This window comes from Mustelus asterias, chromosome 3, assembly GCF_964213995.1.
Source record: "Mustelus asterias chromosome 3, sMusAst1.hap1.1, whole genome shotgun sequence".
NCBI lineage: Eukaryota > Metazoa > Chordata > Chondrichthyes > Carcharhiniformes > Triakidae > Mustelus > Mustelus asterias.
In genome coordinates, this window is record NC_135803.1 from 14,677,071 (window position 1) to 14,738,018 (window position 60,948).

Sequence of the window (60,948 nt, forward strand, 5' to 3'; positions counted from 1 at the left end):
GGGGTGCGGAAAACAATTCTGAGGTTTGCTGATGACATCAAAGTGTGGGCATGTGAGTTAGTGTTTCGGATGAAATGAACAGACTCTGGACTGATCTCGATACACTGGGGAGATGATCTGTGTAAAAAATGTCCTTCACTGTGATGCTGGAAATCTTTCTTCACACCAAGAACGGTGGTCAACGTGTAGAACAGCCTTCCAGTCGATTGATACCCTGGAATTTTTAGAGAAACCACAAGATGCTAAAGTGAGCAAGTTCTAGAATCTTCTTCAATTGCATAGTAGCATAGCATTTGCAACACATGGCCAATCTGCCCAATAAGTCAATGTCTATGTTCCAATCCCATTAAAGTTTTAAAATTTATTTATTAGTGTCATACGTAGGCTTACATTAGCACCGCAATGAAGTTACTGTGTAAATCCCCTAGTTACCACACCCCGGCGCCTGTTCGGGTATACTGAGGGAGAATTTAGCATGGCCAATGCACCTAACCAGCAAGTCTTTTGGACTGTGGGAGGAAACTGGAGCACCTGAAGGAAACCCACACAGACATGGGGAGAGCGTGCAGACTCTGCACAGACAGTGACCCAAATCGGGAATTGAACTTGGATCCCTGGTGCTGTGGGGCAGCAGTGCTAACCACTGTGCCACTTTAGTGCCCATTAACATATCTTTCTATTCCAATCTCCCTCATGTGCATATCTAACTCCTCGTTAAACTCTCCATGCTTTTCACTAAGATAAAAGCAAAATACTGCGGATGCTGGAATCTGAAACAAAAACAGAAAATGCTGGAAGATCTTAGCAGGTCTGACAGCATCTGTGAAGAGAGAATAGAGCCAACATTTCGAGTCTGGATGACCCTAGCCTCCACACCTTTGGACTGTGGAAGGAAACCGGAGCACCCGGAGGAAACCCACGCAGACACGGGGAGAATGTGCAGACTTCACACGGTCAACCAAGGCCGGAATTGAACTGGGATCCCTGGAGAAATGTGGAGGGTGGCCACTGAGCAGAGTCACAGGAGTCTGTTGATGAAATTTTAACAAAATAACCAACATTTTTCAGCAAAGGATTAACTATACGACACTACACCTTTACACCAACGATCCCTTTATAGACCAATACAGATTTGTAAGGGTAACATGAGTTACAGATCAAGATGATGCCGGAACGTGACAACTTCTTGCAAACTGTGCCCAGCGTACCATCTAATTCTATCTTTTACTCTTGTTCTATGCTTCTAAAACTCTATTTTAACTCTTAGAAACTCTCGAACAATGGACTATTCACTACATTCTGCACTCTCTCCTTTCTTTCTCTATGTACGGTATGTTTTGTCTATAGAGCGCGCAAGAAACAATACTTTTCGCTGTATACTAATACATGTGATAATAATAAATAAAATTTTTAAAAAGTCTATCTTATACTGTAATGCTCACAGTTAGAACAGTCCATATAAACCAATAGGTGACCCTGTGGTTGGACACACAACACTCTGAAACCAAGTGGCAGATGCCGTCCAAGGCAGCGTCGATAGATCAACTTCCCCCAGAGGCTCGTCACAAAGTGAGCCAACTCGTCTCCCAGAAACATTGGCCCTGATTTTACCAGCGTGCCCACCCAAGACTCGATCTTACGAGCCTCGGGCGGGCATGCCGGTAAAATTCTGGCCACTGTCTTTCACACAAGGGTTTCAAATCTCCACGCTCGAAGAACTCACCTTCAATTGCCTCCCAAACTACACTCCCTCTTGAACATCTTCAACAAGCGTCCACTTCCAAGGATGCAGCCTCTCCTTCTGATGTTCCTCTCCTCTGGACTGCCACATGCATTCAAGTTTAGCCTTTCACACACACTCTCAGCCGTGCCAACAGAATCCATCGTTTCACATGCCCACGGGAAGGAGTCACCAATCTCCGGCATCTCCTCTGATTGTCTGGCTTCTTGCAAGCCTACTTTGCCTTGATTCTGTCCCCCTCAGCCTTCCCTCTTTAATTTGGAGCCTTTTCCTCAGCTCCTTAATTTAACTTCACCGAATCGAACCCCTTGTTTTGATTCCTGTTCTTGTTCCTTAACTTTAGTTACTTCCTCAACCTTTCTTTCTTGTCCCATTCCCTGGTTTCTGGAATCTTTTGGGAAATCTTTCTGCAATTCCCTCTCCTGCCCAGCTCCTCCTGGCACCTGCTTTCAAGTTTCCCCCTGTATTTGTGGGCCTCCTGTTGCTAGGCAACAGTCGTTTTTTATACACGTGTTTTTTCTAACTTCCCTAACCCACTGGCACTTTGATAACACAGCCCCCCATTTCAAAGGGCATAAAACCTCAGTAAAATTTAGGTATACAAACAATCCCCCCCACGCCCCCCCCCCCCCGCCCCCCAAAACTTGCAGGCAACCTTTCAAAGTGAACCCAAACCTCAGTTCCCGGAGGTTTTACACAACTACAGAAATATAAATGGAACTTAAACTTACAGCTAAACTTAAAGCTATAGCTTATTCCTAATAGCCACAATTTACAAATACGTCTTACTTAAATCTATCAGTATTTCATAGAATCATAGAATCCTACAGTGTAGAAGGAGGCCATTCGACCCATCGAGTCTGACCACAATCCCACCCATGCCCTGTCCCCATAACCCCATGCATTTACCCTAGCTAGTCCCCCTGACACTAAGGGGCAATTTAGCATGGCCAATCCACCTAACCACATATCCTTGAACTGTGGGAGGAAACCGGAGCACCCGGAGGAAACCCATGCAGACACGGACACAGACAGTGACCCAAGCCGGGAATCGAACCTGGTTCCCTGGCGCTGTGAGGCAGCTGTGCTAACCACTGGGCCGCCATGCCGCCCGTAACACAATCATTTAAATCATACACGGCAGTGCTCAGAAGTGATTTACTTCTTCACGACAGGCTGAGTGTGTGGGCGTATGTGGGCAGATGCAGTATGACGTGGATAAATGTGAGATTATCCACTTCGGTAGCAAAAATAGGAAGGCAGATTATTATTTGTGTGGGTGTAAATTGAGAGAGGTATATACTCAGTGACACTTTGTGCATCAGTTACTGAAAGTAAGCGTGCAGGTACAGCAGGCAGTAAAGAAGGCAAATGGTCTGTTGGCCTTCATAGCGAGGGGATTTGTGTATAGGAATAGGAATGTTTTACTGCAATTGTATTGGGCATTGGTGAGGCCACACCTGGAGTATTGTGTGCAGTTTTGGTGTCCTTATCTGAGGAGGGATGTCCTCGTTATAGAGTTTAGCGAAGGTTTACCAGGCTGATTCCTGGGGTTGCAGGTCTGACATATGAGGAGAGATTAAGTTGGTTAGGATTATATTCACTGGAGTTTAGAAGATTGAGAGAGGATCTCATAGAAATTTATAAAATTCTAACAGGGTTAGACAGGGTAGATTCGGAAAGAATTTTCCCAATGGTGGGGAAGTCCAGGGCCATAGCATGAGGATAAGGGGTAAACCTTTTAGGACTGAGGTGAGGAGAAATTTCTTCGCCCAGAGAGTGGTGAATCTACCACAGAAAGTAGTTGAGGCCAAAACATTGTCTGATTTCAGGAAGAAATTAGATATAACTCCTGGGGCTAAAGCGATCAAGGGATATGGAGGGAAAGGGGGGCCAGGATGTTGGATTTGATGATCAGCCATGCTCAAAATGAATGGCGGAACAGGTGCGAAGGGCCGAATGGCCTCCTCCTGCTTCTAATTTCTATGTTTCTATGTGTGGTAATTTGCCAATAGGTTCGGAAAACTAGGTGTTAAGGTTTTGCAGATGGGAAAGACAGCTTGTGTTTACGCAAGTCAACAAGTCAACACCAGCTAGTCATTAAATTAATCACAGACTTTTCCTTGTGGAAGATTTTAATTGTTTTGTGGGGCTGTATGCACGCTCCAGATGTTGGGTAGTTTCATAATGACTTGACGTACTGCGAGTTGTTGAGGCAACACTAATTGAGAAAGTATCACCTGTCTTGGAATAATCATTTTCCCAAACTATCAAGTCGACTAATCGTAAATAATGCTTGCATGGTACGTTGTCACATTAGAACCTCACAAAGGGTTGCTGCGATGCAGATGAGCATAGCAACTAATTCTTAAGCAGCAGTGTCTAACAAACAGGAATGAGCAGCTAATCCATTTTGTTAATGGTATTTGTCGACTGAGGAAAGTTGCTTAAGATAAAGCAGCATGCTTCTTTGAATAATATCGGGGGAGCTTTAATATCCACATTAATGTCAACATCTCTGGAAAAGACAGAGCTCTTAAAATATTGTAGGGTTTCCATAGCAGGGAGAAATTGGGGGCCATTCTCCCAGCCCACTGCATTGCTCTGCAACGCAGCAGGCCAGGAGACTCAAGCGGAGGCCGTTTCGCAGGCTCCCCGCTGGGTGCCACGGCCTCCGTTAGTCTCCGGCAGCCGGACAAGGGCGGCAGCTCCTCTGTCCCACTGCCCGTGACCGTGGCCACGATGACTGAGGAGGGCCCAGCCATGTCGCCAGGAGCACCCTCCCAGGCAGAGCCTACTCAGGCCCTCGGTGGTCAGAGGAGGACCACCAACGTTAGCAGGGCCAACAGGACAGCGGGGTCAGTAATCTGCCTCCAATACTGCTGCCAGTGAGTGAACAAAGAACAATACAGCACAGGAACAGGCCCTTCGGCCCTCCAAGCCCGCGTCGCTCCCTGGTCCAAACTAGACCATTCTTTTGTATCCCTCCATTCCCACTCCGTTCATATGGCTATCTAGATAAGTCTTAAACGTTCCCAGTGTGTCCGCCTCCACCACCTTGCCTGGCAGCGCATTCCAGGCCCCCACCACCCTCTGTGTAAAATATGTCCTTCTGATATCTGTGTGGGATGGGATGGGATGTGGTGGTGGTGGGGGGTGGGCGGTGGGGGGAGGGGGGGTGGGGGTCGGTGTGGAAGAGGGTGATGTTGCACCAAGATGTAGCACTCGCAAGCGTAAGTTTAAGGCACCGTGAACACAGGTTGGGTTTTTAACAGTGATGTTTGTTCATTTAATCAAAATAACGTTTTGTTTCTGTGTAACTGCCAACTAATTTACGTTCTGCTCCTTGTTTGCAAGTCTGCTCAGGATATAAATAAGTATTGTGTGCAATGAAGGTGGCACAGTGGTTAGCGCTGCTGCCTCAAAGCACCAGGGACCCGGCTTCAATTCTGTCCTGGGTCACTGTCTGTGTGGAATTTGCATGTTCTCCCTGGGTCTGCATGGGTTTCCTCCGGGTGCTCCGGTTTCCTCCCACACTCCAAAGATGTGCGGGTTAGGTGGATTGGCCATGCTAAATTGCCCCTTGGTGTCAGAGTAAGTATGTGGGGTTACGGGAATAGGGCCTGTGTGGGATTGTTGAAGGTGCAGACTCGATGGGCCGAATGGACTCCTTCTGCACTGTCGGGATTCTATGATTCTATGCACTAGGGGGACACAGATTAAGAATAAGAGATCTCCCTTATAAGACGGGGATATGGAGAAATCTTTTATCTCAGAGGTTGGTTAGTTCTTCCTCAGAGAGCAGTCGAATTTATTTGAGGCAGAGTTAGACTGATTTTTGACAGACAAAGGAGTCTGGGGGAAGGGGTGGGGCAGACAGAAAAGTAGAGTTGACATCTCTGGCCTTTGTTTAAAAAGGGCTCCAGGGAAAAGCCTGGAAAATACAGGCCGGTGAGCCTAATGTCTGTGGTGGGTAAGTTAGAACATAGAACATAGAACATCACAGCGCAATACAGGCCCTTTGGCCCTCGATGTTGCGCCAACCTGTGAAACCAATCTAAAGCCCATCTAACCTACACTATTCCAATATCATCCATATGTTCATCCAATGACCATTTAAATGCCCTTAATGTTGGCGAGTCCACTACTGTTGCAGGCAGGGCATTCTACGCCCTTACTACTCTCTGAGTAAAGAACCTACCTCTGACATCTGTCCTATATCTCTCACCCCTCAATTTAAAGCTATGTCCCCTCGTGCTAGCCATCACCATCCGAGGAAAAAGGCTCTCACTGTCCACCCTATCTAATCCTCTGATCATCTTGTATGCCTCTATTAAGTCACTCTTAACCTTCTTTTCTCTAACGAAAACAGCCTCATGTCCCTCAGCCTTTCTTCATAAGACCTTCCCACCATACCAGGCAACATCCTGGTAAATCTCCTCTGCACCCTTTCCAATGCTTCCACATCCTTCCTATAATGCGGCGACCAGAACTGTACGCAATACTCCAAGTGTGGCCGTACCAGAGTTTTGTACAGCTGCAACATGATCTCATGGCTCCGAAACTCAATCCCTCTACCAATAAAAGCTAACACACCGTACGCCTTCTTAACAACCCTATCAACCTGGGTGCCAACTTTCAGGGATCTATGCACATAGACACTGAGATCTCTCTGCTCATCCACACTACCAAGTATCTTACCATTAGCCCAGTACTCTGTATTCCTGTTACTCCTTCCAAAGTGAATCACCTCACACTTCTCCACATTAAACTCCATTTGCCACCTCTCAGCCCAGCTCTGCAGCTTATCTATGTCCCTCTGTAACCTGCAACATCCTTCCACACTGTCCACAACTCCACCGACTTTAGTGTCATCCGCAAATTTACTAACCCATCCTTCTACGCCCTCATCCAGGTCATTTATAAAAATGACAAACAGCAGTGGCCCCAAAACAGATCCTTGCGGTACACCACTAGTAACTGAACTCCAGGATGAACATTTCCCATCAACCACCACCCTCTGTCTTCTTACAGCTAGCCAATTCCTGATCCAAACCGCTAAATCACTCTCAATCCCATGCCTCCGTATTTTCTGCAATAGCTTACCGTGGGGAACCTTATCAAACGCTTTACTGAAATCCATACACCACATCAACTGCTTTACCCTCATCCACCTCTTTGGTCACCTTCTCAAATAACTCAATAAGGTTTGTGAGGCATTACCTACCCTTCACAAAAGGAAGGTATTCTGAGAGACAGGATCTACAGGCATTTAGAGAGGCAAGGACAGATTAGGAACAGTCAGCATGGCTTTGTGAGTGGAAAATCATGTCTCACAAATCTGATTGAGTTTTTTGAAGGGGTAACCAAGAAGGTAGATGAGGGCAGTGCAATTGATGTTGTCTACATGGACTTTAGCAAGGCCTTTGACAAGGTACTGCATGGTATGTTGTTGCATAAAGTTAAATCTCATGGGATCCAAGGTGAGGTAGCCAATTGGATGCCAAATTGGCTTGATGACAGAAGACAGAGGGTGATTGTAGAGGGTTGTTTTTCAAACTGGAGGCCTGTGACCAGCGGTGTGCCTCAAGGATCACTGCTGGGTCCACCGTTATTTGTCATTTATATTAAATTATTTGGATGAGAATTTAGGAGGCATGGTTCGTAAGTTTGCAGATGACATCAAGATTAGTGGCATAGTGGAAAGTGAAGAAGATTATCTAGGATTGCAACGGGATCATGATCAATTGGGCCAGTGGGCTGATGACTGGCAGATGGAGTTTAATTTAGATAAATATGAGGTGATGCATTTTGGTAGATCGAACCAGGGCAGGACTTACTCAGTTAATGGTAGGGCGTTGGGGAGAGTTATAGAACAGCAAGATCTAGGGGTACAGGTTCATAGCTCCTTGAAAGTGGAGTCACAGGTGGACAGAATGATGAAGAAGGCATTCGGCATGCTTGGTTTCATTGGTCAGAACATTGAATACAGGAGTTGGGACATCTTGTTGAAGTTGTACAAGACATTGGTAAGGCCACACTTGGAATACTCTGTACAATTCTGGTCACCCTATTGTAGAAAGAATATTATTAAACTAGAAAGACTGCAGAAAATATTTACTAGGATGCTACCAGGACTTGATGATTTGAGTTATAAGGAGAGGCTGAATAGACTAGGACTTTTCATCCTGGAGCGGAGGAGGCTTAGAGGTAATCTTATAGAGGTCTATAAAATAATGCAGGGCACAGATCAGCTAGATAGTCAACATCTTTTCCCAAAGGTAAGGGAGTCTAAAACTAGAGGGCATAGGTTTAAAGTGAGGGGGGAGAGGTACAAAAGTGTCTAGAGGGGCAATTTTTTCACTCAGAGGGTGGCGAGTGTCTGGAATGAGCTGCCAGAGGTAATAGTAGAGGCGGGTACAATTTTGTCTTTTAAAAAACATTTAGACAGTTACATGGGTAAGATGGGTATAGAGGGATATGGGCCAAACATGGGTAATTGGGGCTAGCTTCATGATTTTAAAAAAAGGCGGATAGACAAGCTGGGCCGAAGGGCCTGTTTCCATGCTGTGAACCTCTCTGACTCTATGATACCACAACCAGGTCAGCCAGGACTTCTGTGAATGACAGAATAAGCTCGAAGGGCTGAATGGCCTACTCTGGCTCTGACATTCCTGTAAATAAATACGTTTTTAATTTTGCCTTGGAGAACAGTGTTCTCCTTATTTATTGTTTTATCTTACACGTTATTTTCAATATAATTGCTTCTTGCAAGCAATGTTCTGTTTGCGTTCCATTCCGCTGACCTTCTTTGTATCCAACCCAAATACTCTTGTGTTCTTCAATCCTGATAGCAAAGGCTGAATGGCTGCAAGATCTTCAATCAGATGTATTACCATGGGAACACAATGAGCATGTAACTGTAACATTCTTTTACAAGACTCAATTCTCAAACATAATCAATTATTCATCCACCCGAGGCCAGATACATCTTTGTGAATGAAAAATCTCTGGCTTTCTCTTCACCGTTCTTTTAGTGATGGAAGGGGATAGGAGCGATGTTCTGACACGTGGTGAATTATTCAGAGTAATTTGAGAGCGGGACTGGGATCCGAGGGTTATCTCGATGTCAGTCTCAGGTATGTGGTTCAGCTGATCGATGGCTGTGTCACTGTGTTAAATAAGCGGTCAGGCTGAACTGGCATCAGGATAAGTCCTGGGAGCTGGAAGAACGGGGATCTTTCTTACTGAGAGCAGTGCTGACTTGCTATGTGCAATTCACAGATGGACAAGGAACTGGGCAGTCATGACCATCACTTCAGCGAGCAGGATTTAGATGCAATCACCAGCAAGATCAGTGACTTAGGCAAATGGAGAGACATCTTCAGCCAACAAGGGTAAAGCAAACCTTTTATTTTCTCTTTCACACTGATTTCCTCCAGTTTGTAAAAAATACCTTTCTCTCCGAAGTTCAATTCTGGTCGCCGCACTACCAGAAGGATGTGGAAGCTTTGGAGAGGGCACAGAAAAGATTTACCAGGATGTTGCCTGGTATGGAGGGCATTAGCTATGAGGAGAGGTTGGAGAAACTTGGTTTGTTCTCACTGGAACAACAGAGGTCGAGGGGCGACCTGATAGAAGTCTACAAGATTATGAGGGGTATGGACAGAGTGGATAGTCAGAAGCTTTTGCCCAGGCTGGAAGAGTCAATTACTAGGGGGCACAGGTTTAAGGTGCGAAGGGCAAGGTTTAAAGGAGATGGACGAGGCAAGTGTTTTTTCCAGAGGGTGGTGGGTGCCTGGGACTCGTTGCCGGGGGAGGTAGTGGAAGCAGATACGATAGTGACTTATAAGAGGCGGCTTGACAAATATATGAATAGGATGGGAATAGAGGGATATGGTCCCCGGAAAGGTAGGGGGTTTTAGTTCACACGGGCAGCATGGTCGGTGCAGGCTTGGAAAGCCGAAGGGCCTGCTCCTTTTTCTTTGTTCTATCACTCACAGATTGACAGGGGGAACGGGGGGGGGAGGGGTGGGGGCAACTTCCATAGTTAAAAGATCAACACTCTCCCAATTTCTCTCCCAATTTCTCAAGCCTCCTCAGGATTTGTCTCTACATCACCTTTCTGGTCGCCTCCCCTCATCATTCCACAGCTGCAGGACGTTCATTTGCCCCTGTGAATTGTTTTCCGATGTTTACTGTGTTAAAAGAATCCGTAGGAATGCTGAATGCGGATGATCGTGTTTATCTGAGTTAACTGAATACATGCCACCAGCAATCGTGGCATATGACAAAATCCCTCATTTAATAAACCTTCATATTTTGTAAAGTCTGTCTGCAAATAGTTTGAATATTGTTCCAATATCTGGGCGATATCCAGCACTGTTCTTTAACTACTGCTCAGGGGACAAGGAAAGATTTCATCATCAGGTAAATGATCTTTCTCCCAACTCTTGCCTCAATGGAAACCATTTTAATCCTTGTCACCATAACAACTTTCCCCTTGTGTTCTTCAGTGATATTTAATATAGTACCTCTAAACCCTCCCTCTCTAAACCCCCCCTCTCTAAACCCCCTCTCACTGAACTCCCCCTCTCTAAACCCCCCTCTCTAAAGCCCCCTCTCTAAAGCCCCCCTCTCTAAACCCCCCTCTCTAAACTCCCCCTCTCTAAACCCCCCTCTCTAAACCCCCCTCTCTAAAGCCCCCCTCTCTAAACCCCCTCTCTAAACCCCCTCTCACTGAACTCCCCCTCTCTAAACCCCCCCTCTCTAAACCCCTCCTCTCTAAACCCCCCCTCTCTAAACCCCCTCTCACTGAACTCCCCCTCTCTAAACCCCCCCTCTCTAAAGCCCCCTCTCTAAAGCCCCCCTCTCTAAACCCCCCTCTCTAAACTCCCCCTCTCTAAACCACCCCTCTCTAAACTCCCCCTCTCTAAACTCCCCCTCTCTAAACCCCCCCTCTCTAAACCCCCATCTCTAAACCCCCCTCTCTAAACCCCTCCTCTCTAAACCCCCTCTCACTGAACTCCCCCTCTCTAAACCCCCCCTCTCTAAACCCCTCCTCTCTAAACCCCCCCTCTCTAACCCCCTCTCACTGAACTCCCCTCTCTAAACCCCCCCTCTCTAAAGCCCCCTCTCTAAAGCCCCCCTCTCTAAACCCCCCTCTCTAAACTCCCCCTCTCTAAACCACCCCTCTCTAAACTCCCCCTCTCTAAACTCCCCCTCTCTAAACCCCCCCTCTCTAAAGCCCCCCTCTCTAAACCCCCCCTCTCTAAACCCCCCTCTCTAAACTCCCCCTCTCTACACCCCCCCTCTCTAAACTCCCCCTCTCTAAACCCCCCCTCTCTAAACCCCCCTCTCTAAACCCCCCCTCTCTAAACCCCTCCTCTCTAAAACCCCCCACTCTAAACTCCCCCTCACTGAGGGCAGTTGAGAGTCAACCACATTGCTGTGGCTCTGGAGTCACATGTAGGCCAGACCAGGTAAGGACGGCAGATTTCCTTCCCCAAAGGACATTAGTGAACCAGATGGGTTTTTCCGACAATCGACAATGGTTTCATGATCATCAGTAGATTCTTAATTCCAGATATTTATAATTGAATTCAAACTCCACCATCTGCCGTGGCGGGATTTGATCCCGGTTCCCAAAACATTAGCTGAGTTTCTGGATTAATAGTCTAGCGATGATACCACTAGGCCATTGTCTCCCCTACCTCCTACACCTGCCCTATCCCCCTACCCCCATACATTTCCCATGGCTAATCCCCCTAACATACACATCTTGGGACACAAAGGGGCTAATTTAACATGGCCAATCTGCCTCAGCTGCACATCTTTGAAGGATATTTAGTTTAAAAATTGGCAAGTCATGCTGCAGCTTTATAGAGCCTTAGCAAAGAACAAAGAACAAGGAACAAAGAAATTTACAGCACAGGAACAGGCCCTTCGACCCTCCAAGCCTGCACTGATCATGCTGCCTTAGCTAAAACCCCTATCCTTCCGGGGACCATATCCCTCTATTCCCATCCTATTCATGTATTTGTCAAGACGCCCCTTAAAAGTCACTGTCGTATCTGCTTCCACTACCTCCCCCGGCAATGAGTTCCAGGCAACCACCACCCTCTGTGTAAAAAATCTGCCTTGTACATCTCCTTTAAACCTTGCCCCTCGCACCTTAAACCTGTGCCCCCTCTTCCACCCTGGGAAAAACCTTCTGACTATCCATTCTGTCCATGCCTCTCATAATTTTGTAGACTTCTATCAACATCCATCGTTCCAGTGAGAACAAACCATGTTTCTCCATCCTCTCCTCATAGCTAATGCGCTCCATACCAGGCAACATCCTGGTAAATCTTTTCTGTACCCTCTCCAAAAGCCTCCGCGTCCTTCTGGTAGTGTGGCGACCAGAATTGAACACTATATTCCAAGTGCGGCCTAACTAAGGTTCTATAAAGCTGCAACATGACTTGCCAATTTTTAAACTCAATGCCCCGGCTGATGAAGGCAAGCATGCCGTATGCCTTCTTGACTTCCTTCTCCACCTGCATTGCCACTTTCAGTGATCTGTGTACCTGTACACCCAGATCCCTTTGCCTATCAATACTCTTAAGAGTTCTGCCATTTATTGTATATTTCCTATCTGCATTAGATCTTCCAAAATGCATTACCTCACATTTGTCCAGATTAAACTCCATCTGCCATCTCTCTGCCCAAGTCTCCAACTGATCTATATCCTGCTGTATCCTCTGATGGTCCTCATCGCTATCCGCAAATCCACCAACCTTTGTGTCGTCTGCAAACTTACTAATCAAACCAGTTACGTTTTCCTCCAAATCATTTATATACATTACAAACAGGAAAGGTCCCAGCACTGATCCCTGAGGAACGCCACTTGTCACAGCCCTCCATTCAGAAATGCACCCTTCCACTGCTGCCCTCTGTCTTTTTTGACAGAGCCAGTTTTGTATCCACCTTTGTATCCATCAGCTCACCTCTGATCCCATGCGACTTCACCTTCTGCACTTGGAATATTGTGTCCAATTTTGGTCGCCACACTACCAGAAGGATGTGGCGGCTTTGGAGAACGTGCAGAAAAGATTTACCAAGATGGTGCCTGATATGGAGGGCATTAGCCATGAGGAGAGGTTGGAGAAACATGGTTTGTTCTCACTGGAACGATGGAGGTTGCGGGGACGTCCTGATAGAAGTCTACAAGATTATGAGGGGCATGGGCAGAGTGGATAGTCAGAATCTTTTTCCCAGGGTGGAAGAATCAATTACGAGGGGACATTGGTTTCAGGTGCGCGGGGCAGGGTTTAAAGGAGATGTACGAGGCAAGTTTTTAAATGGAGAGTGGTGGGAGCCTGGAACTCACTGCTGGAGGAGGTAGTGGAAGCAGATATGATAGTGACTTTTAAGGGACGTCTGGACAAATACGTGAATAGGATTGGAATAGAGGGATATGGTCCCCAGAAAAGTAGGGGGTTATAGTTCAGTCGGGCAGCATGGTCGGTGCAGGCTTGGAGGGCCGAAGGGCCTGTTCCTGTGCTTTAATTTTCTTTGTTCTTTGTTCTTTGATATACTTGTTTTATAGGGAGTGCAACAAAGATTGATTAGACTGATTCCTGGGATGGGAGGATGTTCTATTGAGTAGGAGGGTTTATTGGGCCTATCTTTTGCCATTAGTTTACAAAGCAAAGCTAGCTGAGCTCAGGTAAGAGGGAAGATTAGTATCTGCAGGGATGTAACAGTAAGCCTCAAGGTTCAATTTACTTCTATTTTCCACCTATCTGGGGTGGTACAGAGTGAGAAAATTCCTGCCGTGATGTTTTAAAATTCCTTGTCCTCATGCCAACATCTACTTAAATATTCCGGCAACAATAACTTTAACTGTCACATTACAACAATCACCCTGGCTGTGTCCGCGAGTGAGTGCATTAATACAATGGAGTCCCTTTGCTGATAACTTACATACTTCTGAGTACAGTAGCGGAGTGATTATATTACTGGACTAGTAACCCAGTGACCTGAAGCTGTGGTAGCTGAAGAATTAAAATCCAGCAAATTAAATAAATCTGAAACGTGAAGCTATTTTTGTGACCATGCAGCTTCCTGGGTTGAGATAGAAACCCACCTGGGAATTTGCCATCCTTGCCCCATCTGATTTGACCCACTGCAGTGTGGTTCACTCCTAACCACCTTCTGAACCGGCCCAGCCACTATTCAAGAAGACGGTTCACCACCACCTTCTCACCACCACCACAGTGCCAGTGACCCAGGTTCAATTCCGGCTTCGGTCACTGTCTGTGTGGAGTTTGCACGTTCTCCCCGTGACCGTGTGGGTTTCCTCTGGGTGCTCCGGTTTCCTCCCACAGTCCAAATATGTGCGGGTCAGGTTGATTGGCCATGATAAAGTAACCCTAGTGTCAGGGGGATTAGCAGGGTAAATGATGGGACTTGATGGTTTGAGTTATAAGGAGAGGCTGGATAGACTGGGTCTTTTTTCTCTGGAGCGTAGAAGGCTGAGAGGTAATCTTAGAGAGGTCTATAAAATAATGAGGGGCATAGATCAGCTAGATAATCAGTATCTTTTCCCAAAGGTAGGGGAGTCTAAAACTAGAGGGCATAGGTTTAAGGTGAGAGGGGAGAGATACAGAAGTGTCCAGAGGGGCATTTTTTTCACGCAGAGGGTGGTGAGTGTCTGGAACAAGCTGCCAGAGGCAGTAGTAGAGGCGGGTACAATTTTGTCTTTTAAAAAGCATTTAGACAGTTACAATGGATAAGATGGGTATAGAGGGAAATGGACCAAATGCGTGCAATTGGGACTAGCTTAGGAGTTTTAAAAAAAGGACGGCATGGACAAGTTGGGCCAAAAGGCCTGTTTCCATGCTGTAAACCTCTATGACTCTATATGAGGAGTTGTGGAAATAGGGCCTGGGTGGGACTGTGGTCGGTGCAGACGCGATGGGCCGAATGGCCTCCTTCTGTACTGTAGGGATTCTATGATTCTAAATATTGTAGTTTCATGATGTTAAATTGTAATACTTGTTTTCATGTTGATTTACAGGTTACAGTTCAAGGACACTGTGGTGAAGGTAAGCGATTGGAGTGATCTGAATTGAAGCACTGAAGGAGGCCATTTGGTCCATTAAGTCCATTCCCTTTTGGTGAATAAAAAACCTAGCCTGCCTAATCCCATTTTTTAGCTCATTGTACACAGCTCTGAGATTAGGACATCTCAACAACATGTCCATTATTTTTTAAATGTGGTGAGGGATTCTGTTTCTACCACTTTCAGGGCCTGAGTTCCAGATCCCAACCATGCTCTGGTGACAAATGTCTTCTCGACATACCTCTAATCCTTCCGTCAATTACCAGAAGGATGTGGAAGCTTTGGAGAGAGTGCAAAGAAGGTTCACCAGGATGTTGCCTGGTCTCGAGGGTGTTGACTATGAGGAGAGGTTGAATAAACTAGGATGTTTTCACTGGAAAAACGGAGGCTGAGGGGGGATCTGATAGAGGTCTACAAAATTATGAGACGCATAGACAGGGTGGATAGTCAGAGGCTTTTTCCAAGGGTGGAAGTGTCAATTACAAGGGGGCACAGGTTCAAGGTGAGAGGGGGAATGTTTAAGGGAGATGTGCGGGGGAAGTTTTTCACACAGAGAGTGGTGGGTGCCTGGAACGCGCTGCCAGAGGAGGTGGTGGAAGCAGGCACATTAGCAACATTTAACAGGCATCTGGATGGCTACATGAATAGGGAGGGAATAGAGACATGCGGTCTGGGTAAGGGAAGAAGGTTTCTTTTAGTTTAGCCCAGTCCAACCCAACCCAGCCCAACGCATTCTCACCCCACCCCAACCTGTTCCTCTTATTATGGGGGTAGGTAAATTGCCCACTTGGCTGCCAACCTTAGGCCTGTTTAGGCTCAGAACTGCCTGATTAACCAACCTAATCAAAACCCTACTCTGAACCCCCAGGAGAAAACCCAAATACACAAAATGCATTAACGTAGAATAAAACAAACACATCCCGAGCAAAAATCAATCATTAACCTGCATTCTCATTGTGTGAGCTGCCTGGTTTGCAGACAAATTGGCACCATGTAAAACAGAGCTGAATTTTAAACATACCCCTCAAAAGAAACATGATATAAATATATTTCTTAAAGGCACAGTATCATCACACCACCTTGCCTTTATATTCAATTCCCCTTGCAATTAATGATAACATTCTATTAACTTTCCTAGATACTTGCTATACCTGCATACCAACCTTGTGTGATTAATGCATTGGACACCCACATCCCTCTGCATCCCAGAGTTCTGTAAGCTCTCACCATTTAGATAAAGGGCTTCTTCTTTATTCTTCCTGCCAAAATGGATCATTTTACGTTTTCCACATTATAGTCAATTTGCCAGGTCTTTTCCCACTCACTTAGTCTATATATATCCATTCTTGGCCACCTTACGTACACTTCACAATGTACTTTCCTACCAATCTTTGTGTTATCAGCAAATTTAGCAACCATACTTCAGTCACTTCATCCAAATCAATTATACAAATTATAAAAGGTTGAGGTTTCAGCGCTGATCCCTGTGGCAGACCACTTGTTACATCTTGCCAACCAGAAAATGACCTATTTATGCCTACTCTCTGTTTCCTGTTAGCTCGGCAATCTTCTATCTATGCTAATATCTTACCAACTACACTATGAGCTTTTAGTTTCTGCAATAAACTTTGATGTGGTACCTTATTAAATACTTTCTGGAAATCTGAGTACAATACACCCACAAATTCCCCTTTATCAAGAGCATATGTAACTCATTCAAAGAACTCCAATGAATTGGTTAAACATGATTTGCATTTCACCAAACCATGTTGACTCTGCCTGATCACCTTGAATCTGCTGTAACATAACATTCTTAATAATAGCTACTAACATTTTCCCCATGACAGATGTTAAGCTAACTGGCCTGTAGTTTCCTGCTCCCTGTCTCACTCCCTTTTTGAACATCGGAGTTACATTTGCTATTTTCCAATCAAATGAAACCTTATCTGAACCTAGGGAGTTTTAGAAAATTAAAAGCAACACCTCAACTATCTCCCTCGCCACATCTTTTGCAACCCTAGGAGGAAGCCAATTAGGATCCAGGAATTTGTCAACCCGGAGCTCCAACAATTTGCTCAGTACCATTTCCCTGGTGATAGTAATTTTCCTGAGTTCCTCCTTCCCTTCCATTTCCTGATTTACAGAAAGTTCTGGGATGGCACTTGGATTCTCTTCCAAATTGAACCATAGAATCCCTACAAGGCAGAAGGAGGCCATTCGGCCCATCGAGTCTGCACCGGCTCACCGAAAGAGTATCTTATCCACACCCAAACCCCATTTTATCCCCATAACCCCACACATTTACCATGGTTAATCCACCTAACCTGCACATCCTTGGACTGTGGGAGGAAGCCAGAGCACCCGGAGGAAACCCAAGCAGACACGGGAAGAACGTGCAGACTCCACACAGACAGACACCCAAGGCCGGAACTGAACCTGGGTTCCTGGTGTTGTGCTAACCACTATGCCACCATGCCGCCTGTCCACTGTGCCACCATGCCGCCCTGTAGAGAAGACTGATGTAAAATACCTGTTCAATTAATTTGCCATCTCCTTATTCTCCTTTGTTAATTCCCCAGACTCAGTTTCTATAGGACCAATGCTTGCTTTGTTAACTCTTTCCATTTTAAAGTATCTATACAAGAAACTCTTACTGGCTATTTTTTACATTTTTAGCTAGTTTTCTCTGATTTTTCCCTCCTTATCAATCTTCCGGTGAGGGTGTGGGTGTGGTTGAGATTGTCATCGAAACGTAAAGGAGAACACGCCCCGGTCTACATCGATGGGGATGAAGTAGAAATGGTCAAGAGCTTCATGTTTTTAGGAGTCCAGATCACCAACAACCTGTCCTGGTCCCCCCATGTCGACACTATAGTTAAGAAAGCCCACCAATGCCCCTACTTTCTCAGAAGACTAAGGAAATTTGGCATGTCAGCTACAACTCTCCCCAACTTTTACAGATGCACCATAGAAAGCATTCTTTCTGGTTGTATCACAGCTTGGTATGGCTCCTGCTCTGCCCAAGACTGCAAGAAAGTTCAAAAGGTCATGAATGTAGCCCAATCCATCATGCGAACCAGCCTCCCATCATTTGACTCTGTCTGCACATCTCACTGTCTCAGCAAAGCAGCCAGCATAATTAAAGACCCCTCTTAATTAAGAACATACTCTCTTCCACCTCCTTCTGTCGGGATAAAGATACTAAAGTCTGAGGCCACGTACCAACCGACTCAGATTCTTTCCTGCTGCTGTCATCAGACTTTTGAATGGACCTACCTCGCATTAAGTTGATCTTTCTCTACACCCTAGCTATGACTGTAACACTACATTCTGCATTCTCTCGTTTCCTTCTCTATGAACGGTATGCTTTGCCTGTATAGAGCTCTAGAAACAATACTTTTCACTGTATGTTAATACATGTGACAATAATAAATCAAATCAAATCAAATCAGAGTGATGGGGGTGTTGGGTGTATCAGTATTCAAACTTTGACATTCCAGCCATCATTGAGGTGGAACCCAAACCCAAAACCCCTGAGTCAGAGTCAAAACCACAATCACAGAGCCATTGGCCCATTGGCGGATGTCCACGCTGTATATGGCTCAGTGGCACAGTGCTTAGTACTGCTGCTTCACAGCGCCAGGGACTAGGGTTCGATTCCTGACTTAGGTCATTGTCTGTGCAGAGTTTGCACGTTCTCCCTGTGTCTGCGTGGGTTTCCTCCCACAGTCCAAAAGACGCGCTGGTTAGGTGCATTGGCTGTGCTAAATTCCCCCTCAGTGTACCCGAACAGGCGCTGGAGTGTGGCGACTAGGGAAATTTCACAGTAACTTCATTGCAGTGTTAATGTAAGCCTTACTTGTGACTGATAAATAAACTTTAACTTTATAAAGACAACAATCTAATCTCCACGAGAAAAACAGAAAATGCTGGAAAAACTCAACAGGTCTGGCAGCATCTGTGTGGAGAGAAACAGAGCTGACGTTTTGAGTCCGTATGACTCTTCTTCAGAGCTAAAGAGAAGGAGAAATGTGATGGGTGTTATACTGTTTGAGAGTGGGCGGAGACAAGTAGAAGGTCTGGGATAGGTGTTAACAGGAAAGATTGATAAATTATCTTTACTCTCCACAGACGCTGCCACACCTGCTGAGTTTTCCCAGCATTTTCTGTTTCTATTTCAGGTTTCCAGCATCCCCAGGATTTTGCTTTTCTTCTAGGTTTCAGTTGCTGGCTCTGTACAGCGCTCCCCTCAAACCCATCAGCTTCTGTCTCAGAACCTGGAAGGCTGCCTCATAGACAAAGTATCACCCCTTAGGAAGTGTAGCCCTCGATAATAATTTAGTAAGCAACTGGCCGAGAGGCTTTTCACCCTGAATTGAGAGTTAATGAGCATGTGCTGACAGTGTCGAATTATAGAATCCCTACAGTGCAGAAGGAGGCCATTCGGCCCATTGAGTCTGCACCGTCTCATTGACAGAGCATCTTTTTTACCCAGGCCCTATCCCCGTAATCCCACACATTTAGCCCACTAATCCCCCTAACCTACACATTTTGGGACACTAAGGGGCTATTTAGCATGGCTACTTCACCTAACCTGTACATCTTTAGACTGTGGGAGGAAACCGGAGCACCCGAAGGAAGCCCACTCAGACACGGGGAGAACATACAAATTCCACACAGACAGCCAAGGCCAGAATTGAACCTGGGTCTCTGGCACTGTGAAGCAGCAATGCTAATCACTGTGCCACCGTGTCGTCCGAGATGAGGCTCCTTTTGAGGATGGAAAGTTTGGGCCAAATGGCTTGTGTCTGTGCTGTAAATTCTGCATCATTCTACGGTCTGGGGTAATAGAAATGGAAACTGGCCCTATTGGTTTGTCGGCAGGCTACGTTATTACCAATAACTCTGACCCTGGTGAATTGCTTGTACAATTGTTTACTGCCCACTTGTTAAGCTGCCATTCTGGATCTGTCTCCAAGCAAAATGATAAATAAATGCAAGACAACAGTGTCTAATGTCTTTAGTCCCATCGCAAGGTTCAAGACCCTGGGGGTAATTTGGGTGACAAATGATTTACTTCAATGGAAATTAAAATGGGGAGATCTGTAAAACAGGCTGCTAATATTCTACCTTTTTTCACACTGTTGCCTAATGTCAAAGATATTTGCTGCAAAACACACCAACAGGAAATCCACATTGGTAGAGAATTTTGTATGCTTAATAAAGATGTCCAAAAGTTGCCCAAAGATGTGCGGGTTAGGTGGATTGGCCATGCTAAATTGCCCCTTAGTGTCAGGGAGATTAGCAGGGTAAATACGTGGGGTTACGGGGATAGGGCCTGGGTGGGATTGTGGTCGGTGCAGACTCGATGGGCCAAATGGCCTCTTCCTGCACTGTAGGGATTCTATGATTCTATATGTAGTGCACACTCAGAGTCTCAGAATCTCAGAACCTCTACAGTGCAGAAGGAGGCCATGCTTAAAAACACATCCCACTTACTTAACTCAAAGAGAAAACAAGAGAGGTGTGCATTATATCGCACCTTTGACAACCTCATGGCTTCACAGCTTTCGAAGTGTAGTCACTGTTGTATCAAGCGCAACAACTAATTTGTGCACAGCAAGCTCCCACAAAGTGCTGCAATGCAAACTAAATAATCTGCTATAGTGATGCTAATTAAGAGAGAGATATTGACCAACACACACCAGGAAAACTCCCTTCTCTTCTTGGGGAAATGGGATCTTCTGTTTTCACCTGAGTGGGCAGAAGAAGATGGCACCTCTGAAAGCGCAGCACTCCCCCTGTACTGCGCTCGGAGTATCGGCAAAGATTGTGCACTCAGACCTTTATCTGGAGTGAGGTCTTTGGAGTCAGGTACAGAAATATGGATGGAGGGGTGGGTGGGGGGGACAAAAATAAATAATTGTAACATTTAGTTTTGAATTAAAGATGACAAGACGGTCTGTTTAAAGAACACAAACAAAGCTCAAGTCATTTGCACAACATTCCTGGCGCTGTGAGGCAACAGTATCGGAGATAAAGTAGAGTCATAGAACCCCTCTGTGCAGAAGGAGGCCATTTGGCCCATCGAGTCTGCACCCACTCTCCAACATCTTAACCAGGCCCACCCGGCGCCCTATCCCCGTAACCCCACATATTTACCACACGAATCCTCCTAAACTACACATCTTGGGATGCAAAGGGACAATTTAGCCTGGCCAATCCACCTAACCTGCACATCTTTGGAGTATGGGAGGAAACTGGAGCACCCGGAGGAAACCCATGCCGACACGGGGAGAATGTGCAGACTCCGCACAGACAGTCACCCAAGATCAGAATCGAACCTAGGTCCCTGGCGCCGCGAGGCAGCAGTGCTAACCACTGTTCCACCGTGCCGCCCATAAACTTTAACCACAGGCTCCAGCGAGAGTGGACAATAAATGTTTTGCAGATTTTGCAAAGCTGAGTGAAGTGTAAAGGGTGGAATTTTCCATCCGCGCTCGCCCCAAAACCAGAAAATCCCGCCCGAGGTCACCGGACCTTTGCATGGTTCCCCCCCCACCCCCCCTGCTATCCACTACGATTCCCGTGGCGGGCAGGACAGGAAAATTCCCCCCCAGTGTGTTTTGGATTGCGATATCTGGCAATCTTTTACTCTCATTAAAAATTCAGATCTAAGCTTTCCCACCAGTTAAGATGATGAATGATTAGATTGGCTGCAGCTCAGAAGCTTTCAGCTGGAGAGGTGACGCCTTCGTGTGGCACAGGTTGGGAGGGGAGAGTCGAAGATTAAAGCATCTGTCTGGGTTTCACCTATCATGCTGCAAGCCCTTCATTCCTGAGCTGCGATTTCCTTTCACCCTGTTCCATGGAATTGTGTAATGATGTGTTGCAAGCCAAAATAGCAGCAGGCGTTTCAACGCAGAATTACTTTGAGATATTACAGGAGGAAGTTACAAAGAGCCAGAATGTAAGTACGACTCTATTTGGTACGATTATTAACAATTATTTTTTTCTTTTGTTGCTAATTTCTGTTGGAACCCACGTTAGATTGTGTTCTTGTAAAAGCAGCTATTATCAAGTCTGACTTGGAGGAGATATACCTGCATAACCTCTATCTTATTCTGCTCTTGCACAGAAGTATCAGGACAATCGCAAGGTTGAGGATGACAGTGAAGATGGAGCCGGGTCACCTCAATCCAGTAGCATCAAGTCTCGCAGCCACTTCTCCACACTCAGTGTCCCCTACTCTGTCCCAAAAGCATTTGTCATACCTTCAAACCTAGGCGGCCTGCCCATTACGCTGGAGACAGCAGTGGTAAGCCTATCCGTTCTCTGCAATTTTCTTCAGTTGTGGCTGAAACTGTATCATGTTTGAACAAAGGAATGATGAAATGTAATCTCTGTCTCAGTGAAATATCACAGCCTACGGTAAGTGCTGCCAGACAAAAGAGGAATGAGAGCTTCATTGTATTCATGTTTCCCTTTAAGAATACAGTACGTCAAACCTAAATAGTGGTAAATTATTCCTGACTTGAGTTCCTCTAAGAAAAGCCAACGTAAGTGGCTAAAATGTCATTCTAATGACAGGCTCCTAACAATGAAAATGTTATGACAATAGGATGTGCATCTCTGATGGCTGAGTAAGCAAGAGGACAAGTGCGGTGGGAAACTGTGCCACAGAGAACAGGAAGGGGTCAGCTAATCCGAGATTTCTCTCCTTGGCCTTGGGCAGGATAGTTTCCTGCGGTCAAACAGGTTGGTGACGTTCACCACCCCGGGAGCATCTGTGAGAAATAGTCACTTGACTGAGGTAGTGGGCCGGTAAAGGGGGTTTAAGTGGTTCGGTCCTCTGGTTGTTTTGAACTACCTCCAGCTCATTCACTTTGTTCATGTTCCAAGTGCCGGAGGGGTTTCCGGCTGCATCGTGACCAGTGCCAGCGGCAAGTTGCTGTGGCTTTTGACCTGCAACACTTGGCAAAGTGATTCCATTTGCCACAGTTATTGGAAGGCTTATTAAATGCGACACACGCGTTTTGTTTTGCGTGTGCCGGCCACTGCAATTGGGACTGGTCCATTTCTCTCCTTAATTCTGAGGTGTTCTCTCAGGCTGTTTATTCATCATGCAGATATTAATGGCGGATTCTAACATGAGGTTTTTATGTGGAGCAATTGGTCGCGTGCAGCACCACCAAGTATTCCACACCCTATACAATCTCTTATGAGTTCACCAATGAGAGTCGTGAATATGCACTTTTTTCAATTCAATTCAACATTATTGTCATTGTATAGTGCACAAATACAACAAAAAGTGAGCTGGCAGGCTCCCAAGATACAAAGAAAAAAAAGCAATTGCAGTAGTCATTATAAAATAGTGCCGATAGTCATGAAGTGTAGACATGCATATTTCATAATGCCCATCACCTGGGAATATGTTAAAGGATGGAGTTCAGCTGGGTAGCAGCTCTGGGGAAGAAGCTGTTCCTGAACCTGGTCGAATGCATCTGTAGTACCTCCCAGTTGGCAGGGTGTCAAACAGTCTGTAGCTGGGATGGATGGGATCTCTGGTGATGCTAAGAGATCTCCGCAGACAGTCCGAATTTTCAATGTTGAGGAATATATGACTGTACCAATTCATCAAATTTCTGGTTAGTGGTGTTAAAAATGTGTCTGTCCACGATGACACGATGTTTTACGAGCGCGCATATCTGTTCAAATTTCTTTAGTAGTACCCGAGGGTCCTCTTGGTCTTCCTCCTCTTGGAAGATGAAGGATTGAGATTTACCGACCACCACTGGGCCCACTAGTTTAACGGCGTTTATCGATTTATCGGGGAGACCAGCATGGCAGTATACACGCAACTCCATTTTGAACATTTTTTAATTTGTCGATGATGTTCTGTTCGAAGATGAGTGGGTCAATGTGCCAAAGTCCTTGTGCCATCTCGGCCAGCTGCTGACACCATGTAAAGTTGCTGGGTTGCAATGGAATGATGACAAAGGACTTAAAACAGTTTACGATAAGTTCTTCAGCAGATCTCACAGGCCATGCCTGTAGCCACACTGGAAGAACTCCCGCACCACTGACACATCACTTCCTGTGTCTTGGCAATATCACATGAATACACATTCTACAGGATTTATGGCACAGAAGGACCATTCGATCCAACCAGTCCATGCCAGTGTTTATGTTCCACCCAAGCTTCTTCCTATAATTCCTCATCTAAATCTATCTTCGTACCCCTCTATCCCTTTCTTCCTGACATATTCTTGTAACTTCCCATTAAATGCATCGATATTGTTGACCGTAATGATTATCAGTTCGGTACAAAGAGGAGAAGAGGCAGGTTTGTCTCAATTAGTAATCCACTTTATTGTCATTGTTAGGCAGTGTACATATAAATCACATGTCTGGTTGGAACATAAGCATGCAGTTTGCACCAAAACTATGCAGTCTACATCCAATAGGTTTCCATGACTCTCACTGAGTAAGCACAGAATGTAAAAAATAAGACTCAAGAAAGGAGAGCAGATGCTGGCCAGGCGGTCCATCCTCCCTCTCGATGCCGTCTCCACGTCGCCGACATAGGGTCTTGTCTTCTACATTGTAAATCTCCGGAGTTTCGCTGCTCCTTGTTCAGGAATCTCCATCCTTATCCTGTTCCTTATCTTCTTTGAGATGTGCTGCCTCTTTCTCGCTGGCCTAAGCTTACGCACTTACTTCATGTCTTCCCCTCATTGGCCCCAACCCAAGATCCTAGGTAAGATGACCTCATTGCTCTCTGGCTAAATAAGGGCTTATGCCTGACAACATTTCCTTTGTTTTTTTACAGAACTAAGTAAGCTCCAACCAGTTTCAGGTTTCAGGTTACTCCAGTTCAAGCAGCCCCTTGCAGCCTCTAACCAACAATATGATTCTCTTCAACCATTCATTGTGGTACCTGGTTCCACATTCTTACCATTCTTTGGCTAAAGAATTTTCTTTTGAATTCCCTATTGTGTAGCTTGGTGATTCTTTTACATCAATGGCCACCAATTATGGTCTTCCCCAAAAGAGTGATATCTACTCCATCTAAATCTTTCATAGAATAGAATCATAGAACCCCTACAGTGCAGAAGGAGGCAATTTGGCCCATTAAGTCTGTACCGACCACAATCCCACCCAGGCCCTATCCCTGTCACCCCATGTATTTACCCTGCTTGTCCCCCCGATACTAAGAGACAATTGAGCATGGCCAATCAACCTAACCCGCACATCTTTGGAGTGTGGGAGGAAACCAGAGCACCTGGAGGAAACCCACGCAAACATGGGGAGAACGTTCAAACTCCACACGGACAGTTACCCGAGGCCGGAATTGAACCCGGGGTCCCTGGCGCTGTGAGGCAGCAGTGCTAACCACTGTGCTACCGCGTCACCCTAATTTCATAACTTTAAAGACTTCAAGTAGGTCACCCCCTCACCCTTCCTTTCTGAAGAGAAAATAAATCCACCTGTTAACCCTTGCCTGATAAGGGTACCCTGAAAAGGGAATATGAGGAGCTAGGAACTAAATTACAGAGCAAACCCTCTGGATTATTACCTGTACCACGTGATATAGGGTACATAAAATTAGAGAGATGAATATGTGTCTCTAAGACTGGTGTGGGAGAAGTGTATTCCAGTTGCTGGGGCACTCATGCCAATGCTGGGGAAAGTGGGGATGTACAGTTGGGATGGTCTATACTCGAACCATGCTGGGGCTGGCGACACACATAACTAGGGGACCAGAGAGGACTTTGAACCCTAGTGGGGGGGTCAAGGGATCAAATTTAGGAAAATGTGGTAAAGAGAAAAGACAAGAGAGAAAGGTTTTAATGTGGGAAATGGTAAACAGACCACAACAGGAAGGGACAGAGAGTACCAGGAGTACAAATCAGCAGATAAGGCTCGAGATTGGAAAAACAATAAAAGGACATAACTCTGTATCAGAATTGCATGTAGCATTCAAAGCAAGACAGATGAACTGAAAACACAAATAGAAATAAATAAGTACAATCTGATAGCCAATACAAATACCTGGCTGCAGAATGACATGGCCGCAAGAAACTGCAAAAGGTCGTGAACGTAGCCCAGTCCAAACCAGCCTCCCATCCATTGACTCTGTCTACACTGCCCGCTGCCTCAGAAAAGCAGCCGGCATAATTAAGGACCCCACGCGCCCCGGACATTCTCTCGTCAACCTTCTTCCATCAGGAAAAAGATGCAAAAGTCTGAGGTCACGTACCTACAGACTCCAGAACAGCTTCTTCCCTGCTGCTGTCAGACTTTTGAATGGACCTACCTTATATTAAGTTGATCTTTCTCTACACCTTAGCTATGACTGCACTCTCACATTTCTTTCTCCCCTATGTACTCTATGTGGGAGCTGGACGTGGCCCTTGTGGCTAAAGAGATCAGGGGGTATGGAGAGAAAGAGGGAGTGGGATACTGAAAGTGCACGATCAGCCATGATCATATTGAATGATGATGCAGGCTTAAACGACCAAATGGCCTCCTCCTGCATCTAGTTTCTATGTTTCTATGAACGGTATGCTTTATCTGTTTAGCACTCAAGAAGCAATACTTTTTACTGTATACCAATACATGTGACAATAATAAATCAAATCAACACAAAAAAGACATAGATTGGCATCTGAACATCGAAGGGTATGTAATATTCAGGATGGACAGAAAGCTAGAAAAAGGTGGAGGGTACCTGTCTTAATTAATGGTGGCATTAACACATTAGAGAGGGATGTCCTAATTTGGGGGGGGGGGCGGCACGGTGGCACAGTGGTTAGCACTGCTGCCTCACAGCCCCAGGGACCCGGGGTTGATTCCAGCCTTGGGTCACTGTCTGTGTGGAGTTTGCACATTCTCCCTATGTCCCCTGGATTTTCTCCGGGTGTTCCGGTTTCCTCCCACGGGCCAAAAAATGTGTGGGTTAGATCGATTGGCCATGCTAAATTGCCCCTTAATGGCCCACGATGCGCAGGCTAGAGGGATTAGCAGGGTAAATATGTGGGGTTGTGGGGATAGGGCCGAGGTGGGATTGTTGTTGGCGCAGACTCGATGGGCCGAATAGCCTCCTTCTGCACTGTAGGGTTTCTATGATTCTATGAAGTTCAGGAAACCAGGATGTAGAAGCAGTTTGGGTCGAGATGAGAAATGATAAAGGCAAGAAGTCACTTGTGTCAGTGATGTAATAGTAAAAATGTAAAGTCGCCATAGTCCCAGATGACCATATTTCCATTGGAGAGGCTGGCAGCATAGCACTGAGTAGGCTCCTGCGCTTGTGCCAATCTGTCATTGCTCTCCCCTTTGAGCTGGTGATTTAACCTGAGGATCACCACACCTTAGGCAAGGGGTAAGGTTGAGAAGGCAGGACTTCATGAATAACCTCAGCTAGTACAGGAATTGAACCCACACTGTTGGTGTCACTCTGCATCACTAACCAGCTCTCCAGCCAACTGAGCTAAACCAACCCGCTAAGAGATGTTATAGCAGGGCACCTGGAGAAATTCAGGGTAACCTGGCAGAGTCAACATGGTTTGGTTAAAGGCAAATTATGTTTAACCAATTTATTGGATGTGGAGATGCCAGCGTTGGACTAGGATAGGCACAGTAAGAGGTCTCACAGCACCAGCTAAAAGTCCAACGGGTTTATTTGGAATCACAAGCTTTCAGAGCGCTGCTCCTTCATCAGGTGAGTCGGAGAATTGAATACACTAGGAAGGTTATGCTTCAGACAGAACATTGGTGAGACCACGGGGTAATTCTCCCAGCCCACTGCGCTGCTCTAGCATAATATTAAATATTGAAATGCTGATTTGAACCCTATTAGTGTGTCACCCCCCCCCCCTCCCCCCCCCCTCCCCCCCACCCCCCCCCCCCCCCCCCCCCCCATGCCAGGAGTGGTTCACTCCAGTGGGGTTTACAACAGCTCCCCACTAATGGGAAACTGGCGGCCTGACCTCGCTGGAGGGAGCAGAGGCCATGGAAGCCCTCCCAGGTGGTCAGGGGTAAGTGGGGTGCCCCTGAGCAATGCCAGTCTGGCAATGCCAGCCTGACCCCCTGGCACTGCCCAAAGGGCAAAGTGGCAATGCCCCCAAGGGGCACCTTGGCGCTGCCCACCGGGCATCAGGCTGCTGGGGGAGGCCAGCGATTGGGGGATGGAGGGTTTGCACGGCCAGAGATGCAGGGTCACGGGGCTGGCCGGCAATCGGGAGACCGGCAGTGCTGGGCTACAGCGCATGTGCCAATCTCCGCAGTGACAGATTGGCATAAGCGCAGGGGCCTGCTCAGCGCTATTCTGCCGACCTCTCCAGCGGAAATAGACTCCACCACCTGATTTTCAGTGTGAATCTCGCTGTGCAGCGCACAGGGTGTAGGAGATTCATTTTGAAAATCCCACTAAAAAAATGCAGCAGGATTTACTCCAGTTTTTACGCGAAATCGGAACTTAGAATTTTTCTGGGAGAATAGCCCGACACACCTAGTGTACAGTATTGGTCTCCTTATTTAAGGAAGGATGTAAATGCATTGGAAACAGTTCAGTTTTTATGAATTGGTGGGACATGGTGTCGCTGGCCGGCCAGCATTTATGGCCTTGGATTTGTTACAACTGAGTGTCTCGCTCGGCCATTTCAGAGGGCAGTAGAGAGTCAACCACATTGCTGTGGTTCTGGAGTCACATGTAGGCCAGACCAGGTAAGGACGGCAGATTTCCTTCGTTAAAACACATTAATGAACCAGATGGGTTTTTCCCGACAAATAAAAATGGTTTCATGGTCATCAGTAGATTCTTAATTCCAAATATTATTTTTAATTGAATTCAAATTCCACCATGGCAGGATTCGAACCCGTGTCCCCAGAACATTACTTGAGTTTCTGGATCAATATCAATACCACTAGGCCATTGCCTCCCCATAAAGAAGAGCAAGAAACAATTTGATTGAAGCATGAGATCCTGAGGGGTGTTGACAGGGTGGATGTGGAAAGGATGTTTTTCCTTGGGGGAGAATCTGGAACAAAGGGTGACTGTTTAATAATAAGCAGTCACTCATTTAGGACAGAGATTAAGAAATGTTTTCTCACAGAACGTTGAGAATCTTTGGAACTCCATTCCTCAAAAGATAGAGGAAACAGAATCTTTGACCATTTTTAAATAGAGGCAGATGGATTCTTGATAAGCAATGGGGTGAAAGGTTATTGGGGGTAGGCAGAATATGGAATTGAGGCCACAATCAGATCAGCCATGATCTTATTGAATGGTGGAACAGGTTTGAATAGCCAAATGGCCCACACTTGCTCCGAATTTAAATGTTCGTATACCCACACGTTTCTTGCAACGTCCTTGTAAATATTCCCTGGACCCTCTGCAATGCTTCTATGGGCGGGATTTTCCAGCCTCACTCACCCCAAAACAGAAAAATCCCGCCCAAGGTCAACGGACCTTTCTATGGTCCACCCCTCACCCGCTCCGATTGCCGTGGTGAGCAGGATGTTAAAATTTGCCCCAAATCCTTTTTATCACATGGTGACCAGAACTGCATGTGTTAAGGTTCCATACAGGTGTGCCATAACTTCCCTACTTTTCAATTTTCTAGAGATGATTCTCTAGAAATGAAACATAGGGCTCAAGTCTTAAAGGTACAGACACCCACTACTCTCTCTCTCTGTAAAAAATCTGCCTCGTATATTTCCTTTAAACCTTGCCCCTCGCACCTTAAACCTGTGCCCCCTAGTAATTGACTCTTTCACCCTGGAAAAAAGCTGTCTGTACCTTTAAGACTTGATTACCTGTAAAGACTCGCATTCCACCCATTATCTTGTAAATTGAGTTTGTGTCTTTGTAAGCCCTGTTTGTGAACACGAGTCCTCACTCGCCTGAAGAAGGGGCTCGGGGCTCCAAAAGCTAGTGCTGCCAAATAGGGGCAAGTTATGTTATGAAACCTCTGGGTGGCACGGTAGCACAGTGGTTAGCACTACTGCTTCACAGCTCCAGGGACCTGGGTTCGATTCCCAGCTTGGGTCACTGTCTGTGTGGAGTTTGCACATTCTCCTTGTGTCTGCGTGGGTTTCCTCCGGGTGCTCCGGTTTCCTCCCACACTCCAAAGATGTGTGGGTTAGGTTGATTGGCCATGCTAAAATTGCTCTTAGTGTCCTGAGATGCATAGGTTAGAGGGATTAGTGGGTGGATATGGGGATAGGGCCTGGGTGGGATTGTGGTCGGTGCAGACATGATGGGCCAAATGGCCTCTTTCTGTGCTGCAGGGTTTTTATGATTCTATGACCCTCCAAACCTGTGCTTTTGTATCTTTTTCCCAATGGAAGAAGGTGGAAGAGAGTATGTCCGGAGTGTGTGGGATCCTTAATTATGCTGGCTGCTTTTTTGAGGCAGCAGGAAGTGTAGACAGGTCTCCTGCTGGTAACTTCAGTGTAATTCTCAGTGAAAGCACATACATTAGCCCAGGGCTTCCAGCAAACCTGTAGAATAAAGAAAAAAAACTGCATTTATACGGCACCTTTCACAACCATAGCTCATCCCAAAGTGCCTCATAGTCAATGAAGTACTTTTGAAGTGTAGCCACTGTTGTAATTTAGGAAATGCACCAGGCAACATGTGCACAGCAAGATCCCACAAAAAACAATGTGATAATCACCAGTTAATCAGCATTAGGGTTAGGATTAGGGTACACAGTGGCTCAGTGGTGAGCAATGCTCCCTCACAGCGTCAGGACCTGGGTTCAATTCCAGCCTTGGGTGACTGTGTGGAGCTTGCACCTTCTCCCCATGGTCTGTGTGGGTTTCCTCCAGGTGCTCCAGTTTCCTCCTACAGTCCAAAGAAGTGTGGATTAGGTGGATTGGCCATGCTAAATTGCCCCTTAGTGTCCCAAGGTGTGTTGGTTAGGGGAAATAGTGGGGTGAATATGTGGGGTTAAGGGGATCGAGACCGGGTAAGAATCAATAGGCCAGTGGCCTCCTTCTGCACTGTAGGGATTCTATGATTCTAATCTATTTTGGTAATGTTCACTGAGGGACAAACATTGGCCAGGACACAGGGGAAGCGCTTCTGCTCTTCTTCAAAAGACTGCTATCTTTATTACCCACCTGAATGCTAGGGCAGGCAGGTCTTAACATCTCATTTGAAAGGCAGCCCCTCTGAAAGTGCAGCACTCCCTCGGTATTTGTCTTGGAGGGTCAGACTAAATTTTGAGGCTCAAGTCTCCTGAGTGGGAATTGAACCTACAATCTTCTCACTTTGGGAAAAGTCCTACCCACTGAGACTACACAGTTGAACTTTGGCTAAAGCCACAGAGACAGACAGAGAGAGAGAGAGAGAGCCTTGGGTCACTGTCTGTGCGGAGTCTGCACGTTCTCCCCATGTCTGCGTGGGTTTCCTCCGGGTGCTCCAGTTTCCTCCCACAGTCCTAAAGACTTGCTGGTTAGGGTGCATTGGCCATGCTAAATTCCCTCTCAGTGTACCCAAACAGGCACCAGAGTGTGGCGACTAGGGGATTTTCACGGTAACTTCATTGCAGTGTTAATGTAAGCTGACTTGTAACACTCATAAATAAACTTTTAAAAAAAGAATTCCTTCCGGTCTGGAAAAGTAGACAGCTTTAGGAGTCTTTTTTAATCCGCAGTCCCAAGTACTATATCTGCAGTGTAAACAGCAGGGCTCCCAGCATTCAGCCCTGGCATCCACTACTGGCTCTTGGCCATGTTGGCACACCTTCAGTCACAACCACTTGGTACTTTCCTTGATTGAGCCAATGTTCAGTCGACCTCAGAGGTTCTATTCAGTTTATTCAGCTCCCTGTCTATTAAACCCCCTTGCATTGAAGTACGGACAGGAATATTTATTATAATTTCAAGAACCCTTTTGTGCTGGGGAGCATGCAGAGAATGGAAAACCTCTCCAGATAATAACTCAACGCTATTAGTATAACTGTTTCTATCACCCGTGTATGATACAGTCATCTTGAACTGACTGCGGCTTTTGTGTTACACCATTATGTACTTTACAATCGATCAGAAATGTTATAATAACATCAGGTTCCTATCCCTACACACTCACCTCAAAGCGCAAGAGAGGCTTTACTATCCAATTAAGCGTTTCTCTGAGTCAAGCACATTGGATTGACAATTATGCCATGCAATGAACAAGATATGTTAGAATGAGGGGCAACAGGGTGGAAGATTAGTCATTGATGTTTCCTTGTATTACCCATCTGTGATGTATAACCACATCTTAAGACTAAAATGACTCAAAGTGGAGAGATGAGAACCTTTCTTTAACTTGTTATATTATTGTTTTGTTGGGTTGTTGCTGCCAGTAGCACGTACTTCTTAGACATCATTAAGCAGACTTGTAGAAGTTACCAAGAAGTCTTTATTGAAATTACTGAACTATGGATATATTTACAGTCGAGGGTACAGGTATGGAGAGAACTCAATGGCATGTCCTTATGTTGCTACCTCGCTCAACGCTGTTGACCTAAGCTCGAGGTCAGGTCCCTTCTTACATCACCAGCGGGCAGTACTTGTACTCAGTCCCAGGTTAACACTGGATCCCTCTACCGCAGTTATGATCAGAAATGCGTTGCCCTAAAGGGTTATTGAAGGATCAATGATAACTCTCAGAAGTTATACATACTTAGAAAGGAGAAACTTACAGGGTTATGGGGGAAGTGACAGTAATTGGAGAGCTCCTACAAAGAGCTAACACAATGGGCCGAATGGCCATTGTGTACACTGTGTTCACCTGTGAAGTGTTGCCACGAAATGCCAACACATTTTGTTTTCCAGCTTCACCCAGTTAAATTGTGCGATGAATTGGCAGCAACATTGAAAGTCTGCGTTTGTTCAAAAGCAAAAAATGTGGCTTCAAAGCAACTGCGCATGCACAATCCTGGTCGAACAGCTTTGTTCCTTTCAGAGAGAGGACAATATACATGGACCAGCAAAGAGTAAATACATGAAGGGAGACAGTAGTAGAAGGATATACTGATAGGCCACGCTCGCCTCAAGAACAGAAAATCCCACCTGAGGTCAACGGACCTTTGCATGGTCTCTCCCCCCCGCCCACTGTGATTCCCCTGGCGGGCAGGATGGGAAAGTTCCACCCTCAGGGTTAGGTTAAGTTGGGTGGGAGGAAGCTTTTGGGGATAAGGCGACACGGCGGCACAGTGGTCATCATCCGGGTTTGATTCCCGGCTTGGGTCACTGTCTGTGTGAAGTTTGCACATTGTCTGTGTGAGTTTCCTCTGGGTGCTCCAGTTTCCTCCCACAGTCTGAAAGACGTGCTGGTTAGATGCATTGACCCGAACAGGCGCCGGAGTGTGGCGACTAGGGGAATTTCACAGTAACTTCATTGCAGTGTTAATGTAAGCTTTACTTGTGACTAATAAATAAACTTTAAAAACTTTATAATAAATAACAGTGTGGACCAATTGCGTCAACTGTTTGTTTCCATCCTCTAAATTCTTTATATAATTCAGTTTATATCAGAGACTTCACTCCAAAGGTAGGGTTCTGACAGAAACAATGTAGGTTCATTTGAAAAAGACTTTAATTTATAAAGCACCTTTAATGACCAAAGGGCAGACCAAAATGCTTTACAGCCAATGAAGCACTTTTGTTTTGATTATCCCTGTTACAATGTAGGAAACGCAGTAGCCAATTTGCACACAGCAAACTCCCCAAACCGCAGTGTGACAATGACCAGATACTCTGTGTTTATGATGCCGATCGAGAGATAAATATTGGCCAGGACATCAGAGAGAACTACCCGGCTCTTCCTTGAAACCGCGCTATGGAACCTTTTAGCCGGTATTTTACGACCTCTTTCAGGCGAGGCTCGTAAAATCCCACTCGAGGTCAACGGAGAATTTTGTTCTGCGAGCCACGCCTGCCCCGATTCCGGGACGGGCGTGGCGGTAAAATTCAGGTCTTTATGTCCACTTGAGGACATTTAAGTTAATGTCTTATCTAAAAGACGGCACCCCCAACAGTGCAGCACTCTCTCAATGCCGCATTGGAGTGTCAGCTTTTTGATTTTTGTTCCTAGATCCTGGGGTTGGCCTTAAGCCCACAAACCTGTGACTCGGAGGTGAGAGTTTGCCACCAACTGAGCTGCGGCTGACACAGAAGGAGGCCGCTCAGCCCATCATGCATGTTCTGGCCAATTGAACTATCAGTGTGAGATTAGAAACGAGGTTTACGATTGCTTTCTGATGGCTTGTGATTTATTTTCTATGTAGGCATTACGGAAGGTGCTGTTTGGGACGGCATTTCAAGTTTTCAATTATGAATGGAAGAAGTCCCACTTCAAGTTCCGGCATCCTTACTCAGACTTGGCGTATGCATTGGAGGCAGAAAGGGTCAGTGTCAGTAAAAACTCTATCCAATCATTTTTGCTTTGGGCTTCTGCCACATGCAGAAACCTGTCACCATGCTCGAAGCCACCAAACTAATTTACTGAGTAATCCCATAGAATTCCTCAAGTCATAGAGTCATAGAGGTTTACAGCATAGAAACAGGCCCTTCGGCCCAACTTGTCCATGCCACCCTTTTTTTAAAAACCCCTAAGCTAGTCCCAATTGCCTGCATTTGGCCCATATCCCTCGATACCCATCTTACCCATGTAACTGTTTAAACGCTTTTTAAAAGACAAAATTGTACCCGCCTCTACTACTGCCTCTGGCAGTTTGTTCCAGACACTCACCACCCTCTGTGTGAAAATGGCCTCCTTCTGCACTGTCCTACGGTGCAGAAGGAGGCCATTCGGCCCATCGAGTCTGCACCGACCACAATCCCACCGAGGCCCTATCCCTATAACCCCATGTATTCCACCCTGCTAATCCCCTGGCACTTAGCACGGCCAATCAATCTAATCCGCACATCTTTGGACTGTTGGAGGAAACCGGAGCACCCGGAGGAAACCCACACAGACACGGGGAGAATGTGCAAACTTCACATAGACAGTGACCCGAGGCCGGAATTGAACCTGGGTCCCTGATGCTGTGAGGCAGCAGTGCTCACCATTGTGCCACCGTGCCACCCCATTGATGTTTCCTGATATGGATTGTAGGCTCTGGGATAAACTGCCTAGTGGAAGTACATTCTCCCCATTAACTGCAGAAATTCAAGATGAAGTTGCTTACTACCACCTACTCAAGGGCAGCTAGGCATGGGCAATAATTATTTTTTAAGTGGGCATTGCTGGCTGGATCAGCATTTATTGCCCATCCCTGAGGGTATTTAAGAGTCAACCACATTGCTGTGGATCTGGAGTCGTGTGTAGGCCAGACCAGGTAAGGATGACAGATTTCCTTCCCCAAAGGACATTAGTGAACGAGATTGGTTTTTATGACAATCGACGATGGTTTCATTATTCTTCTAATTCCAGATTTTTATTGAATTCAAATTTCACCATCTGCCGTGGTGAGGTTCGAACCCGGGTCCCCAGTTCTTGCTCTGGGTCTCTGGATTTTCTAGCACAGTGTCAATACCACTACGCCATCGCTTTCCCTAAAATTACTGGCCTTAGCAGCAACACCTACATCCCAAGAATGAATAGCGAAAGGAAAAGAATTCCATTTAATTGGTCTGCTTCAATCTCAAAAGTAGGCTATTATGTGAAACACTTTGAGGCATTTCTTTCTGACAGCTCTATTCAAGTGGAAATATTATCTATCAGAGTAAATGTTACGTCTTTTGTAAAATCTTTTTGATTTGCTGAACTATTATTCTCATCTGTGCTGGGATAACATTTCAGCTTACTGCCTGAGCATGAACTGGAGTGTGTCATAGACTGGTCACCCATTATAGAAACTCATCTGACCGTCATTTCAACTAAGTCACCATGCCAGTTGTAACCCTGGCTAGCAAGTTGAAAATCTGCTTCTCCGTCCCTATCAGGGTAACTCCCAACTTACTTAATTCACAGGAACAGTGGTGGGCCATTCAGCCCTTCATGTCTGCTCAGCCATTCATAGAATCCCTACAGGACAGAAGCAGGCCATTCGGCCCATCGACTCTGTACCGACCACAATCCCACCGAGGCCCGTAATTCCCATAACCCCACACATTTACCCTGCCTATCCCCCTGACACTAGGGTCAATTTTAGCATGGCCAATCAACCTAACCCGCACATCTTTGGACTGTGGGAGGAAACCGGAGCACCCGGAGGAAACTCACGCAGACACGGGGAGAATGTGCAAACTCCACACAGACAGTGACCCAAGGCCGGAATTGAACCTGGGTCCCTGGCGCTGTGGGGCAGCAGTTCTAATCACTGTGCCACCGTGCCACCCAAATTAGTAAATGGCTGATCTGTACCTCAACTCAGTTCATCGGCTTTAGCTCTGCCTTCCTTCGCTAATAAAAATCTATTAACCCAAGTCTTAAAATTGCCCTTTAGCACTCACGGAAGTTTGGAGGAGTGAGAGGCTGATTTTATTTTTGTATTTTTATTCCAATTCAATCAAATCAAGTCCAATTCAGAGTCTCAACAAGTTGAGACATTTCCGATCCAAGCTGACAAGACAGGGCCTCCACTCCTGTCTTGGGCCTGCTCTACATGAGCCAAGCTGATTGGAGTAGGTGCAAGTCCTCCTCCTCCAAGGCTTGATCTCATTTGCATCTTAGCCAAAAGGCCGAGATACCGCTTTCAAAAATTGCTTCAAATGAAGCTTAAATGTAACCTAATGACCTCAACCAAGCGCAACATCCAATCCATACTACACTTGATCTTAGCCAAAAGGCCGAGAAGCGATGTTACTCCCAACAAGTGGTTGTGATGGAAGAATCAATCCAAACTGGTCTTTTAGATTCCACCCGATTATTGTAAGGCACTTCCTCGGTGCTACTAACCTTCAAGAAGCTCTCCCCACAAAACGTTCCAGCTGTCTCGATATATAGGATATATCACATGTTTAACTAGCAATTCACTTATCAAGGTAATTGCCGCACACTGTGCTTCATACAACATTCACACCTGATTTCTGCTGCCCCTTCTGTAAAAAAGTAATTGTAATTCCCATCTTAAATAGTCAAGCCCTAATTTTAATGATATGTACCTTTATAGTTGAAATAGTCCCTCTGTATCTAACCCATCAAATCCTTGAATCATGTTAAATGCCTCAATAAGGTCACCCTTCAGTCTTCTATACTTAGGTCGTGAAATCTAGCACAAAAGTCTAGGTTGACACGTCAGCGCAGTACTGAGGGAGTGCTGCGCTGTAAGAGGTGCATCTTTTGGATGAAGCGTTAAACCCAAGCCCAGTCTTCTCTCTTATGTCAACATAAAAGGGGAGTTCACCTCAGATTAGCCAACCATGCAGACAATGAGAATAATGGTTCAGTAAATTCAAAGATTTTACAAAAGGCATGACATTAACCATAATAGATAACTTTTCCATTTGTATAGAACCCTGCCACAATGAAATGCCTCAAAGTGTTTCGCTCAGTAACTTACTTTTGAAGGAAAAACGGAAAATGCTGGAAAAAACTCTGCAGGTCTGGCAGCATCTGTGGCGAGGGAAAAGACAGTTAACATTGGGAGTCCATAATGACTCTTCTGCAGAGCTAAAGAGAGGGCAAAATGTATACATGAGAGGGGGTGGAGCGACTAGAACAGTGTAGAAGGTCAGTGATTGGTGGGAGCTCAGAGAGATTGCAACAAAGCTGTCTGCATCACAAGGCCAAGTAAGCACTAAGGGCAGGAGAAGGTGCTAGTGGTGGCATAAAGGTAAGATATCAGAATGTGTTAATGGGAGAATAACGGTAAGTGCTGAGTGAAAGTGGAACTAAAGAAAAAGTGACAGATGGGGAGGGCAATGGGGAGTTTTGCATTGGAGAAAAAACATGTTTTGGATATTAAGAAAAGGGGTTAAAATGGAAGAGAAAGGTCACAGTCTAAAGTTGTTCAACTCAATGTTGAGTCCTGAGGGGTGTAACGCGCCCAATCGGAAGATGAGATGCTGCTCTTCCAGCTTGTGCCGGGCTTCACTGGAGCATTGCAACATGCCAAGGACGGACTCGTGGGCCTGAGGGCAAGGTGCTGAATTAAAATGGCATCCAACAAGAGGTTGGGGCCATGCTTGTGAAGGTGCTCTGCAAAGCGGTCACCCAGTCTGACTTCTGAAATTGAGGCAGACTGATTAAATAGGATTCTTTTCCTTTGACCATTCGTTCTTGGAATATGAGTGTTGCTATTAAGGCCAGCAATTATTGCTCATGCCTAGGTGCCTTTGAGAAGGTGGTAATGAGCCACTCCACCTTGTACTTAATGTGAAGAGGAAACTGCCACCATGCAGTTGGGTGGGAGTTCTAGGACTTTGGCATTGCGACAATGAAAAAGTGATCGATATGTCTCCCAAGTCAGGTCGATGTATGACTTGAAGGGGAACCTCAAAGTGAAGCACCTGGTGCCATTATCCTTAATGTACAGCACAGACATAGACCATTCAGCCCAACCCTATCCATGCTGGTGTTTACACTCCACTCAAGCCACCTTGTTATGGGGCTGTTACAATGGTTTTCTTGTTGAAGTTAGAACTATCATTCCCCACAAATAGCCAGACAAAGTCACGGAATGGTTACAAGATGAATTTAAGAACACTGAATGACGTCATCTAGACTATTCAGAGTGAAAAATTCAGAAATATATAGGCAATTATAGTTCAATTCCGATTACAAGTAATTAACATACACCAATAGAAGTATAGGAGTTATCTCTATCCAATCATAGTTATTAATTAAGGTTACATCATGCATACGTAAGGGTATAATATCCAATTAAAACTTGTGCATGTTATGTCATCAAGAAATGATAGCTATATCTTTGACCAGTGGTATCTCGACCTTCCTTTCCATTGTTCCTTGTTCTAATGGGCATATATGAACTGCAGCTGCACATCATTCAATTAGATAGACCTTGACCCTTATCTGAGCTTACTTTAAACAAAACCTGCCGTTTGCACATAGCTTTCCCTCTGTGACCGAGGTTCAGCTTGCAGCTTATGTGATTTTTAAACTTGTGTGATTAGTAACCCTTTCACTCCACCCATCATTTCTTGTCTACATTTACCTTCATGACCATCTATTCCCTTCTCCCTCAAATGGTTCTCTAGCTTCCCTCTAACTGTATCAATACAATCCGCATCAGCCACCCTGCTGTAGCACATTTCACATTCTCACCACTCTTTGGGTAAAGAGATTTCATCTGAATTCCCCATTAAATGTCTTTTTCTGGATGCCACAGGCTGTGGTTTTATGGTACATTATCTTGACGCACCCATTTATCTATTTCAAGCTCAGTGTCTCAGATGAATAGGATTGTAATAAATAGCATCAACACTTATATATGTGTATTAAAATTTATTTGTTCCTTTTAAGGGTGGTACGAGGTCTATCCAGATGGCTGTACAAGCGCATGTCCTCAAGTACTTACTGTTCACCAGAAATAATGAAGTGGAAAGCCACAACATTAAATGGTAAAACAACAACATCCCCTCGACTTATTCAATAAATGCTTGAGAATAATTGTGAGATTTTATTGATTGTTTCCAATGAGATTTTAGATGCTTCCATCCTACCTGGGGCAGGGACCTTTGGTGAAATCCCAAAGGAAGGATGTGAGGAGCATTGGAAAGGGTACTAACAGGCTTGCAGCTGCCTTGGCACATGAGGGGAATAGAAATTAAACAAGCATTAAATCCCCTATTTACATATCTTAGAAATAATATCACCAACCCTCCAGAATTGCACTCTAATCTCCAAGAATAGTGCCTCCCAAACATCATTCTGATGTAACCCTAGTTTAATGCCATTGGCTTTGTGTGACCCCCGGGGTGCAACTTTGGAGGAAAGGAATTGAGTGTGCCCCATCTCTTCCTCCTTCACACCTCCATTCCCCCTCCCCCCCTTCACCCCAAATCACCTTCCTTCACCCACCTCTCCTCCTCTCCTTGATTCCCTTACTGATTGGAAATCTGTCCATCCCAGCCTTGAACATCCTTAATGACCCAGCCTCTCCAGCCCTCTGTGGTAAGGAATTCCACAGATTCACCACCCTCTGAGAGAAGAAATTCCTCCTCTTCGTCTCATCTCCACAATGGTGGGGTGTCAACAACCAGGGGTCACAGACCGTTTAGGACAGGGATGAGGAGAAATTTCTTCACCCAGAGAGTAGTAAGCCTATGGAATTCGCTACAAAGAAAATCGTTGAAGTCAAAGCATTGAACGTTCTAAAGAAGCAGTTCGATATAACACTTGAGGTAAAGGGGACCAGGCAATTGAGTTGGATGATCAGCCTTGATCATAATGAATGATGGAGCAGGCTTGAAGGGCCAAACGGCCATCTCTTGCTCCTAGTTTATTTGTTTCTACGTTTCTAAATGGGTGACCCTTTATTCGGAGATTATGCCCTCTGGTCCTAGACTCTCCCATGAGGGGAATGAGAGCAAGAAATAGTTGGGTGAATTTCTAGGCTTGCAGGGAGAGGAAGTAGGCTCCTCCATGTTGAGGTGTCCTCAAGGCCATTTTAATGTTCCAGGGACAGGCAGAGAGGCCCTGGTGTACAGAGGAAGGATTTCTCCGACATCAGGATTGAAGCTAGGAGGAGGCAGTTATGGCCATGCAGGGTGGGGGTGTGGGCCCCTCCATGGGCCATGGAGGGCATTAAAGAAGGCCCCCACTCCCTCCCCATCTCTGCCCTCCAGGAACCTGCTGAGAGTCTACCAAGGTTTAACCTGCCAGTCTCCCCACACTGTGGGGTCCCTCCTGACCAGAGAGGCAGTGCATGTTAATTGGCCAATAAATTGGTTTAATTGGCCGCCCACCTCTGATCAGTGACTGGCCACACTGCTGAGGCCATTAAGAGTATTCCATTCCAGTGAGAAATCATTGGACTTTCCTCCCCCATTCCTTCTGCCAGCATTTCCCGTCTTCCAGCCCATCTCCAGAGGGCTGGCAAGATGCGCCCCAGCATAAATAACATCGTGCCAACTAATATAAAAGCAAAATACTGCAGATGCTGGAACCTGAAACAAAAACAGAAAATGCTGGAAAATCTCAGCAGGTCTGACAGCGTCTGTGGGGTGAGAATAGAGCCAACGTTTCGAGTCTTGATGACCCTTCATCAGAGTCAAATAATGATTGGTCTTATCCTTATCTGAGGGCGCTAAAACATCCAGTGAGCCTTCAATTGCCACCCACCATTTGGCTGTAACATTGGTCTCAGATGGAGTGAGTCTATAACCAATGCCTCATGTATTCTGCATTCTCTTGCAGCCTCCTTGGAGTCAGCCATAAAGAGCAAGAAAACGCATTGGCAGCAGCGCTCTCAGATATTCTTTGGACAGCGGGGGAAGGAATCAAGAGCTTTGTTTGTTTGGTGACCACTGAGTGCTATTTTGCCCCTACAATTGACTACAAAACGGACAGCTACACAGAAAGAGTAAGACCCACTCACACACACACACATCACAGCTGTGAAGTTAAAGTGTTCTTCCAGTTGAATCGCGTATAATTTACACATTTTAAATTTTGCAACATTTGCTATTCTCTAAATGAGACACCACACCAATATTCCTGTTGCGATGGCCATTAGGTATAACCAGCACTGTAGAGGAAATGCATGGAATTACCCGCCTTAGCTTGGCATCAGAGATCACTCCCGTTGCAACTTGCTTTTCCCTCTGACAGGAATATTACTTTACATCACAATATCTTTTATGCAACATGTCTAAACAATTGTTTATTGCTGCATGGGGATTTTGCTTAATTCATTCATGGATGTGAACATCACTAGCAAGATTAGCATTTATTACCTATCCTTAATTGCCCTTGAGAAGTTTCTTGAACTGTTACAGTCTGTATGGTGGATCCGAGTTCTGTTTGGTGGGAATTTCAGGATATAATCCCAGCAACAGTGAAGAAATGGAGGTATATTTCTCAATGATGTGTGGCTTGGAGGGGAACATTCAGGTGGCAGTGTTTCTACGCATATGTTATCCTTTTGTTTCTTCCAGGAAATTAAGATTGCGGGTTTGGAAGGTGCTGTCAAAAGATCCTTGTGAGTTGCTGCAGTGTAATTTGTAGATGGTACACACCAGAGCCACAATGCACAAATTTACTACAATAAATGTAATATATTCATAAACCATATAAACACTACAGTGTTTCCCGGGATTAAACATTGGTTTCTCTGTTTAGATTTGATTTGATTTATTATTGTCACAATTATTAGTATACAGTGAAAAGTATTGTTTCTTGCGCGCTATACAGACAAAACACACCGTTCATAGAGAAGGAAAGGAGAGTGCAGAATTACTGTTACAGTCATAGCTAGGGTGTAGAGAAAGATCAACTTAGTGCGAGGTAGGTCCTTTCAAAAGTCTGGATGTGACTGAGACCCTTTTATGATTTGACTTATTATTGTCACATGTATTGGGATCCAGTGAAAAGTATTGTTTCTTGTGCACTATACAGACAGAGCATACCGTTCATAGAGTGCACAGAGGAGAAGGAAAGGAGAGAGTGCAGAATATACTGTTACAGTCACAGCTAGGGTGGAGAGAAAGATCAGCTTAATATATAGTAAGTCCATTCAAATGTCTGATGGCAGCAGGGAAGAAGCTGTCCTTGAGTCGGTTGGTACATGTCCTCAAACTTTTGTATCTTTTTCCCGATGGAGGAAGGTGGAAGAGAGAATGTCCGGGGTGTGTGGTGTCCTTAATTACTTTTCCAAGCGTTTCCAAGACAGTGGGAAGTGTAGACGGAGTCAATGGATAGGAGGATAGTTTGCGTGATGGACTGGGCTACATTCACAACCCCTTGTAGCTTCTTGCAGAGCAGGAGCCATACCAAGCTGTGAAACATCCGGAAAGGATGCATTCTATGGTGCATTTGTAAAAATTGGTGAGAGTCGTAGCAGACATGCTGAATGATCTTTTGCACTTCAGAAGGCAGAAGGGAAAACACTGTCAAAACATATTTTGACTGTAAAATCTGGAAGAGGTTAATTAAAAGTAACAGATAACCAGCAACAAGAGACAGGGCAGCCGTTAACAATATGACCCTTCACTTCCTATAAGCCTAAACAACTCTGTCGCCGGCTGCCAATTACAGAACCTTGAGACATATCCTCCACTTGGATTCCATTATAGATAGACCTGCCAAACTAGGAGCACACAGACTGAGATTTATCTCTCAGGCCTGAACCACAGGAGGACTCACTCTGACTCGTAGGTGAATCAACTTTAATGTGATAATTTCACAAACACTGACCACACCATCACTGTCCCTTCCCGCTAATAGTAGAAAATCCAGCCTATTTGCACGTGTTGCCTCTGGTGCCTTACTTAGATAGATTTCAGGACAATGAATGAAGTTTGGTTATTTAAACTGTGTCTAGCTGCTCTGGTGTCAAAATGTATTTGAATATTCTGCAACTGAGAAGTCACAGTTTGCATTTCAGACTGCAATGTGTATCCTCTTTGAACTCTGAAATGCAAGATGGTGGTGTTACAATTTACTCAGGGAACCTAAGTTGCCGTGGCAGCAAGCTCTTTGCATGCATGTTGCAGTTTGGAGCTTCGGTAAAGGCTCCAATGTTCTTTCCCTCACGTAACTGACCGTGAATCCCTCCCGCTCATACTATCTGCCATTGGCAGCTGTTGGAAGGATTTGCAGGTTAACACACAACCTGTTTGGCCACATTATGAATCCACCTTCCTTGACTATCAAGTCCTGGAGTGGGACTCGAACCCAGAGCTTCTGGCTTAAGATTAAGTTTATTTATTATTGTCACACACAGGCTTACGTTAACACTGCAATGAAGTTACTGCGAAAATCCCCTAGTCGCCACACTCTGGCGCCTGTTCGGGTACACCGAGGGAGAATTTAGCACGGCCAACGCATCTAACCAGCACGTCTTTCGGACTGTGGGAGGAAACCGGAGCACCCGGAGGAAACCCACGCAGACACGGGGAGAATGTGCAAACTCCACACACAATGTCCCAAGCCGAGAATCGATCCCCCGAGTCCCTGGCACTGCGAGGCAGCAGTGCTAACCACTCTGCCACTGTGCCACCCATAGAAGCTTAGAGGCAGGAATGCTATCCATTGCCCCATAAGACCACAAAAAGTCAGAGAGTAGGAAGCAAATTTAAAGTGACCAGGTAAATCTTTTGAATATTAAAAATATTAAATATTATGATATACCATAGCCGAAGCTGCAGTGTTATGTACGTGAAATGTGTTATGATTGACCTAAATGTAGACTCAAACGGTTAAGTTCACAGGACAATAGAGCTGAGATTAAGTTTCAGGCAGGGAACCTGAGCTGGTATTCTGAAATCAATTAAAGGTTGTTAGGGATAGAAGTGAGAGACTGAAATCCAACTTCACTTCCCTTACTATCCATAATCAGTGTGTTTTGAGTCTGTGCCCCTTAACTCCTGAGTGTGTGACAAAGGGGAGTAACAAGAAGCAAGCATTTGTGGGTTTAAACAAAGAAGATTATTTATTCACACATGGACCCTGACAGCTTAAATGCTACTTCACTCACACAGGCACACACACCACGTATATACATACCCTGTCTCTCTCATGCAAGATACAGTTCAAGAAGATAGTGCACTTATACGAATTACAAACCGACGAACATTCTTAAGTTATATTTTGACTCATTTTAGGAAGGACCATGTTGCGTACCAGTTCAAGGAAACAGTTTCCCTCCTAAAGGGGGTCGGCTGGGTGGATTCAAATAACCAGGTATGGGGTACATATAGGGCAGTGTGAGATGCTCAGGCTGTTTAAGGAAATGGCTGATCCTACTCAACCTGAGGAAGTATCAAGAGCAGAATTCTTCAGATCTTACTTCCCCAAGGTTCCTAAATCACCCAACAAAGTTTCTAGGGAGATCAGCAGAGTTCATGCTCCAGTTTCCTCCCACAGTCCAAAAGATGAGCTGGTTAGGTGCATTGGCCATGCTAATTTCTCCCTCAGTGTACCCGAACAGGCGCCGGAGTGTGGCGACTAGGGGATTTTCACAGTAACTTCATTGCAGTGTTAATGTAAGCCTACTTGTGACTCTAATAAATAAACTGTACTCCCAGGTGTTTCTGAAAACTTACCCGCAAATCTGTGATGGGAAATCCAGAATCAGTCGGATCTCTTTGGAGCTTCCTATGCTGCTGCCTCACACTTTTCTCATTTTTTTCTTAGCTCCAGCTCTTTAAATTCACGGACAAAGGAAAGCTACAGGATTTCATCACTGAATATATACACTGTGTAAGTAGTGAAACGGCCACTTACCGGCTGTTAGAAAATGCAACACTGCAGTGGCGTTCAGGCAGTCCTGGGACTTGCAATACAACTTGTTCCTGGAAACTGCGTCATAAGTCAAAACGTCATAACTTGGAACCAATTTTCCCATGGGAACAATGGGGTTAAAAATGGGGGGGTTCGTTGCATCAGTGGGGCAAAAAGTCAAAACTGACAAATTGTGACCTCATTTCCGGCAGGTTTTAGACATCCATCCCAGAGTCAGAAAGTGTTACAGCACAAAAAGAGACCCTTCGGCCCATCGTGTCAACACCAGCCACCAAGCATTTATCTATTCTAACCCATTTTCCAGCACTTAGTCCATAGCCATGTTTGCTGTGGCATTTCAAGTTCTCATCTAAATGCTTCTTAAATGTTGTGAGGGTTCCCGCCTCTCCCACTCTTTCAGATAATGAGTTCCAGATTCCCATCCCCCTTTTTCCCCAAGTTCACTGTAAATCTCCTGCCCCTTAGCTTAAATCTATGCCCCTGGTTATTGATCCCATACTAAGGGGTAAAGTTTCTTCTTATTCACCTTATCTATGTGCCTCATGATTTTGTATTCCTCACATCCCCCCTCAGCCTTCTCTGCTCGAAGGAAAACTTCCCCAGCCTAACCAGCCTCTCTTCATAGCTGAAACACTCCAGCCCAGGCAACATCCTGGTGAATCTCCTCTGCACCCCCTCTAGTGGAATCACAACCCTCCTGTAATGTGGATGGTGTGTCCTGTTGCATTCGAATCCCTACAGTGCAAAAGGAGGCTATTTGGCCCATCAAGCCGACACTGACAACAATCCAACTCGGTCCTGTCCCCACATATTTACCCCACTAGGCCCCCTGACACTAAGGGTCAATTTAGCATGGCCAATCAACCTAACCCGCACATCTTTGGACTGTGGGAGGAAACCGGAGCACCTGGAGGAAACCCAGGCAGACACAGGGAGAACGTCCAAACTCCACACAGATAGTGACCCGAGGCCAGAATTGAACCCGGGTCCCTGGCGCTGTGAGGCAGCAGTGCTAACCACTGTGCCACCGTGCTGCCCTAAGACATCTGCCAGTGAGCCACAGATGCTGTTCTCCATAGCTGGCTAAGAAAAGGTTTTTAGACCATGGCGGGGAGTGGGGGTTGGGGGAGCAGGGGGGCGGGATTTATACTGGAAAAGGGTGGCATAGGGGTTAGCACTGCTGCCTCACAGCCCCAGGGACCCGGGTTCAATTCCGGCCTTGAATCACTGTCTGTGTGGAGTTTGTACGTTCTCCCCGTGTCTGCGTGGGTTTCCTCCGGGTGTTCCGGTTTCCTCCCATCGGGAAAAAGATACAAACGTCTGAGGTCACGTACCAACCAACTCAAAAACAGCTTCTTCCCTGCTGCCATCAGACTTTTGAACGGAACTACCTTGCATTAAGTTGCGCGGGTTGGGTTGATTGGCCATGATAAACTGACCCTAGTGTCAGGGGATTAGCGGGGTAAATATGTGGGGTTACGGGAATAATGTCTGGATGGGACTGTGGTCGGTACTGACTCAATGGGCTGAATGGCCTCCTTCTGCGCTGTAGGGATTCTATGAAATCGTGGCCTAATTTCCCGGTTTTCAAAAAGAGTTTTCTGGTTTCTGGGCCCTGCCTTGGCCGAGCAGCACACTACTGGCAACCACAGTGACCATTCCCCATCATGATCCTCCAGCCAGAGTTACATACATGAGTAAAGGAGCACAGTGTTTTGGTGAGAGGTTTCCAAACTTTCACTGGCCTGTTCAAAACATTTCAAATTCATAAATCATATTTCTAAAAATATGATAGGTAGGGGCACTACCCCGGCACCACAAGGCCTCCAGCCTCAGCTCAAATAACAGATAAGGGAATTTTATATCAACACATCAAAACCACTGTTAACACACAGCGAGATTTCAATACAGGTGCGACAGCGTTACTATGCTCTGCTTGTATCAAACTTGATGTTAATTTATGAACACTCTAAACTTTGATTTGCTTTCCAATCAGTTTAAAGGTGAAGGGAGCCATGCAGTCATTCTGTTCCTGTACAGTTTGCTCTTGTCAAGGACTCTGGAAAGGTAAGAGTTGGGGAGCTGATGGTACTGTGGGGCTGAAATCTTTAAAATGTACAGTACCATTTCTGCAGAAAAGATTGCAGTGTTTTTGATTTGAACTGATTTGATTTATTATTGCCCCATGTATTAGTCTACAGTATTGTTTCTTGCGCGCTATACAAAGCATACCGTTCATAGAGAAGGAAAGGAGAGAGTGCAGAATGTAGTGTTACAGTCATAGCTAGGGTATAGAGCAAGATCAACTTAGTGCAAGGTAGGTCCATTCAAAAGTCTGATGGCAGCAGGGAAGAAACTGTTCTTGAGCTGTTTGGTACATGACTCAGAATTTTGTATCTTTTTCCCGATGGAAGAAGGTGGAAGAGAGAATGTCCGGGGTGCGTGGGGTCCTTGATTATGCTGGCTGCTTTTCCGAGGCAGCGGGAAGTGCAGACAGAGTCAATGGATGGGAGGCTGGTTTGCGTGGTGGATTGGGCTACATTCACGACCCTTTGTAGTTTTGTGCAGTCTTGGACAGAGCAGGAACTATTTCAAGCTGTGATACAACCAGAAAGAATGCTTTCTATGGCGCATCTGTGAAAGTTGGTGAGGGTCGTAGCGAACATGGCAAATTTCCTTAGTCTTCTGAGAAAGTAAAGGCATTGTTTAATGTTGCACGGATGATCATGCAAAATTGTTCATGGAAAGAAGAGAAAACGTTAATCTCCTATTCAACTCACTCAATGTTACCTTGTCCATTTGAGACTTTAACCATTGAGGCAATTCCCCTCCAATTCGATTTTCAGGTTTGCTGACGATGCCACCGTAGTGGATCGGATCTCAAACAATGATGAGACAGAGTACAGGAATGAGATAGAGAATCTGGTGAACTGGTGCGGCAACAATAATCTCTCCCTCAATGTCAACAAAATGAAGGGGATTGTCATTGACTTCAGGAAGCGTAAAGGAGAACATGCCCCTGTCTACATCAATGGGGACAAAGTAAAAAGGGTCGAGAGCTTCAAGTTTTTAGGTGTCCAGATCACCAACAACCTGTCCTGGTCCCCCCATGCCGACGCTATAGTTAAGAAAGCCCATCAACGCCTCTATTTTCTCAGAAGATGAAGGAAATTTGGCATGTCAGCTATGACTCTCACCAACTTTTACAGATGCACCATAGAAAGCATTCTTTCTGGTTGTATCACAGCTTGGTATGGCTCCTGCTCTGCCCATGACCGCAAGGAACTACAAAAAGTCATGAATGTAGCCCAATCCATCAAGCAAACCAGCCTCCCATCCATTGACTTTGTCTACACTTCCTGCTGCCTCGGCAAAGCAGCCAGCATAATTAAGGACCCCACGCACTCTGGACATTCTCTCTTTCACCTTCTTCCTTCAGGAAAAAGATATAAAAGTCTGAGGTTACATACCAACCGACTCAAGAACAGCTTCTTCCCTGCTACTGTCAGACTTTTGAATAGACTTACCTTACATTAAGTTAATCGTTCTCTACACCCTAGCTATGACTGTAACACTACATTCTGCACTCTCTCGTTTCCTTCTCTATGAATGGTATGCTTTGTCTGTATAACGCGCAAGAAATATTACTTTCCACTGTATCTTAATACATGTGACAATAATAAATCAAATCAATTCAGTAGGAGACAATTTAGTGATGTCACTATCATAACTCCAGGAGTCGGCTGTGAACAGTGGTTATTGCACAAAAAAACCACAAGCCTGTGGTGAACACAAAAAGTCCCACCTGGGACAATAGAATAATGGACCCACTCAGGGGCCTGCTTTATACAGGGCTCGGTATACGAGTTCCACCTGGTGAGTTAATTACCAATCCCCAGGGAGCTCGTATTCAATGAGTACTTCAGGGAAGCCAATCATTGATTCCCCAAGCAGGTCATGGAGGTTCTCACAGTCACTCAGGAACATTTATTAAGCAACAAAAGTGATTCTTAACAAGCAAGGTAGTGACTTCACTGGCTTAGTGTGTTTCTTGCTTCCTCGGGTGCGAGATGTCACACGGTCTTTTTTCTCTCTCTCTCCCTCTGTCGAACTGTGGTTTTCTGATTCCAGCTGGAAAGCAGTCTTCAGTCCAGCCTTCAAATTCAGCACCTCTGATCACACAAAGCTGGTGCTTCTTGACTCTTTGCAGACTACAACCCATGTGCATGATTAATCCTTTCTTTGGATTCTGATTGGCTCAGTCAGCGAATGATCAATCTCTGATTGGTTTAGGTGGTGAATGGTCAATCTCTGATTGGTTTAGGTGGCGAATGATCAATCTCTGATTGGTTTAGGTAGTGCATGAACTGACTGGCACAAAACTGCGTGTGGTCAGCCCCTCCCCACACCCCTCCCCCAACTCCACAGCCTAATCACTGCCGCTGCCAGCACCAAACATAGATTCCAGAATGGAAGACTGCAGCCAATGTTTCTGTTAGGGTTCAGGATGATACTGTATTGAAAAACATGCCACACAGTTTCAGGACTCGGAATTCACGCTCCTCAGAGTGCAGGTGCTTTGGGGTCATGTTTTCATTGGAAGGCACCGATTATGAGCAGCAACAGAGGAAACTTTTCCATTTAAGTTACCCAATTTGCCCTTTTATGCCTCTGACTCTTTTTTTAACCTCCTCTCTGTCCCCATGAGATGCTTCAGGTGTCTGTTAAGTGCTTCCCTCATTAGATTTATAAAGTAATGAACAAAGACACAGCGCTTTGCAACATTAACTGTCCCCCAGTCTCAATACACCTCTAACGCAGCACGGGGTAGCACAGTGGCACAGTGGTTAGCACTGCTGCCTCACAGCTCCAGGTACCTGGGTTCGATTCCCGGCTCGGGTCACTGTCTGTGTGGCTTCGCACGTTCTCCCCGTGTCTGCGTGGGTTTCCTCCGGGTGCTCCGGTTTCTTCCCACAGTCCAAAGATGTGTGGGTTAGGTGGATTGGCCATGCTAAATTGCCCCTTAATGTCCCAGGATGCGTAGGTTAGAGGGATTAGTCGGGTAAATATGTGGGGTTACAGGGATAGGGCCTGGGTGGGATTGTTGTCGGTGTAGGCTCGATGGGCCGAATGGTTTCCTTCTGCACTGCAGGGATTCTATGATGCTATGACATTTCTGTCAACTTCTCTGAAGTGTAGCCTGTGTGTGAAACTGCTTGACTTGCCTTGAAGGGGTTTTATGATTTCTTTCTGAAATATCGTCCTTTATTCCAGGCTCCACAGTGATATGGGTAACACAACCTCTCATCTCTTGCAGTTAAGCCTGGGAAATTTCATTTGCAGACAAGTAAGTAACAATATCTTAAAATACATGTTCCTTAATAATAGAAATCTAGTGGGGGTTCACCATTCTAGCTCACATCGTTCAGCCAGCATCTCTGTGCTCACTTACTTACACTTGGCCCATATTCTGGCAACATTTCCAGTTTAAAATTCGTAACCTTGTGTTGAAATTTCTCCCAGGTCTCACCCTTCCCCATCTCTGTAACCTCCATCGGCCTTACAACCCCCTGAGTCACAGCACCATTCAATTCCTGGCTTGGGTCACTGTCTGTGCGGAGTCTGCACATTCTCCCCGTGTCTGCGTGGGTTTCCTCCGGGTGCTCCGGTTTCCTCCCACAGTCTGAATGACGTGCTGGTTAGGCGCATTGGCCGTGCTAAATCCTCCCTCAGTGTACCCAGACAGGCGCTGGAGTGTGGCGACTAGGTGATTTTCACAGTAACCTCATTGCAGTGTTAATGTAAGCCTACTCGTGACACTAATAAACTTTAAACTTTAAACTCTGCTCTCCTCCAACTCTGGTCTCTTACACAGTCCTGATTTCCATCGCTCCACCATTGTCAGCTGTGCCTCCAACGGCCTCACCCCAAGTTCTGGAATTCCCTCCCGAAAACTCTCCACCCTTCTATCTAATTTTCTTACTTTAAGATGTTCCATAAAACCTACCTCTTCAGCCTGTCCTCAAAAACCTCTTCAGCTGGTTTCAAATTGGGTTTAATAACACACACACACACACACACACACACACACACACACACACACACACACACACACACTCCTGGAAAGCACCATGAGGACATTTTGTAATGTTAAAGGCTTCACAAAGGTGAGCCGTCGTTCCTGTTATCTGTGGTTCTGATGGCAGTGGAGATGCCACAATTGACCGTGAGCGCTCCAGTGCTGGGTAGAGAAGCAATTAGCCAGGGATTCCTGCTCGCGAAATCCATCTAATTATCTGAACAGCTGTGGTGTTACCAACAGCTGGTTGACAGTAATTTTCTGGATTCAAGCATCAAAGAATACCCCATAACGTCATAAGTTCATAATATATAGGAGCAGAATTAGGCCATTCAGCCCATCGAGTCTGCTCCGCCATTCGATCATGGCTGATATGCTCCTCATCCCCATTTTCCTGCCTTCTCCCCATAACCCTTCAACCCATTACCAATTAAAAATCTGTCTAACTCCTCCCTAAATGTACTCACTGTCCCAGCATCCACTGCACTTTGGGACAGCGAATTCCACAGATTCACAATGCTTTGTGAGAAGTAGTTTCTCCTCAACTCTTTTTTAAATTTGCTACCCCTTATCCTAAGACTAAGACCTCTTGTCCTAGAATGCCCCACAAGAGGAAGCATCCGCTCCATGTCTACTTTATCCATACCTTTTATCATCTTGTATACCTCAATTTGATCTCCCCTCGTTCTTCTAAATTCTATAAAAGCAAAATACTGCAGATGCTGGATATCTGAAATAAAAACAGAAAATGCTGGATAAACTCAGCATCCATGGAGAGAGAAACAGAGTTAACGTTTCGAGTCCCTGTGACGCTTCTGATAGTTCTGAAGAAAAGTCATGCCAACTCGAAAAGTTGACTCTCCACAGATGCTGCCAGACCTGCTGAGTTTATCCAGCATTTTCTGTTTCTATATCAAAAACATTTTCTTGGGTGAGATACCTGAGGATACCTGGCACTCACAGAACGATGTCCAAGAACTGAATGCTTTCAGGACAGAGAAAGAGGGAGAAAATGTGAAGATTAGTGGTGATATCTTACAGTTCACTCAGGGAATCCCAAGTTGCTGTGGCAACGCACATTTTTACTCAAGTCATAGAATTCCTACAGAGCAGAAGGAGGCCATTTGGCCCATTGAGTTTGCACCGACCACAATCCCACCCAGGCCCTATCCCCATAACTCGTGCAGTTACCCTAGCTAGTCCCCCGACACTAATTTAGGGCAAGGCCAATCCATCTAACCCACGCATCTTTGGACTGTGGGAGGAAACCGGAGCACGCAGAGGAATCCCACGCAGGCACGGGGAGAATGTGAAAGCTCCACACAGGCAGTGACCCAAGTCGGGAATCGAACCCAGGTCCCTGGCGCTGTGAGGCAGCAGTGCTAACCACTGTGCCACCGTGCTGCCATATTGGTCCAAGTTCTAATTCAAATGAGTTTTGGCTAGTCATCAGTGAATGATGTCCCTCAGATCAAAGGAAAATCCTTCGGAATAATAATTTCTGAAGGCCTATCTGAAATGCAGATGTCATGCGGATGAAAGTGGGGTAAAATTGAAGTATAGTTGAGTGTGACTCTTCACCAAAGATTTCTCACCATGCTTTCTCGGTTATGGGGTAACCAAAGGGAAGAAAGGAGGAAGACTTTTATTTCCATAAAACCTTCTGTGGCCTCAGGATATCTCTAAGCACCTTCTTGCCAATTAAACATAGAAACGAGAAGCAGATGTAGGCCATTCGGCCCTTCAAGCCTGCTCCAGCAATCATTTTGATCATGGCTGATCATCAAATTCAATATCCTGATCCCAGCTTCTCCCCATATCCCTTAATCTCTTTAGACCCAAGAGCTATATCTAATTTCTTCTGGAAATAACACAATATTTTGGCTTCAACTACTTTCCACACCTTCACCGCTCTCTGGGTGAAGAAATTTCTCCTCACCTCAGTTCTAAAAGGTTTACCCCTTATCCTCAAACTATGACTCCTAGTTCTGGACTCCCCCACCATTGGGAACAATCTTTCTGAATCTACCCTGTCTAACCCTGTAAGAATTTTATAAATTTCTCACTCTTCTAAACTGCAGTGAATATAATCCTAACCGATTTAGTTTCTCCTGATATGACAGACCTGCCATCCCAGGAATCAGCCTAGTAAACCTTAGCTGTGCTCCCTCTATCGGAAGGATATCCTTCCACAGATAAGGAGACCAAAGCTGCACACAATTAAGTGCTTTTGAAGTCCAGTCACTGTTGTAATGAGGTAATTTGCACACAGTAAGATCCCATACGGAGCAATGGGATAATGACCAGATAATCTGCTATTTATTGTTGCTTAAGGAAGAAACCTCCTACTCTTCTTCAAAACACGGCATTGGAGTCCACCTGAGAGAGTAAATGGGGCCTTGGTTTAACACCCCCTGTGTAAGACAGTACCTCTGCCAGTGCGGCACTCCCTCAGCCGCAGACTGCAGTGTCAGCCCAGATTATGTTCCCCAATCTCAGGAATGGGACTTGAAACCATGGCTTTCTGAATCAGAGGCAAGAATTGAATCAGCAAATGACCTACACTCAACAGACATGGGAAGCTTCACCTCATCGGTCTTGTCAGAATTTGAACTCAGTCCTAGAAATGAAAGCTGTGTCCAACTCACAATTTTATCCAGTCCTTCATAAAAATCACATTTTTTTCAACCAATATCGTAGTGTCGGAGCTAAAAAGATATTCGAACACAGCGTTCGCGAGTGATGGATCCTTTATTCCCTTCTTATTGATAAGGAGAGGAAAACTGAAGGATTCCTGAGGTAATGTCACAATTCCTACGTCTTCTTCAGTCTACTCTGCCCAATTGTGGACAGTCAGCCTTTTTTATAGGGCAACAACTTCTGCTAAAGATAATCATAACCAGTCATGCACACCAGTAAATTATTTACATATGATGCAATGAGTTAGGCCCAAGACAATAGCTGTTTAATCACATCCCATTGGTAATGTCGTAATCTTTAGTGGTAGATGGATGGAATATCCGTTCAGACAATGATCACTTAATCATGTCATAAGAACATAAGAAATAGGAGCAGGAGCAGGCCATCTAGCCCCTCGAGCCTGCCCCGCCATTCAATAAGATCATGGCTGATCTGAAGTGGATCAGTTCCACTTACCCGCCTGATCCCCATAACCCCTAATTCCCTTACCAATCAGGAATCCATCTATCCATGATTTAAACATATTCAACGAGGTAGCCTCCACCACTTCAGTGGGCAGACAATTCCAGAGATTCACCACCCACTGAGAGAAGAAGTTCCTCCTCACTCTGTCCTAAACTGACCCCCCTTTATTTTGAGGCTGTGTCCTCTAGTTCTAGTTTCCTTTCTAAGTGGAAAGAATCTCTCCATCTCTACCCTATCCAGCCCCTTCATTATCTTATAGGTCTGTGTAAGATCCCCCCTCAGCCTTCTAAATTCCAACGAATACAAACCCAATCTGCTCAGTCTCTCCTCATAATCAACACCCCTCATCTCTGGTATCAACCTGGTGAACCTTCTCTGCACTCCCTCCAAGGCCAATATATCCTTCCGCAAATAAGGGGACCAATACTGCACACAGTATTCCAGCTGCGGCCTCACCAATGCCCTGTACAGATGCAGCAAGACATCTCTGCTTTTATATTCTATCCCCCTTGCGATATAGGCCAACATCCCATTTGCCTTCTTGATCACCTGTTGCACCTGCAGACTGGGTTTTTGCGTCTCATGCACAAGGACCCCCAGGTCCCTCTGCACAGCAGCATGTTGTAATTTCTTTCCATTTAGGTAATAATCCAATTTGCTATTATTTCTTCCAAAGTGAATAACCTCGCATTTGTCATCATTACAGTTTTGGCGCTGTTAGCAAGGACATTCAGTTGTGTCCTGTTGATAGACAGAGTGAAACATTCCCTTTGTCTGCGCTGATTATTTCATGTAAATGGGTATTGGGGAGGCGATGGTCTAGTGGTATTTATCGCTAGACTATTAATCCAGAAACTCAGCTAATTTTCTGGGCACCTGGGTTCCAATCTCACCACAGCAAGTGGTGGAATTTGAATTCAATAAAAATATCTAGAATTAAGGATCTACTGATGAAACCATTGTCGATTATCGTAAAAACCCATCTGATTTACTAATGTCCTTTAGGGAAGGAAATCTGCCATCCGTACCTAGTCTGGCCTACATGTGACTCCAGAGCCACAGCAATGTGGTTGACTCTCAACTGTCCTCTGAACAAGGGCAACTAGGGATGGGGAATAAATGCTGGCCAGCCAGCGACGCCCATGTCCCTCAAATGAATAAGAAAAAATATGCAGAGACACGAAGTCTACAGTGAGGGTGCTGCTCATTTTCCTGGACCCTCTGCTGAGCTCAGTTCTCCTCTCCTACAGTGGGAAGTTTGCTGGTTCATGATGATTCCGATGCTCAGGAATGGAAGAATGTCTTTTTGGTTTTGGTTTTGTGTCTTCCTTGTAGGCCGTCATAAACCTGATGCTCACCGGAAGAGCCAGTCCAAATGTTTTCAATGGAGACCTTCAGTATGGAGACCAAGGTGCCCTGCTTAAAGAACCACAGCATGGAGTCCTTGCCCGGAGTGACGTGGGCTATCTCTACTGGAACAGACATGAGTTGGAGCATGACAAGCTCCCGCAGGTATTTTGTTTCATTTTTCTGGTGCTGTAGAGCTGGGATTGTGTTTAATTTATGTTGAAGGGGAGAAAAGTCTGGTGAAATCCCAATGCAGAATTGGGCTTTCCATGAAGCAACATTGAGGAAGGCTTTTCAAAGATGGCATTACCATGGTTACTGCTGGACGATGACCAGTTGCAATTTTACACGGCCAAGAAAACTTCTTTCAGCATGGTGGCACAGTGGTTAGCAATGCTGTCTCACAGCGCCAGGGACACGGGTTCGATTGCGGCTTGGGTCACTGTCTGTGCGGAGTTTGCATGTTCTCCCTGTGTCTGTGTGGGTTTCCTCCGGGTGCTCCAATTTCCTCCTGCAGTCTGAAAGACATGCTGGTTAAGCGCATTAGCCAAGCTAAATTCTCCCTCAGTGTACCCGGACAGCACCGGAGTGTGGTGACTAGGGGATTCTCACAGTAACTTCATTGCGGTGTTAATGTAAGCCGACGTGTGACACTAATAAATAAACATAGAAACTTAGAAAACATTTGTTTTGCAAAATATACTTTATCCTTAAATATCTGAAAGAACAGTGCAAACGTTTTAAAATTACCATCACACAAAGTGCAGTAATATTCAGGTTCTCTACATACATCATGTTGGACTCTTGAGGAGTTTCAGTACAGCCAAAGAAATCTTACAAACATTTCAAACCTCCTTTTATAAGGGGAGGTAATGGCCCAGTGGTATTATCACTAGACTATTAATCCAGAAACTCAGCTAATGTTCTGGGGGACGCGGGTTCGAATCCTGCCGCGGCAGATGGTGGAATTTGATTCAATTAAAAATATCTGGAATTAAGAATCTACTGATAACCATGAAACCATTGTTGATTGTCATAAAAACCCATCTGGTTCACTAATGCCCTTTAGGGAAGGAAATCTGCCATTCCTACCTGATCTGGCCTACATGTGACTCCAAAGCCACAGCAATGTGGTTGACTCTCAACTGCCCTCCAAGGGCAACTAGGAATGGGCAATAAATGCTGACAGCCAGCGATGCCCATGTCCCATGAATGAATTTTAAAAAAGAATCATAGAATTACAGCACAGACACAGGCCATTCAGTCTTGCTCCATGTAAACCTCTTCCTGTTTCATCTAAGCCCCGCTCCCTGGCATTGCTGGATTACTGACCCCGCCCCCCACTCCCCCATTCGCTGGATTTCCGGATCAGCCCCAATGTTCCCCCTCACCACAATAACACTCAAGAAGCTTGACACTATCCAGCTCAAAGCTGCCCCGCTTGATTGGCACCACATCTACAAATCCATTCCCTCCACCACCAACGCTCAGTAGCAGCAGTGTGTACTATCTACAAGATGCACTGCAGCAATTCACCAAAGATCCTTAGACAGCACCTTCCAATCCCACAACCACTTCCATCTGGAAGGACAAGGGCAGCAGATACATGGGAACACCACCACCTGCAAGTTCCCCTCCAAGCCACTCACCATCCTGACTTGGAAATACAGTGGAGCCCCGTTTTAACGTGATGGTTGGGGTCCATAAAATGTGATCGCGAATGTTATCGGGGTTGCGCTAAATCGGGGTCGCGCTAAATCACTAAACCGGAAATAGTTAAAAAAAGGGTCCGTCACGCAATCGCGTAATATCCGATTTCGCACTAAATCGGGGCGCGTAAAATCGGGGCTCCACTGTATATCGCCGTTCCTTCACAGTCGCTGGATCAAAATCCTGGAATTCCCTCCCTAAAGCATTGTGGGTCAACCCACAGCACGTGGACTGCAGCGGTTCAAGAAGGCAGCTCACCACCACCTTCTCAAGGACAACTAGGGATGGGCAATAAATGCTGCCCCAGCCAGCGATGCCCATGTCCCAGGAATGAATTTTTTAAAAACTAAGGACACCAGCACATATAAAAGACCAGGTGAGGCCACTCATCAGAGAATGCACACTTTGGAGACCAATTTCTGAAATAATTAGCTGAAGTTAATTCGGTAAAAACGTTTTAAAGATCTGTGCTTAATGATGCACAGCATTCCTTTGTGGATCAGTTCCAGTACAGCTGGAGACTCCTTGAATGTGATTCATGGCATTATTTATGTTGTGAGCTGGAATGATAGCATGTACACAGTTTATCCAAGATCGCAATGGCAATGCTGCAGTTACAATACAAACACAGTTACTCAATGTGCCCAGCAGCTCTGGTAAGTTCCTTCATGTAGGTTTTATCATACAGGACTATAAACATAGACTTCACTGTTGATCTTTCTAAGCAGGAATTAATGGCCACTTAAGGACCACTTTCTGCCCCTGCCACAATTATTCAACAGGCAGGAGGAAGTCAGAGGTAGGGAGGTTGGTTGGGGAGAGAATGCTCAGCAGGGTAGCCTGCTCAGACCTCAGGCAAGAAAGGGTGGAGTGCCCTCTTTTATGATCAGCAGCTCCCCTCGACACCCTTCTCCTTCATGTGTGCGATCCCTCCCTGGCCTTTCCAACCCTGCCAGCCATGGCTGGTGGGACTAATTAGGATAGCTCTTTCAAAGAGCTGGTATTGGTAGGATGGGTTGAAAGGTCTCCTTCCATGAGCTTATGAAGACTTGTTTTGCCTGCCATGTGGAGGTAGTGGAATCCCCAACTATCCCCAATCAACCTTAGGTTTCCTATAACACTGGCAGGGATCCAGTAGCTGTTGTTCTTTAATAGGGTAGGTGATGGCCTAGTGATATTATCGCTCAACTATTAATCCAGAAACTCAGCTGATGTTCTGGGGACCCGGGTTTAAATCCCGCCACGGCAGATGGTGGAATTTGAATTCAATAAAAAATATCTGGAATTAGGAATCTACTGATGACCATGAAACGATTGTCGGAAAAACCCATCTGGCTCACTAATGTCTTTAAGGGAAGGAAATCTGTCATCCTTATCCGGTCTGGACTACATGTGACTCCAGAGCCACAGCAATGTGGTTGACTCTCAGCTGCCCTCCAAGGACAACGAGGGATGGGCAATAAATGCTGGCCAGCCAGCGATGCCCAATTCCCATGAATGAATAAAAAAAAAACCATCTCAGTGATCATTGTTACACTGGGGGCAAGGAATGTAGTGAAAGCTAATCCAACAAAACAAACATAATACATTTGATCTTCAGCATTGGAGTGGTTTCTGTTGCTCATCTTGCTATTCTCTTGTCCCAGGTTGGAAGCATGTTGAAAACTCCCAAACTCCCCATCTGGCTTTGCAACATCAATGATACGTTCAGTGTGCTGTTCAACACTAATCGACTACTCCTGTCTGACTGGAAAATGGAACATCTCTTTGATCTGTACTTTTACAGCGGCCAGCCTTCCCAGACAAAGACAGTCACGCTAACAATAGGTAAAAATTTTGAAATTAAATGCAAAAATCAACATCCTGAGTGTCACCATTGACCAAAAGCCCAGCTGGACCAGCTAAATAAATACTGTGGCTACCAACGCAGGTCAAAGGCTAGGAATTCTATGGCTACTAACTCACCTCCTGACCACTGCCCCCCGCCTCGCCCCGCCCCGCCCCTCAAGGCCTGTCCACTATCTACAAGACACAAGTCTGATGGGATACTGTCCACTTGCCTGGATGAGTGCAACTCCAACAACACTCAAGAAGCTCGACACCATCCAGGACAAAGCAGTCTGCTTGATTGCTACCCCTTCCACAAACATTCAATCCCCAAACCACTGACGAACAATAGCAGCCATGTGTACCATCTACAAGTTGCACTGTGGAAATTCACCAAGGTTCCTTAGACAGTAGTTTCCAAACCCACGACCACCACCATGTAAAAGGACAAGGGCAGCAGATGCCTGGAAACACCACCACTTGGAGGCTTCCCCTCTAAGTCACTCACCATCCTGACTTGGAAATACGGCGCGGCATAGTGGCACAGTGCTTAGCACTGCTGCCTCGCAGCACCAGGGTCCCGGGTTCAATTCCTGGCTTGGGTCACTGTCTGTGCGGAGTCTGCACATTCTCCTCGTGTCTGTGTGGGTTTCCTCTGGGTATTCCGGTTTCCTCCCAAAGCATTGGCCAATCTAAATTCTCCCTCAGTGTACCTGAACAGGCACCAGAGTGTGGCGACTCGGAGATTTTCACAGTAAATTTATTGCAATCTCCTTGTGACACTAATAAATAAATGAGGAACTTGAACCCACACCTTCTGACTCTGAGGCAAGAATGTCCCTGGGTCGAAATCCTGGCACGCCCTCCCTAACAGCACTGTGGATGTACCTACACGATGTGGAGATGCCGGCGTTGGACTGGGGTAAACACAGTAAGAAGTCTCACAACACCAGGTTAAAGTCCAACAGGTTTATTTGGTAGCAAAAGCCACTAGCTTTCGGAGCACTGCTCCTTCATCAGGTGAGTGGGAGTTATAGAATTCCCACTCACCTGATGAAGGAGCAGCAAGCACTCCGAAAGTTAGTGGCTTTTGCTACCAAATAAACCTGTTGGACTTTAACCTGGTGTTGTGAGACTTCTCACTGTGATGTACCTACACCACAGGGACTGCAGAATTCCCAACTTTTAATTTTTACCCTCTTTTTGTTTAGATACTCACTCCCACCACTGGGAGGAAGGAATGCACGAGAAGGAAGGAGATCCGGAGAAAAGATTCCCTTCAGTGGAAATGACCATTCGCACCAAGTGGGAAGGAGCTGCTATTGACTGGAATGGGACTGTGCCGTTTTTTTGAAGGGTTTGACAGAAGGCTGTTAAGCGACAACAGATGACTGAGCAGCCGTGTTGTATTAGGAAACTGAGGACCAGCAGCTCCAATCCTTCATTGTCTGTCCACCCTCAGTTCCCTTGGTACTGCTTGGGTGTTTGATTACAGTTTCCACTGGCATTTGAGCCATTCCTTAGTCATTGACATCCCTTGCAGCCTTCCAGCTGAAACCTAAGTGGAGAATTCTCTGCTGCCGCTCGCCCAACAAAGG

The 60,948-nt window shown here is 45.7% G+C and overlaps 1 protein-coding gene and 1 non-coding gene across 2 annotated transcripts; one reads left to right on the top strand and one right to left on the bottom strand.

Annotated features, from left to right (window-relative positions):
* Nucleotides 1-21,720: 21,720 nt before the first annotated feature.
* mindy4b (MINDY family member 4B) lies at nt 21,721-60,704 on the top strand. Its single transcript, XM_078203977.1, has 11 exons — nt 21,721-21,822; nt 21,991-22,170; nt 34,139-34,258; nt 39,280-39,377; nt 41,176-41,341; nt 45,115-45,180; nt 47,219-47,289; nt 50,497-50,569; nt 55,802-55,978; nt 59,170-59,350; nt 60,562-60,704. Exons 1-11 carry the CDS (start codon nt 21,721-21,723, stop codon nt 60,702-60,704), a joined length of 1,377 nt encoding a protein of 458 aa, XP_078060103.1.
* Nucleotides 36,475-36,656, bottom strand: LOC144491906 (U2 spliceosomal RNA). Its single transcript, XR_013497506.1, has one exon. It is a non-coding gene; the product is annotated as a U2 spliceosomal RNA (small nuclear RNA).
* Nucleotides 60,705-60,948: the final 244 nt, after the last annotated feature.

What these genes read in the sequence shown, in the direction of transcription:
- mindy4b (XM_078203977.1), top strand. Translation starts at nt 21,721, where the DNA reads ATGGAATTGTGTAATGATGTGTTGCAAGCCAAAATAGCAGCAGGCGTT. An exon ending in AAGTTACAAAGAGCCAGAAT is followed by an intron (nt 21,823 to 21,990) that starts GTAAGTACGACT and finishes GCTCTTGCACAG; the next exon opens with AAGTATCAGGACAATCGCAA. An exon ending in GAAATTTCATTTGCAGACAA is followed by an intron (nt 50,570 to 55,801) that starts GTAAGTAACAAT and finishes TCTTCCTTGTAG; the next exon opens with GCCGTCATAAACCTGATGCT.